The sequence below is a fragment of the Rhinopithecus roxellana genome, chromosome 7 (assembly GCF_007565055.1).
Source record: "Rhinopithecus roxellana isolate Shanxi Qingling chromosome 7, ASM756505v1, whole genome shotgun sequence".
In the NCBI taxonomy this organism is placed as follows: domain Eukaryota; kingdom Metazoa; phylum Chordata; class Mammalia; order Primates; family Cercopithecidae; genus Rhinopithecus; species Rhinopithecus roxellana.
This window is the reverse complement of record NC_044555.1, coordinates 80339809-80411897: the sequence shown is the minus strand read 5'-3', so window position 1 is coordinate 80411897 and position 72089 is coordinate 80339809. Positions and strand designations below refer to the sequence as shown.

The 72089-nt window shown below is 40.8% G+C and overlaps 2 protein-coding genes and 2 long non-coding RNA genes across 5 annotated transcripts; 2 read left to right on the top strand and 2 right to left on the bottom strand.

Moving 5' to 3' along the window:
• Positions 1-6970: 6970 nt before the first annotated feature.
• Positions 6971-8035, bottom strand: LOC104669352 (ataxin-3-like protein). Its single transcript, XM_010372300.2, has 2 exons — positions 7802-8035; positions 6971-7648 (listed from the first exon to the last, which is right to left on the bottom strand). The coding sequence occupies exons 1-2, from the start codon at positions 8033-8035 to the stop codon at positions 6971-6973; spliced, it is 912 nt and encodes a 303-aa protein (XP_010370602.1).
• Positions 8036-25508: 17473 nt separating this feature from the next.
• Positions 25509-26573, bottom strand: ATXN3L (ataxin 3 like). Its single transcript, XM_010359509.2, has 2 exons — positions 26340-26573; positions 25509-26186 (listed from the first exon to the last, which is right to left on the bottom strand). The coding sequence occupies exons 1-2, from the start codon at positions 26571-26573 to the stop codon at positions 25509-25511; spliced, it is 912 nt and encodes a 303-aa protein (XP_010357811.1).
• Positions 26574-34491: 7918 nt separating this feature from the next.
• On the top strand, positions 34492-37098 carry LOC115898727. Of its 2 annotated transcripts, none has more exons than XR_004058416.1 (4): positions 34492-35030; positions 35164-35233; positions 35337-35397; positions 35574-37098. It is a non-coding gene; the product is annotated as an uncharacterized LOC115898727 (long non-coding RNA). The 2 variants fall into 2 exon arrangements; XR_004058415.1 differs by having other exon boundaries at positions 35569-37098.
• A 1318-nt stretch (positions 37099-38416) lies between these two features.
• LOC104669353 lies at positions 38417-42698 on the top strand. Its single transcript, XR_004058402.1, has 5 exons — positions 38417-38699; positions 39530-39611; positions 40620-40685; positions 41103-41221; positions 42635-42698. It is a non-coding gene; the product is annotated as an uncharacterized LOC104669353 (long non-coding RNA).
• Positions 42699-72089: the final 29391 nt, after the last annotated feature.

Sequence of the window (72089 nt, the reverse complement as noted above, 5' to 3'; positions counted from 1 at the left end):
TTTTGCAGGTGTCCTCTAGAGAGAAATGCTCTCTTCTGTGACCACGGACCTGAGCTTGGGGGGCCCCGCCAGCATCCAGGTAAGAGTCATTTAATGATGGATGTGAGCATCGTGATTTGCAAGTTTCCTGGTACAACACCTTGTGTGTGTGTCTGTCTGTCTGTCTGTCTGTCTTTCTTTTCTTGTCTTTCTTTTCTTTCTTTTCTTTCTCTCTTTCTCTCTTTCTTTCTTTCTTTCTTTCCTTTCTTTTTTGAGATAGAGTTTTGCTCTTGTCGCTCAGGCTGGGTGCAATGGTGGAATCTCAGCTGACTGCACCCTCCGCTTCCTGTGTTCGAGTGATTTCTCCTGCGTCAGCCTCCCAAGTTGCTGGGGTTACAGATGTGTGCCCCCACCGCCCGCTAATTTTTGTATTACTAATAGAGACGAAGTTTCACTGTGTTGGGCAGGCTGGTCTCGAACTCTGGACTTCTAGTGATCCACCTGCCTTGGCCTCCCAAAGTGCTGGGATTACAAGTGTGAGCCACCATACCTGGTGCCTTGTGTGTTTCTGAGGCATGTATCTCAGTGTATGTTTTCCAGGTTCCCCTGAGGAAATCCTGACAAACAGGAACCACGATCGGGACATTCTGCTATCTGGGTAAGTAATGGTGTGCTTGGTAAACTCATCACAGACCAAGTGATCTCCACAAATCTAGGTAAGCGAAGTTCCTTTGCCTGAACAGTTTACCATGTGATGGGTTAATGGCTATTATGGAAAGAAAGGGAAATGGCTCCTTGTTCTCCTTGCCATGTGATCCTTTTCATTTCTGTCCTGGAGAGAAAGTGTGCTCTATGTGCTTTGTGAGTGCTGATTGATTGGCATGTACCCAGGGAACTCACATGGCATTGTGCATCACAGGAGTGACTGCGGTAGATTTCCAGGGAAGCTGGCCAGGGAAAATGGCATGTCCTACCATGGCCTAGACCTTGGAGGGCCCTCAAGCATCCAGGTACATTTTTGGCTCCCATAATGATGATACCGAGCAGGCAGTTTGTAGGGTCCTAGTGGAAAAGCTGTGTCCATAGACATGCTGGTCATGCATTTGGTTTCACATTCAGGCGGCAGTAGTCAGAGCATGAGGACAACCTTGAGGTCTCTCCAGGAGATTCAGGGTCCATAGGATTTGGTACGGATTCAGGTATGAGATGATCATGGCTCTCATCATTGCAGTGACTATGGTATTTTGAAGGAATCCAAGAAACAGATGATGGACATGTCCCTAACCATGGTAGTGCCCATGGAATTTTGTAGCTATGGAGTGAAAAGATGACAGTGGCCATATCCCAGGTAATATCCATGGGATTTTGTAAATATCCAGGTAAGAAATGAGTGTTTCTACTTAAGAAGTGAACACGGGATACTGAAGTTATAAAGGTAAGAAATGATGATAAACCCAGTAGTGCAGGTGACCATGGTATTTTCTAGATATCCAAATAAGAGTGGATGGTGGCCCTAACTGGAGTATCAAAATTGGATTGCCTCAGGTAGGTAAGTAGTTGCTGATGATGTTTCTTCCCATATTAGTGAACACGGCATTTTGTGGTATTCCACTCCACACGTGTTGGCAAAACCAAACCACAAAATGACCATGAGATTTGTCAGGGGTCTAGTAAACAGATGATGGTCCCCTTAACCGTGAAGGTTATGATGAAATTTTGTAGGACAGTAATTAAGAGATGATGGTGATCCTAACCACGTAGTGAATAAGGGATTTTGCAAGTCACCAGGTAAGAGATGATGGTGTCTCTAAAAATGTGGTGACCATGGGATTTTGCAGATACCTACCTAAGCAATAATGTGTTACTAGAAATGATAGTACCAAGGTATTTTACAGTTACCCAGGAAAGAAATGATGTGTCTCCAGCAATGACATTTAACCTGGTTAATTTTAGGTCTCCATGGATGGTAGATTTATCTAAATCTGATAGATCTCATGGGCTTCTATAGGTATCCACATGAGAGAGGATGTGTCACGAATTGTAAACAATGGCCGCTATTGTTACCAAGGTGTTTTATAAGTATCCAGCTAAGAGCTCTGGCTTTATGTATTTGTTAGATTTATGACTTTTTTGTGTGTGTTTTTATAGTATTTTTTTCTTTTTTTGAGAGAGACTGGCTGAGGTAAGTGCTGATGCACGCATCAACGACAGCACACACCATGGGACTGTCCCAGAGACCTGGTTCAGTGATGCGGTGTCCCCACAGGTCTTCCTGCCATGATTTCTTTCACAGGTACTCAGCTGAGAAACGATTGAGTCCTTACCAATCCCAGATCGGCCAGGTTTTCCCGTTTTCCGTTTCAACGAAAGTGTATGCTGAACCCTGTGAGTGTTGAGGGGCTGGAGGGTGCCAGGTATTTATCTCTGCATTCCCCGCCCCCATGCTGCCCCTAGGATGTCTACAGGTGTCGAGAAATGGTGTTTTTGTGCTATCAGGGTCGACCTGGGATTACTGCAGGTATCCAAGTTTTGAGTGAGTGTGTCCTGTAAAGATGGAAATAATCAAGATTCTTTGCAGGAGTGCTGGCAGGAAACCCCATGTCACTCTACACCTACTTCTTCGTGCCTCTTTCAGGTTCCTACCATGACGTCACAATAAATCTGACACAAGACCTTAATGGGAAGTTCGGCTGGTCTGCACGTCAGTGCTGATGAGGACCAAAAGGATCACACGGGCCACGTGAGGTTCAGTTGTCTAGATAAGTGATGATGGTGTAAGGCCTCCCTGTTGTTCCCGTGATTTCGCTTCAGGTGTCCCAGTTGGTATTGATAAGGGTACCTGGCACACTAGAAACCGTGAGTTTTCCCTCTGGATATTTCAGAGGTAATGCCTAACCGTGTGAGCGTGGTGGGACTGCAAATACCAGGTAATGATTCAGCGTTCCCAGCCACAGCAGTGACTGTGGACATTTTACAGGTGTTCTGTAGAGAGACATGCTATTTTCTGGAGCCACGGCCCTGAGCTGGACGGGCTCCGCCAGCATCCTGGTAAGAGTCATTGAATGATGGATGTGAGCATCATGATTTGCAGGTGTCCTGGTATGGCATCTTGTGTGTTTCTGAGGCATATGTCTCTGTATAAGTTTTTCAGGTTCCCTGGAGGAAATCCCGACAAAAAGGAATCACCATCAGGGGACATGTCTACTATCTGATTAGTGATGGTATTCGCAGTAAACTCACCACAGACCAGGCGATCTCCACCTATCTAGGTAAGTGAGGTTCCTTTGCCTGAACAGTTTACCATATGATGGGTTAATGGCTGTTCTGGAAAGGAAGAGTAGTGACTCCCCGTTCTCCTCGCCATGTGACCCTATTGATAACTGTCCTAGAGAGAATGTAAAATGTATGTGCTCTGTGAGTGCGGATTGATTGGCACGTACCCAGGGAACCCACGTGGCACTGCATCACAGGAGTTTCTTCGGTGGAGTTACAGGGAAGCCAACCAGGGAAAGTAGCGTGTCCTACAATGGCCTAGACCTTGGAGGGCCCACAAGCATCCTGGTAGATTTTTGGCTCCTACAATGATAATAGTGAGCAGGTGGCTTGCAGGGTTCTGGTGTTAAAGGAGTGTCCATAGACACATTGGTCACATATGTGATTTCCGATTCAGGCAGGCAGAAGTCAGAGTGTGAGGACAGCCTTGTGGTCTCTCCATGAGATTCACGGATCATTGTATTTGGTAGGAATTCAGGTATGAGATGATCATTGCAGTGACTAGAGTATTTTCAAGGAATCCAAGAAACGGATGATGGACATGTCGGTAACCGTGATAATGCCCATGGGATTTTGTAGCTATAGAGTGAAAAGATGACAGTGGCCACATCCATGGTAATGTCTGTGGGATTTTATAAATATCCAGGTAAGAAATAAGTGTTTCTACTTAAGAAGTGAACATGGGATACTGAAGTTATAAAGGTAAGAAATGGTAAACCTGATTGTGTGGGTGACCATGGTATTTCCTACACATCCAGATAAGGCTGGATGGTGACCCTAATTCGAGTATCAACATTGGGTTTTGTGAGGTAGGCACCTAGGAGCTGATGATGTCCCTTCCCATGTGAGTGAACATGGCATTTTGTGGTATTCTGGATGTGGTGGCGAACCTAACCCCAAAATGACCATGAGGTTTGTCAGGGTCCTAGTAAAGAGAAGATGGTCCCCTTAACCATGAAAGTTACGATGTCATTTTGTCAGTCAGTAATTAAGAGTTGACGGTGACCCTGCCACTCCAGTGAATAAGGAATTTTGCAAGTCACCAGGTAAGAGATGATGGTGTCTCTAAAAATGTGGTGACTGTCGGATTTTGAGGATATCCAATCAAGGAATAATGTTTTACTAGAAATGATAGTACCAAGGTACTCAGCAGTTAGCCACGAAAGAAATGATGTGTCCCTAGCGATGGCATTTAATCTGAGTAATTTGTAGGTCCCCATGTATGGTAGGTTTTTCCAAATCTGGTAGAACTCATGGCCTTCTGTAGGTATCCACATGAGAGATGACGTGTCACAAAGTGTAAGTACTGCCACTACTGTAGCCAAGGTATTTTATAAGTATCCAGCTAAGAGGTCTGGCTTCATCTATGTGTTGCATGTTAGACTATCACGTTGTCTACTTTTTTCTTTTTTTTGAGATAGTGTCTGGCTGAGGTAAGTGCTGATGCAGGCCTAAACCACAGCCCTCACCATGGGACTGTCACAGAGACCCAGTTCAGTTGTGGTGTGTCCCTACACGTCTTCCCACTATGCATTTCTGTCACAGGTACTCAGGTGACAAGTGACTGAGTCCTTACCATTCCCAGATATGCCAGGTTTTCTCATTTTCTGTTTCAACAAAAGTGTATGCTGAAACCCGTGAGTGTTGAGGGATTGCAGGGAGCCAGGTGTTTATCACTGTATTCCCTGCCCCTGTGCTGCCCCTAGGATGTCTACAGGTGTACAGTCGGGAAATGGTGATTTTCTGCTATCACGGTCGACCTGAGGTTACTACAAGTATCCAGGTCAAGTGGGTATGTCCTGAAAAGATGGAAATCATCAAGGTTCTTTGTAGGAGTGCTGTGGGAAACCCTGTGTCCTTCTACACATGTGTCTTCTACACATCTGATTTTGCAAGCTGCCAGAGAAGATACGATGGTGTCTCTGAAAATGTGGTGACCACGAGTTTTTGCAGATAACCAATTAAGTTATCTGCAAAACTAGAAATGGTAGTCCCAAAGTATTTTACAGTTACCCAGGAAATAAATGATGTGTCCTTAGCAAAGGCATTTAATTTGTGTAATTTGTAGGTCTCCATGTCTGGTAGGTATTTCTATATCTGGTCAATCTCATGGTTTTCTGTAGGTATCCACAGGAGAGATGATGTGTCACAAGTTGTAACCAAGTGCCAAGGTATTTTATAAGTATCTCACTTAAAGCTCTGGTGAATATAAGTTTTTGAAGATAAACAGTGGGGAGTGATATTGGCCTAAGCTGTGGTAATGCCCACTAGTAGTGCCCATATCTTGGTAATAGATTGTGTGTGTCTAATTATGGTTGTCCCTATGGCTTTTTTTTTTTTTTTTTTTTTTTTTTTTTTTTTTTTTTGCAAATTCCAGCAATATAATGAAGACAATCTTAACCACTCTTATGAACAGAGGATTTAGCAGGAATTGAGGAAAGAAATAATGTGGGCTTTAACCAAATGGACGTGATTAGATTTTAGGGATTTCTAAATAAGTGATCATGGTGTCCCTAACCATGAGATTTTGCAGGTTGTAGTCAACAGGTGATGATGAATTTAACAGTAGGTGCAAACATGGGAATTATTGATACCCAGATAAGACATGATGTGGTCCTTAAACATATTACAGACCATATGATTTTTTAGATATCTACATAAACAATATGTCCTGAAATCTTGATGCAACCATTTTTTTTTTTCACATTTAAAAAGTTGCTCATTCTCAAATATTTGTGCAGGGCTGGTTTCAGGGTATAGGAATACACCAGCAGCCGGCCCGATGGCTCACGCCTTAATCCCTGTACTTTGGGAGGCCGAGGCGGACAGATGACTTGAGGTCAGGAGTTCGAGACCAGCCTGGCCAACATAGCGAAACGCCATCTCTATTAAAAATACACAGTTTAGCCAGGCGTCCTGGCACATGCCCATACTCCTAGCTACATGAGAGGCTGAGGCACGAGAATTGCTAGAACCCAGAAGGCAGATGTTGCAGTGAGCCGAGGCTGGGCCACTGCAGTCCAGACTGGGCGACAGAGCAAGTCTTTGCCCCCCGCCCCCCATCTCCCCCACAAAAAGTAAGGCACCAGAGTCATGAAATAATGATCTTAACACAGAGGGTGTAAAAAACGAAACCTCAGAAAATATTACCATATTTCAAAAGACTTGTGGAAAATAATTAAGGACCAGGTAGCAGAAATTGTGATCAGAAGAAATAACATAGGAATATACTTAAGTGCACAGTACATAGTTGGAAGGCAAACTGTTTATCCTTCTAAAACCATTACTATGATCAACACATACAAGAGACACTTTCCTGAAAGGTTAAATTGGTTCATGAGAAATAAAAGCAACCAAAATGAGCCACATTATCTACAATAGAAGGACCATATGGAAAAAGTTCTATGTCAAGAGCTAATTGGTATACAAAAAGACCCATGAAAAATCTCCAATTTTAGTCACATTAGTTATTGCACGCTAAAAAAAAAACCAAAAAGGAACATTTTGAAAGCTATTTTAAATTTAATTAATAGCTGAATGTCTCCTTGGCTACTAGTTGAATGATCATTATTTAGTCCCACATCTCTCTCACCATTTTGTTTGCAAACGATCTAGAAGCCTTATTTCCTCGTCTATTTGACTGATGACCAAAATGGATCCTACAGTATGATCACGTAGGATAATGTTGCAAAGTATGACTAAATTATTTTTGAAGGCATTATTTTTCTCCTTTGATTTTCAGATTCTTTCTCATAATTTCTGAAACAGTGTCGACAGTGGCCTGTACCATGTCTTCATTGATGTCATTACTGAGATCACTCTCAATTGCTCTCGAACTTGTTGTTAGCCTTTCGTGTAGATATGAACTGTGACCTGGCGGATCTGACTGTTGTTGCTGCTGCTTCTGTTCCTGCTGATGCTTTTCAAAATAGTCTTTTATTTTCTTTGGCTCTTCCAAAGCAGGAGTTCCACATGATGTCCCTGGAAGATCTTGCGATGTGTTTCTGGAACTACCTTGCATGCTTAGCTCAATAGCCCTGCGGAGATCTTCATCTTCGCTATTGGTTTCTTGGCGACTTAGTTCCAGGGCCCTCTGAAAATCCAACTCGTCTTGGTCTGATGTTCCAGACTCATCACTTTCTTCTAACACTTTTTCAAGAACTGTTTTATAGACTCTATGGTCTTTTTCTTTGGCTAATTTTTTTCCATTAAGTTTTGGTCTATCCATCTCTTCAACACTGATGATTTGCAGCAGTTGGTCAGCTTCACAGTCTGGCAGATCCCCCTTAACAACAAATACAGAATATGCTTCCTGTTGCAACTGAGTCAAGAGATTTGCAAGGCATATATCTGATATTAATTCTGGACCCGCCAAGAGAGAATTCAAGTTAAACCAGTGTTTTCCGAATTTTCTGATAGTAAACCAGTGTTGTTTATAATTACATATAAAAGATCTTTCATTTATAGGATCAATCCCGAGCTTCTGATATTCAGGATTATTGAAATGGATGACCTCTAAACCCCAGAACTTCAAGGCGTTGCATATTACCTGAATGGAGAAGAAGCCGCTATCATCCATGTTTTCTGAAGGCTGCTGTAAAAATGCGCGATAGTCTTCACTGGTGACTCCTCCTTCTGCCATTCTCATCCTCTCTTCTTCATCTAGCTGATGTGCAATTGAAGCTAATTCCACAGGGCTAAAATATTCTCCTTGCAGCAGATTATTCAGGCAGTGCTGAGCACAAAGGAAGCCTTCTTGTTTTTCATGAAAGATGAAATCCATGTTGATTCTAACCGTGAGTTTTTGTATATATGCGGGGACATGTTATATGCCCAGCTATGGCAGTTATCTGGGCAGTTTGTAGATAGCCATGAAATAGGTGTTAGGTTTTCAAAGCTTATGAAGACCATGGGTTTCTGTAGGTATTTAAGTAAGGGATGATATGTCACAAAGCACTATTGTGACCAAGGTGGTTTTGCCAGTATCTAGTCAAGACCTGATGGTAAACCTAAAGTGAATATGGGATTTTGGAGTCATCCCATAGGGGATGATGGTGACTTGAACCATGGTAGTGCCCGTTGATTTTCAGATGTCCTATAAAATATAATGTCTCTCTAATTATGGTTGTCGGCATGGTTTTAGTAAGTGAATAAAGGTGAAATTTACCACAGTACTAAACAAAAGATTTGGCAGGTAACTGGGAAAGAAATAACATGGGCTTTAACCAAACGGACATCATGGGATTTTGGAAGTCTCTGGGTAATTTATGATGTCACTGACCACAGTAATATCCATGGAATTTTGAAGGTTCCACTCAATAGATGACAATAAAACTCATGGTGGCGATGAAGATGGGACTTTGCTGGTATCCTAGTTAGAGATGATGTGGGCCTTAAAAACATTAGTGACCAAATGATCTTCAGACATCTGGAAAACTGATGAAGATGTCCTGAACTCTTTTCATATCCATGTGTTTTTACAGGTGTTCAGATAAGAAATGTGTGTGCCCAACAAAAGTAGTAACCATTAGATTTTACTGTTTTCTAGTTCAGAGACAATCTCTCTCAAACTTAGTAGTGACAAAGATATAGCAGGTATCCAGGTAGGATATCACAGCGTTCCTTACCGCAGTAGTAACTATAGGATTTTTGCAGGTGTCCAGTGAACATACAGTGTGTGAAACTACTGTGTTGACCACAGTACACTTAGTGATGCCCTAATGATTGTAGTGAGTGTATGCACGGAATGAGCAGGGGGCCAGATGGAAGGACATGCATCCTGACCAGGGTTACCACCATATGTTTTCTCAGCAGGTAGTCAAGAGATGATGGTGTCTCTAACTACAACATTGGCCTCAGAACCTTAGGATTCAGGTAGAGTTCATGGTTCCCCTAACAATACTAGTCACTGTGGGATTTTTGAAGTCCATGTAGAAGATGTATCCCTAACCACCACTGCTGCCATATGGTTTTGCAGGCTCCTGTCAAGAGATAATGGTGAAACTCATATTGGTCATTTTTGTAGGAATTTCATGGAATCTAGCTAAGTGATTATGTGGACCTTAAACATAGTACAGACCGTCTGCTCTTCAGACATCTCGGTAAGTGATGATGATGTCCTCAACATGTGTTGGTATCGTGTTTTGCAGGTATTCGGGTAGAAAAAGATGATACTGGCTCTACCAGTAAGTATTGGAATCCTTGAGATTTAGCTTAACCAGTTTTCTGGTTTTGAGATACTGTGTGTTTAACCTTAGGAGTGAATGAGAAATTTTCAGGTATCTGGCAAGTGATCATAACTTTCGTCAAAACAGTAATGTCCATGAGATTTTTATAGATGCCCAGACAATAAATGATGGTGCCTGTACCAATGTGTTGACCTTCAGGTTCTGCCAATATCCAGGTAGCATTAAAGAGTTTGTAAAGATGGAAGTGACAAAAGTTATTTGCAGATATTCTGCTAGAAAAAGTTGCATTCTTAAACACATCTGGCACAGTCTGATTTTTTCAGGTTTCAGTCTAAAGATCAAGGTAACCCTAACAATGGGGATTATCATGGAGCTTTGCTAGCATCCAGACAAGTGATGATGTCGGTCTTATCACACAGAAGACATTCTGACCTTCAGAAATTTACATAAGTGATGATGATACCTCTAACATTTGTGTTACCATGTTTTTTGTTTTTTTTGCAGATATTCAGGCAAGAAATTGTAATGTTCCCATAATTCCTATTGAAGAATACACCCTTACAGCTTACTAGTTCAGAGATAATGTTTTGAAATCTGGCTAAGACTGAGGGATTTGTAAGTTTCCAAGTCAATTTTCATAGTGTTTCTCATCTCAGTATTGACCATGGTATTTTTACAGGTACCGAGTCAAGTGATTATGACGTATCCATGGTTTTGACCTTGATATTCTGCAAGTATCAAGGTAAAGTTGATGGTTCTCCTACTGCTAGTGATTCTCATGAGATGTTGCATGGTCTAGGTGGGAAAAGACGTATTTCTAACCATGACTGCCTTCATGGATGATGCTGAAACTAACAATGATAGTGAACATGGCCTTAGCTAAAGGAGAGGGAAAGGATGGTGTGAACCTTTACACATTAGAGAGCTTCAGATTTCAGTTATCTAGGTAAGTGTTCATGGTGCCTGTAATACTGTGGTTATAAGAATGTTGTTTTTATAAACAGTCATTCAGGTAAGGACAGTGCTAATATAAAGTTGAGAAGTGATGTGGCATTTATACACTAGAGACCCGAATTTCAGGTATCTAGGAAACTGATGGTGATCATACCTGTAATAGTTACCTGGTTTGGTACAGGTTTGCAGGGAAGAAATGAGCTGGCTCCACTAGTAAGAGTAAGCATGCGATTTCTTGTATTCTCGTTTAGTGCTAATTTGTACTTAACCCTAGTAGCAATTGAGAATCCTGCAGGTATCCAGGTAAGATATCACACTATCACCCCACTAGTGACCACGGGATTTTGGCATGTATTTCTTCAAAGGAGAGAGGTGTCTTTATTAGGGTTTAACTTCACACCTTTGGGACTATCCAGGTCACATTGATGAGTCACAAAAAGAAGTGATCAAGGGTATTTGCAGGTGTCCAGGTAGTATAAGAGGTGTATTAAACACATTTTTCACAATACGCTTTTCAGGCTCCTTTCATGAGATTATAGTGAGCTTAACAATGGCCACTAATGGTGAACAGGTATAATCAGATGTATATCAAATATAACATTTTTCATAATGTGTTTTTAAGGATTCTGTCAGAAGATTATGGTGAGCCCAATAATGGTAGTTGATGTGGGACACTGCTGGAATATAGGTAACTGATGTGGTAAGTTTAAATCCCAGCACGTCTACTTGATTTTCTTGTATCTAGGTAAGTGATTAATGATGTCCCAAATACTCATTACTGTGTTTGTTTCTTTTTTCTTTATGTATTCAGTGATGAAAAGTTCTTACTAGTAATAGAATCCACGAGTTCTTTCTTCTCACGGTTTAGGGAAAATTTGTATAACTTTGTGAGTATTGAGGGATTGTCACAGTAATTCTCATTGTGTTTCCCACCACATTTGTAATCATGGAATCTTTGCAGTTATCCAATCAAGAAATTATGATCTTTTCTAAAATGGTGTTTACCTTGGTGTACTACAAATATTCAAGTAGAGTTGATGCATCCAGTAATATTGGAAGTAACCAAGGTTAGTTGACAGCATCGTCATAGAAAATTGTGTCCTTTAACATGTATTTTCTAAAGTGTTTTTCAGGTTCCTGTCAAGAGAGCACGGGAAACCTAAAGATGGTTGTTAACATGGGACGTTGCTGGTGTCCAGGTAAGTGATGATGTGAACCATAGTGGTGGTGTTGGCCTCTACTTACTGCTGTCAGTTTTTGGATTTTTAAAAGTATTCAGGTACGAAATGATAATCTCCTTACTGTTACTATTAACTATGTTAAGTTTGTTTTACATATTAATGTAAACTTATGTTCAGCCTAGTGAGTGTTGGATTTGCAGGTGTCTATGTAATTCTTATGATGTCCTGCTTCTCAGATGTAACCCCGGGACTTCTGGACGTGTGCAGTGAACAGAATGTGTTTTCACTAACAGCAGTGCAGACCATAGAATGCTACAAGTAATCAGGTAGAGTTGATGGGTCCTGCCATGGAGGAAGCCACCAACTTTACCATAGACATTTAGGTGCAAAAAATTGTGTGCATAGGAACATTTGTAACAATTTGTTCTTCAGGTTTCAGTCCTAAGAACATGATGAATCTCAAAATGGTCATTCACAGGGATTCACCTGGTGCCCAGATAAGTGCTGATGTGAGCCTAAACCACAGCACAGGCCATCTGATCTTAGGCCATCTGATCTTCATGTATATAGGTGATGATGGTGTCACATTTTTTTGACTATGTGTTATTGCAACTATTCAGCTAAGCACGAGATAGCCCTTAACAATTTGAGGAATCATGAATTTTCACTTTTTTCTTCTGTAGAGAATGTATGCTCAGCCCTTTTAGTGATGAAGAACTGCACATATCTAGATAACTATCGTGGTGTTCCTCCTCCAGTAGTATCCATGGGAATTTTGAGAGTGTGGTCGGGAAACGATGTTCTTATCTGACAACATTACTTCCTTGGAGTACTTCAGATATTCAGGTAGAGTTGATGGTTTCTGCATGATGGCAGTGATCAAGGTTATTTTCAGGCATCCTGATAGAAAAGGTTGTGTTCTTTGACACATATCTCAAATTATGCTCTTAGATGCCTATCCAGAGATCACAATGGACCTAAAAATGTTTATTAACAGCAGAGATTGCTGGTGTCCAGGTAAGTGATGATATGTCATTGACTCGTGAGAGAACTTTTGATTTTCAGATACCTGAGTACTTAATGATATCCTTAAGATACATATACTAACAGTTTTTTGGCATGTGTGCAGTTAGAGAATTAGTCTCTATCAATACTAGTAAACATGAGATTCTCCTGTATTCTTATTTAGAGATAATGCATATTTATCACTCAGAGCAATAGATGAATATGCAAGTATCCAGGTAATTTATGGTCTTATCTGTCACCAGGTTATTGGTCATTTTGCAGGTATGCCTTCAAGAAAGGAAGGATTTTCTTACCATGGTTTGAACTTGGAATTGAGCAGGCATCCAGGTAGCATGGATGGGTCCTGAAATGATACAAGTGACCAAAGGACTTTGCAGGTGTTCAGGTATCTGAAGATATTTACCAAATGCATTTTCCACAATACCAAATGCATTTTCCACAATGTGTTTTTCTGATCCAAGTCAAGGCATCATAGTGAGTCTGTGAAAGGTAATCAGGGAGTCTATAAAAGGTGGGACATTGCTGGCATCAAGGCAAGAGCTGGTGTGGGACAAAAGCACAGCACAGCACATCTGATCATCATGTGCATAGGTAAGTGATGACAGCGCCCCAAGCACCTCTTTATCACCCTTTCCATAATTTTTTTGCAGGGGTTCAGGAAAGAAATCATAGAACCTGTATCAATTCTAGAAACCATGAGTCTTTGCTTTTCATATATTAGGGAAAATGTATGGCAAACCCTCTGAGTTTGAGGGATTGCTTGTATCCAGGCAATGATCATGGTGATTTTCACTACAGTAGAAACCACATGATTTCATAGGTTTCCTCTCAAGAAATGATGGTTTGATATGACAACAGTGTTGTCCTTGCAATACTGCAAATGTCCAGGTACAGTTGATTTGTCTCATACGGATGGAACTCTCCAAGGTTATTTGCAAATGTCCTTCTGGAAAACATTGTATCCTTCAACACATATTCACATTGTGTTTCAGGTTCCTGTGAAGTAATTGTTACGAAACTAAAAGTGGATGTCAGTAAAGACATTTCTGGTCTAAGTAAGTGATGATGCACACCCTAACCCATCATGAATCTTCTGATTTTTTTATATCTAGGTAAGTTTTACCATTTGATTTTTGGTACATATTCAGGCAAAACATGATAGTGTTTTATTAATTCTAGCAGGCATGTTATCACAGAGTTTGTATTTCACAGAAAATTTACATTTAACCAGGTGAGTGGTCAATGATTTCCATGTGTCCTTGAAAATATCTTGTAGCTCCCCATCAGGGTAGCAACCTTGGGATATTATCAGCTGTGCAATTATCACCACCCATGATGGTGTCTCTAACAAAGATGTGTTGACCTTGAATTAAAGCAAGTATCTAGGTAGAGTTGATGTGTATTCCAAAATAATGGAAGCATTACAAGGTTGTAGGCAAGTGCCCGGGGAGAACAAGTTGTTTCCTGAAACACATTTGTCTTATATGATTTTTCAGGTTCTTGTCAAAACTATGAGGTGAATCACATAATGCTCAGTAATGAAACATTGCTTGTAAACAGGTAGTGATAACTGTTTGCTTCCTGTAATGGGGGTAATTACACAATGCAGAGCATTGGATTTTCTAGGTACGTAAAAAGGGATCCCTGATGCTTAAGCTACTGTGTATTTTGTAGGTAATCCATTCAGGTTTTTGGGCTAGTATATAGAGACCAGGTAAGGTTGTATTAACATGTAAAACTGCTTGATATTTTCAGATATCAACTTCATTAATGTTTTACACAATATTAACTTAAACTTGTGTTTCACATTTATGCAGTTAAAAATAAATACGCCTCTAGTAATAACGAATAATCAGGATAATTTATTGCATGTCTTGACAGATAATGAGTAATGAACACTTACAGGGCTACACAAATCCACAGGCATCTAGGTAATTGATCGTGTTGTGCAACACCATGAAGTTAACAACTGGAATTATGCAGGGATCTAATCAAGAAACTACAAGGATTCTTAAAAGGAGTTTTCCTCAAATTTCTACAAGTATCGAGGTACATTTGATGAATACAAAAATAATAAAAGTGACCAGAAAAGACTAGAGGTATATAGGTAGAATGGTATGTGTACCAGTCACACTATTCACAATATATATTTCAGATTTACATTAACATATCACAATAAGCCTATCAAAACTAGGTAACATGGGACATTATTGGCGGAGGTAAGTGCTGATGTGGGCCTAAACTATAGCCCACAGCGTGGGACTGTCACAGAGACTAGTTCACTGATGACGTCTCCCTACACGTCTTCCTGCCGTGACTTTTTCCCAGGTATTCAGGTGAGAAATGATTGAGTCCTAACCAATCTCAGATACACTGGGTTTTCCCATTTTCTCTTTCATCCAAAGTGTTTTCTAACCCTGTGAGTGTTGAGGGATTGCAGGTAACCAGACGTTTATCACTGTATTTCCCACCCGCATGCTGCCCCTGGGATTTGTAGAGGTGTCTAGTCGAGAAATGGTGGTTTTCTGCTATCAGGGTTGACCTAGGATTACTGCAAGTATCCAGGTTGAGGGAGTGTGTTCCATAAAGCTGGAAGTAATCAAGGTTCTTTGCAGGAGTCTGGCGGAAACCCTGTGTCCTTCTACACATATGTCTTGGAGCCTACTTCAGACTCCTACTGTGACATCACAAAATCTGTCACCGGTCTGCAGGACAGTGCAGATGAAGAACGAAAGCGTCATACTAGCCCCATGACATTCAGCTGTCTAGGAAAGTGATGATGGTGTCCATCCTTCCTGTTATTCCCGTGATTTCACTTCATTTATCCTAGAAAGAAATGGTATGACTCCCTGGCATACTAGAAACTGTGAGTTTTCCTTCTGCGTATTTCAGAGACAGTGCCTAACTCCGTGTTCACAGTGGAACTGTAAATACCTGGTAATTATCTGGTGTTCCTTCCCACAGCAGTGACCATGGACATTTTGTAGGTGTCCTGTAGAGGGAACTGCTGTCTTCTGGAATCACGACCCTGAGGTTGGGGGTCCCCACTAGCATTCGGATAAGAGTCCTTCAGTGATGGATATGAGCATCATGATTTGCAGGTGTCCTGGTAGAATACCTTGTGTGTTTCTGAGGCATATGTCTCAGTATATGTTTTGCAGGTTCCCGGAAGAAAATCCTGAAGAACGGGACTCATGAGCAGGGGACGTGTCTGCTGTCTGGGTAAGTGATTGTGTGCACCGTAAACTCATCACAGACAACCTGATCTTCACATTGGTAGGTCAGTCAGGTTCCTTTCCCTGAACAGTTTACCACATGATGGGTTTAGGGGTATTCCGGTAAGAAAGAGCAGTGGCTCCTTGTTCTCCTTGCCATGTGATCCCATTGTTTTCTGTCCTGGAGAGAACGTATGAGGTATGTACCCTGTGAGTGCTGATTGATTGGCACGTACCCAGGGAACTCCAGTGGCACTGTGCATCACAGGAGTAACTAAGGTGGATTTGCAGAGAAGACAGAGAAAATGAAGTGTCCTACGATGGCCTACCCCTTGGAGGGACCACAAGCATCCAGGTAGATTTTTGGCCCCCACAATGATGTTAGTGAGTGGGTGGTTTTCTGGGTCCTGCTGGAAAAGCTGTGTCTGTAGGCAGATTTCACATTCCCTTCCAGAGGTCAAGGGAACCCTCATTATGCTCGAGCAGGGGAACTCTGCCTGTATCCAGAGAGGAGATAGTATGGGCAAAAGCAGGCCACGGACGATCTGATCTTCTGATACACAGGTAATCACCGATGGCATTCCTGCTATTTTTCCTGTCCTGCCGTGGGTTTTGTTGGCTCATTTTCTGTTCTTTATTTTCTGCAGTACTTCAGTTAAGAAACAATGCTTTGCCAACCAAGGCTAATAAGCATTAGTCCTTGCTATGTTCGACTTGAGGATAATGTGCCTTGAACCTGAATCCATGTTGACTGTGGTAGATGCGGGTGTCCAGGTGAATTATCCTACTCTATCAGACCACAGGATGGAATGATAGTTCTGACACATCATCAGTCCAGAGCTGATAGTGGCACCAACAGTGGGGTGGAAGTTGGAGTTCTGCCAGGATCTAGGTAAGATTCCTAGATGACAGCAGTGACCAGCCTGTGTGGTGCGTGTCTTTTTCGTCTTTCAGGTATGCCAAGTGGCATCCTGGAAAACACCTGTCAGATGCGTTTCTTCCGCTACTGCTAGTCATGAGATCAAGGTAGGTCTGAGAATGGGCATTCAGAGGCCCTGGATAGTAACCAGGTAATGGATGATATGAGTCCTATGCCAATACAGACCACCTGAACTTCAGATTTCCTGGACAAAGAGGGCACTGTCCTTGACACACTGTTTTCCCATGGTTTCCTGCAGGTGTCCCATAAAGTCCTCTTCCTGTAGAGAGGTAGGAGATGTTGTGGCATTACCTCATGAAAGATATTCTGAATTTCCTGCATGTAGATAATTAATGATGGTTTGAGTCTGGTAGAGTAACCTTGTGTTTGGCATATGTGTCATTGGGAAAAGATAATTAGTGATTCCCAATGCCAGTAAGCATGAGATTTTACTGTTTGCTTATTCAAAGGTAAGGGTTTTCGTATGTGTGTGCATGTGCAAATTTGACCCTCCATGTGATAAACAGATATGTCAGTGTTCAGGTAGTTGATCATATTGTCTGTCACCCCGATGTGGACCGTGCTGTTTCTCCAGGTATCCCTTGTATGCTCTGGCTTAGATATCTTCAGTTATGTGGGTAACCTAGATGAGTTGTGAAATGATACCAATGAACAAGCATATTTGTGGGTGTCCTCGTAGCATAGGTTGTGGACCAAGCAGAGTTTCCCCCTTATGTCTTTCAGATGAATGTCAGGGCATCACAGCAGGTCTTTCAAAGCTAGGTAATGTGGGGCATTGCTGTTTGAGGTAAGTGCTGACACAGGCCTAAACCGCAGCCCACAGCGTCGTACTGTCACAGAGGCTTAGTTCAGTGATGATGTGTCCCTACACATCTTCCCGCCGTGATTTCTTACGGTAAGTGATGGTGTGTGCGGTAAACTCACCACAGACCAGGTGATCTCCATGTATCTAGGTTAGTGAGGTTCCTTTGCCTGAATGGTTTACCATGTGATGGGTAAACAGTTATTATTATAAGAAAGGGAAGCGGCTTCCTGTTCTCCTCGCCATGTGATCCTTTTCATTTCTGTCCCGGTGAGAAAGTATAATGTATGTGCTTTGTAAGTGCTGATTGATTGGCAGGAGCCCAGGGAACTCACGTGGCATTGTGCATCACAAAAGTGACTGCAGTGGATTTGCAGGGAAGCCGGCCAGGGAAAATGGCGTGTCCTATGATGGCCTAGACCTTGGAGGGCCCACAAGCATGCAGGTACATTTCTGGTTCCCATAATAATGTTAGCGAGCAGGCAGTTTGTAGGATATTGGTGGAGGAGCTGTGTCCATAGACCCATTGGTCACCCGTTGGTTTCAGGTTCAGGCAGGCAGAAGTCAGAGTGTGAGGACAGCCTTGAGGTCTCTCCAGGAGATTCAGGGTCCATAGGATTTGGTACGGATTCAGGTATGAGATGATGATAGCCCTCATCACCATAGTATTTTGAAGGAATCCAAGAAACAGATGATGGGCCTGTCTCACACTAACCATGGTAGTGCCCATGGGATTTTGTAACTACAGAGTGAAAAGATGACCGTGGCCATATACCTGAGAATGTCCATGTGATTTTTGTTAATATCCAGATAAGATATGAGTGTTCCTACTTAGGAAGTGAAGATGGGATACTGAAGTTATAAAGGTAAGAAATGAAAAACCTAATCATGTGGGTGAGCATGGTATTTTCTAGATATCCAGATAACAGAGGATGATGGCCCTAACTCGAGTATCAAAGTTGGGTTTCCTCAGGTAGGCACATAGGAGCTGATGATGTTTTATACCATGTTAGTGAACATGGCATTTTGTGGTATTCCAGATATGATGGCAAATCTAACCACAAACATGACCATGAGATTTGTCAGGGACCCAGTAAAGAGAAGATGGTCTCCTTAACCATGAAGTTTATGATGAAATTTTGTAGGTCAGTAATTAAGAGATGACAGAGATCCTAACCGTGATACTGAACAAGGGATTTGCAAGTCACCAGGTAAGAGATGATTGTGTCTCTAAAAATGTGGTGACCGTGGGATTTTGCAGATCCAAGGTATTCAACAGTTAGCCACGAAAGAAATGATGTGTTCCTAACAGTGGTATTTAATCTGGGTTATTTGTCGATCTCCATGTGTGGTAGGTTTTTCCAAATCTGGTAGATATTCTGGCCTTCTGTAGGTATCCGCATGAGAGATGATGTGTCACAAATTGTAAGTAACTGCCGCTACTGTAACCGAAGTATTTTATAAGTATCCAGCTAAGAGCTCTGGCTTTATGTATTTGTTGGATGTAAGACTATCAGGTTATCTATTTTTTTCTTTTTTTGAGACAGCGTCTGGGTGAGGTAAGTGCTGCTGTGGGTCTAAACCACAGCCCACACCATGGGACAGTCAGAGAGACCCAGTTCAGTGAAGATATGTGTCCCTACATGCCTTCCCGCCATGATTTCTTTCACATGTACTCAGGTGAGAAATAATGGACTCCTTACCAATCCCAGATTGGCCAGGTTTTCCATTTTCTGCTTCACAGAAAGTGTATGCTAAACCCTGTGTGTGTTGAGGGACTGCAAGGAGCCAGGTATTTATCACTGTATTTCCCACCCGCATGCTGCTCCTAGGATGACTACAGATGTCCAGTCTAGAAACAGTGGCTTTCTGCTATCAGCGTCGACCTGGGATTACTGCAAGTATCCAGGTCGAATGGGTGTGTCTCATAACGATGGAAATAATCAAGGTTCTTTGCAGGAATGCTGGCGGCAAACCCCATGTCCTTCTACACATACATCTTCCTGCTTCTTTCAGATTCCTACCATGACATTACGATGAATCCAACACGGGACCTTAATGGGAAGCTTGGCTGCTCTGCAGGTCAGCACTGATGAGGACCAAAACCATCGCACGGGCCATGTGAGGCCCAGCTGTCTAGGTAAGTGATGATGGTGTCAGGTCTTCCTGTTGTTCGCTTCAGGTATCTCGTAGGAAATGATAAGAGTACCTGGCTTTCTAGAAACCGTGAGTTTTCCCTCTGCATATTTCAGAGACAACACCTAACCCCGTGAGCATGGTGGGACTGCAAATACCAGGTAATGATCCGGCTTTCTCAGCCACAACAGTGATCATGGACATTTTGCAGGTGTCCTGTAGAAAGAAACGCTGTCTTCTGTGATCATGGACCTGAGCTTGGGGTGTCCCGCCAGCATCTATATAAGAGTCATTGAATTATGGATGTGAGCATCGTGATTTGCAGGTGTGCTGCTAGAACACCTGAACTTGTGTGTTTCTCTTTTTTTTTTTTTTTTTTTTTTTTTGATAGAGTTTTGCTGTTGTCGCCCAGGCTGGAGGGCAATGGCGTGACCTCGGCTCACTGCAACCCCTGCCTCCTGTGTTCTAGAGATTCGCCTGCCTCAGTCTCCCGAGTTGCTGGGATTACAGATGTGCACCACCATCCCCCGCTAAGTTTTGTATTACTAGTAGAGACAGAGTTTCACCATGTTGGGCAGGCTAGTCTCGAACTTCAGACCTCTGGTGATCCACCTTCCTCGGCCTCCTACATGGATTGCAAGTGTGAGCCACCATACCTGGTCCCTGGTGTATTTCTGAGGCATTTATTTCAGTGTATGTTTTCCAGATTCCCATGATGAAATCTCGACAAACAGGAGTCACGATCAGGGGACATGTCTGCTATCTGGGTAAGTGATGGTGTGCATGGTAAACTCACCACAGACCAGGTGATCTCAACGTATCTAGTTAAGTGAGTTCCTTTGCCTGAACACTTTACCATGTGATGGGTCAACAGCTATTGTGGAAAGAAAGGGAGGTGGCTCCCAGTTCTCCTTGCCATGTGATCCTTTTCATTTCCGTCCTGGAGAGAAAGTATGATATATGTGCTTTGTGAGTGCTGATTGATTGGCATGTACCCAGGGAACTCATGTGGCATTGTGTATCACAGGAGTGACTGTGGTGGATTTGCAGGGAAGCTGGCCAGGGAAAATGGCGTGTCCTACAGTGGCCTAGACCTTGGAGGGCCCGCAAGTATCCAGGTACATTATTGGCTCTCATAATGATGATAGCAAGCAGGCAGTTTGTAGGGTCCTAGTGGAAAAGCTGTGTCCATAGACACATTGGTCACACATTTGGTTTCAGGTTCAGGCAGGCAGTAGTGAGAGTGTGTGTAGGCAGCCTTGAGGTCTCTCCAGGAGATTCAGGGTCCATAGCGTTTTCTAGGGATTCGGGTATGAGATGATCATGGCTCTCATCATTGTGGTGACCATGGTATTTTAAAGGAATCCAAGAAACAGATAATGGGCCTGTCCCTAACCATGATAGGGCCCATGGGATTTTGTAGCTAAAGAGTGAAAAGATGACAGTGGCCATTGCTCTGGTAATGTCCATGGGATTTTGTAAATATCCAGGTAAGAAATGAGTGTTTCTACTTAGGAAGGGAACGTGGGATACTGAAATTATAATGGTAAGAAATGATAATAAACCTAATGGTGTGGGTGACCATGCTATTTTTTAGATATCCAGATAAGTGTGAATGGTGGTCCTAACTCGAGTATCAAAATTGGATTTCCTCAGGTAGGCACTAAGGAGCTGATGGTGTTTCTTCCCAGATTAGTGTACATTGCATTTTGTGGTATTCCAGATATGATGTCGAACCAAACCACAAAAGTGACCATGAGATTGTCAGGAGTCTTGTAAAGGGATGATGGTCCCCTTAACTGTGAAGGTTATGATGTAATTTTGCCATCAGTAGTTCAGAAATGATGGTATCCTAAGCACAGTATTTCTTTTTTTTTTTGAGAGAGTCTGGCTGAGGTAAGTGGTGATGCATGCATAAACCACAGCACGCACCATGGGACTGTCCCAGAGACCTGGTTCAGTGATGCGGTGTCCCCACACGTCTTCCCGCTGTGATTTCTTTCACAGGTACTCAACTGAGAAACGATTGAGTCCTTACCAATCCCAGATCGGCCAGGTTTTCCCGTTTTCCGTTTCAACGAAAGTGTATGCTGAACCCTGTGAGTGTTGAGGGGCTGGAGGGTGCCAGGTATTTATCTCTGCATTCCCCGCCCCCATGCTGCCCCTAGGATGTCTACAGGTGTCGAGAAATGGTGTTTTTGTGCTATCAGGGTCGACCTGGGATTACTGCAAGTACCAAGTTTTGAGTGAGTGTGTCCTGTAAAGATGGAAATAATCAAGATTCTTTGCAGGAGTGCTGGCAGGAAACCCCATGTCACTCTACACCTACTTCTTCGTGCCTCTTTCAGGTTCCTACCATGACGTCACAATAAATCTGACACAAGACCTTAATGGGAAGTTCGGCTGGTCTGCACGTCAGTGCTGATGAGGACCAAAAGGATCACACGGGCCACGTGAGGTTCAGTTGTCTAGATAAGTGATGATGGTGTAAGGCCTCCCTGTTGTTCCCGTGATTTCGCTTCAGGTGTCCCAGTTGGTATTGATAAGGGTACCTGGCACACTAGAAACCGTGAGTTTTCCCTCTGCATATTTCAGAGATAATGCCTAACCGTGTGAGTGTGGTGGGACTGCAAATACCAGGTAATGATTCAGCGTTCCCAGCCACAGCAGTGACTGTGGACATTTTACAGGTGTTCTGTAGAGAGAAATGCTATTTTCTGGAGCCACGGCCCTGAGCTGGACGGGCTCCGCCAGCATCCTGGTAAGAGTCATTGAATGATGGATGTGAGCATCATGATTTGCAGGTGTCCTGGTATGGCATCTTGTGTGTTTCTGAGGCATATGTCTCTGTATAAGTTTTTCAGGTTCCCTGGAGGAAATCCCGACAAAAAGGAATCACCATCAGGGGACATGTCTGCTGTCTGGTTAGTGATGGTATTCGCAGTAAACTCACCACAGACCAGGCGATCTCCACCTATCTAGGTAAGTGAGGTTCCTTTGCCTGAACAGTTTACCATGTGATGGGCTAACGGCTATTATGGAAAGGAAGAGTAGTGACTCCCTGTTCTCCTCGCCATATGATCTTGTCGATTTCTGTCCTAGAGAGAATATAAGATGTATGTACTCTGTGAGTGTGGATTGATTGGCACGTACCCAGGGAACCCACGTGGCACTGTGCATCACAGAATTAACTTCAGTGGTGTTACAGGGAAGCCGGCCAGGGAAAGTGGCGTGTCCTACAATGGCCTAGAACTTGGAGGGCCCACAAGCATCCTGGTAGATTTTTGGCTCTTACAATGCTGATAGTGAGCAGGCGGCTTGCAGGGTTCTGGTGTTAAAAGCAGTGTCCATAGACACGTTGGTCACATATGTAGTGTCAGGCTCAGGCAGGCAGAGGACAGCCTTGAGGTCTGTCCACAAGATTCACTGATTATCATATTTGGTAGGGATTCAGGTATGAGATGATCATGGCTCTCAACATTGTAGTGACCATAGTATTTTGAAGGAATACGAGAAACAGATGATGGACATGTCCCTAACCGTGGTAATGCCCATGGGATTTTGTAGCTATAGGGTGAGAAGATGACAGTGGCCATATCTATGGTAATGTCTGTGGAATTTTTAAATATCCAGGTAAGACATGAGGGTTTCTACTTAGGAAGTGAACATAGGATACTGAAGGTATAAAAGTAAGAAATAATGATAAACCTAATCCTGTGGGAGACCATGGTATTTTCTACATATCCATATAAGAGTGGATGGTGACCCTAACTCGAGTATCAAAATTGGGTTTCCTCAGGTAGGCACGTAGGAGCTGATGATGTCCCTTCCCATATGAGTGAACATGACATTTTGTGGTATTCCGGATATAATGGCAAACCGAACCCCAAAATGACCATGAGGTTTGTCAGGGGCCTAGTAAAGAAAAGATGGTCCCCTTAACTGTGAAGGTTATGATGTAAATTATTCAATCACTAATTAAGAGATGACGGTGACCCTACCCCTCCAGTGAACAATGAATTTTGCAAATCACCAGGTAAGAGATAATGGTGTCTCTAAAAATGTGGTGAGCACGGGATTTTGAGGATATCCAATCAAGGAATAATGTGTTACTAGAAATGGTAGTCCCAAGGTATTTTACAGTTACCCAGGAAAGAAATGATGTATCCTTAGCAATGGCATTTTATTTGGGTAATTTGTAGGTATCCATGTCTATATCTGGTCGGTCTCATGATCTTCTGTAGGTATCCACATGAGAGATGATGTGTCACAAATTGTAACCAAGTGCCAAGGTATTTTACAAGTGTCTCACTTAAAGCTCCGGTGAATATAAGTTTTTGAAGATACCCAGTGGGGAATGATGTTGGCCTAAGCCGTGGTAATGCCCACAAGTAGTGCCCATATCTTGGTAACAGGTGGTGTGTGTCTAATTATGGTTATCACTATGGCTTTTTTTTTTTTTTTTTTTTGCAAATTCCAGCAATATAATGAAGACAATCTTAACCACTCTCATGAATATAGGATTTAGCAGGAATTGAGGAAAGAAATAATGTGGTCTTTAACCAAGTGGACATGATTAGATTTTGGGGATTTCTAAATAAGTGATCATGGTGTCCCTAACCATGGGATTTTGCAGGTTGTAGTCAACAGGTGGTGATGAATTTAACAATAGGCGCAAACATGGAATTTCTTGATACCCAGGTAAGACATGATGTGGTCCTTAAACATATTACAGACCATATGATTTTTTAGATATCTAGATAGCAATAATATGTCCTGAAATCTTGATGTTACCTTTTGTTCACATTTAAAAAGTTGCTTATTCTCAAATATTTGTGCAAGGCTGATTTCAGAGTATAGGAATGCACCAGCAGCCAGCCCAGTGGCTCACGCCTTAATCCCTATGCTTTGGGAGGCCGAGACGGGCAGATCACTTGAGGGCAGGAGTTCGAGACCAGCCTTGCCATCATAGTGAAACCCTGTCTCTACTAAAAGTACAAAATTTAGCTGGGCGTCCTCGCATTTGTCTGTAGTCCCAGCTACTCAGGTGGCTGAGGCACGAGAATCACTTGAATCCAGAAGGCAGATGTTGCAGTGAGCCGAGGTTGGGTCACTGCAGTCCAGACTGGGCGACAGAGCAAGTGTTTGCCCCCCTCACCACGCCCCCCAAACAAAGAAAGAGAAATGCACCAGAGTCATGAAATAATGATCTTACGACATAGGGCGTAGAAAGCAAAACCTCAGAAAATGTTACCATATTTCAAAAGACTTGTGGAAAATAATTAAGGACCAGGTAGCAGAAATTGTGATCAGAGAAAATAACGTAAGAATATACTTAAGTGCACAGTACATAGTTGGAGGGCAAACAGTTTATCCTTCTAAAACCATTACTATGATCAACAACAGACAAGAGACACTTTCCTGAAAGGTTAAATTGGTTCAAAATGAGCCACATTATCTACAATAGAAGAGACCATATGGAAAAAGTTCTATGGCAAGAGCTAATTAGTTAGTATACAAAAAGATTCACGAAAAATGCCCCAACTTTAGACACGTTAGATACTGCACACTAAAAAAAAAAACCAAAAAAACCGAACATTTTGAAAGCTATTTTAAATTTAATTAATAGCTGAATGTCTCCTTGGCTACTAGTTGAATGATCATTATTTAGTCCCACATCTCTCTCACCATTTTGTTTGCAAACGATCTAGAAGCCTTATTTCCTCGTCTATTTGACTGATGACCAAAATGGATCCTACAGTATGATCACGTAGGATAATGTTGCAAAGTATGACTAAATTATTTTTGAAGGCATTATTTTTCTCCTTTGATTTTCAGATTCTTTCTCATAATTTCTGAAACAGTGTCGACAGTGGCCTGTACCATGTCTTCATTGATGTCATTACTGAGATCACTCTCAATTGCTCTCGAACTTGTTGTTAGCCTTTCGTGTAGATATGAACTGTGACCTGGCGGATCTGACTGTTGTTGCTGCTGCTTCTGTTCCTGCTGATGCTTTTCAAAATAGTCTTTTATTTTCTTTGGCTCTTCCAAAGCAGGAGTTCCACATGATGTCCCTGGAAGATCTTGCGATGTGTTTCTGGAACTACCTTGCATGCTTAGCTCAATAGCCCTGCGGAGATCTTCATCTTCGCTATTGGTTTCTTGGCGACTTAGTTCCAGGGCCCTCTGAAAATCCAACTCGTCTTGGTCTGATGTTCCAGACTCATCACTTTCTTCTAACACTTTTTCAAGAACTGTTTTATAGACTCTATGGTCTTTTTCTTTGGCTAATTTTTTTCCATTAAGTTTTGGTCTATCCATCTCTTCAACACTGATGATTTGCAGCAGTTGGTCAGCTTCACAGTCTGGCAGATCCCCCTTAACAACAAATACAGAATATGCTTCCTGTTGCAACTGAGTCAAGAGATTTGCAAGGCATATATCTGATATTAATTCTGGACCCGCCAAGAGAGAATTCAAGTTAAACCAGTGTTTTCCGAATTTTCTGATAGTAAACCAGTGTTGTTTATAATTACATATAAAAGATCTTTCATTTATAGGATCAATCCCGAGCTTCTGATATTCAGGATTATTGAAATGGATGACCTCTAAACCCCAGAACTTCAAGGCGTTGCATATTACCTGAATGGAGAAGAAGCCGCTATCATCCATGTTTTCTGAAGGCTGCTGTAAAAATGCGCGATAGTCTTCACTGGTGACTCCTCCTTCTGCCATTCTCATCCTCTCTTCTTCATCTAGCTGATGTGCAATTGAAGCTAATTCCACAGGGCTAAAATATTCTCCTTGCAGCAGATTATTCAGGCAGTGCTGAGCACAAAGGAAGCCTTCTTGTTTTTCATGAAAGATGAAATCCATGTTGATTCTAACCGTGAGTTTTTGTATATATGCGGGGACATGTTATATGCCCAGCTATGGCAGTTATCTGGGCAGTTTGTAGATAGCCATGAAATAGGTGTTAGGTTTTCAAAGCTTATGAAGACCATGGGTTTCTGTAGGTATTTAAGTAAGGGATGATATGTCACAAAGCACTATTGTGACCAAGGTGGTTTTGCCAGTATCTAGTCAAGACCTGATGGTAAACCTAAAGTGAATATGGGATTTTGGAGTCATCCCATAGGGGATGATGGTGACTTGAACCATGGTAGTGCCCGTTGATTTTCAGATGTCCTATAAAATATAATGTCTCTCTAATTATGGTTGTCGGCATGGTTTTAGTAAGTGAATAAAGGTGAAATTTACCACAGTACTAAACAAAAGATTTGGCAGGTAACTGGGAAAGAAATAACATGGGCTTTAACCAAACGGACATCATGGGATTTTGGAAGTCTCTGGGTAATTTATGATGTCACTGACCACAGTAATATCCATGGAATTTTGAAGGTTCCACTCAATAGATGACAATAAAACTCATGGTGGCGATGAAGATGGGACTTTGCTGGTATCCTAGTTAGAGATGATGTGGGCCTTAAAAACATTAGTGACCAAATGATCTTCAGACATCTGGAAAACTGATGAAGATGTCCTGAACTCTTTTCATATCCATGTGTTTTTACAGGTGTTCAGATAAGAAATGTGTGTGCCCAACAAAAGTAGTAACCATTAGATTTTACTGTTTTCTAGTTCAGAGACAATCTCTCTCAAACTTAGTAGTGACAAAGATATAGCAGGTATCCAGGTAGGATATCACAGCGTTCCTTACCGCAGTAGTAACTATAGGATTTTTGCAGGTGTCCAGTGAACATACAGTGTGTGAAACTACTGTGTTGACCACAGTACACTTAGTGATGCCCTAATGATTGTAGTGAGTGTATGCACGGAATGAGCAGGGGGTCAGATGGAAGGACATGCATCCTGACCAGGGTTACCACCATATGTTTTCTCAGCAGGTAGTCAAGAGATGATGGTGTCTCTAACTACAACATTGGCCTCAGAACCTTAGGATTCAGGTAGAGTTCATGGTTCCCCTAACAGTACTAGTCACCGTGGTACTTTTTGAAGTCCATGTAGAAGATGTATCCCTAACCACTACTGCTGCCATATGGTTTTGCAGGCTCCTATCAAGAGATAATGGTGAAACTCATGTTGGTCATTTTTGTAGGAATTTCATGGAATCTAGCTAACTAATTATGTGAACCTTAAACATAGTACAGACCATCTGCTCTTCAGACATCTCGGTAAGTGATGATGATGTCCTCAACATGTGTTGGTATCGTGTTTTGCAGGTATTCGGGTAAAAAAAAAAAAAGATACTGGCTCTACCAATAAGTATTGGAATCCATGAGACTTAGCTTAACCAGTTTTCTGGTTTAGAGATATTGCGTGTTTAACCTTAGGAGTGAATGAAGAATTTTCCGGTATCTAAGTAAGTGATCATAACTTTCGTCAAAACAGTAACGACCATGAGATTTTTATAGATGCCCAGACAATAAATGATGGTGCCTGTACCAATGTGTTGACCTTCAGGTTCTGCCAATATCCAGGTAGCATTAATGAATTTGTAAAGATGGAAGTGACAAAAGTTATTTGCAGATGTTCTGCTAGAAAAAGTTGCATTCTTAAACACATCTGGCACAATGTGTTTTTTCAGGTTTCAGTCTAAAGATCAAGGTAACCCTAACAATGGGGATTAACATGAAGCTTTGCTGGTATCCAGGCAACTGATGATGTCAGTCTTATCACACAGAAGGCATTCTGACCTTCAGAAATTTACATAAGTGATGATGATACCTCTAACATTTGTGTTACCGTGTTTTTTGGGGTTTTGCAGATATTCAGGTAAGAATTTATAATGTTCCCATAATTCCTATTTAAGAATACACCCTTACTGCTTACTAGTTCAGAGATAATGTTTTGAAATCTGGCTAAGACTGAGGGATTTGTAAGTTTCCAAGTCAATTTTCATAGTGTTTCTCATCTCGGTATTGACCATGGTATTTTTACAGGTACCGAGTCAAGTGATTATGACGTATCCATGGTTTTGACCTTGATATTCTGCAAGTATCAAGGTAAAGTTGACGGTTCTCCTACTGCTAGTGACTCTCATGAGATGTTACATGGTCTAGGTAGAAAAAGATGTATCTCTAACCATGGCTGCCTTCATGGGGTTTTTTTTAGGTGCTGTCAGTGGATGATGCTGAAACTAACAGTGATAGTGAACATGGACTTAGCTAAAAGAGAGGGAAAAGATGGTGTGAGCCTTTGCACTTTAGAGAGCTTCAAGATTTCAGTTATCTAGGTAAGCGTTGATGGTGCCTGTACCACTGTGGTTACAAGAATGTTGTTTTTATAAACAGGCATTCAGGTAAGGACAGTACTAATATAAAGGTGAGAAATGATGTGGCATTTATACACTAGAGACCCCAGTTTCAGATATCTAGGAAATTGATGATGGTGATCATAACTGTAATAGTTACCTGGTTTGGTACAGTTTTGCAGGGCAGAAATGAACTTGCTCCACTAATAAGAATAAGCATGCGATTTTCTGTATTCTTGTTTAGTGCTAATTTGTACTTAACCCTAGTAGCAGTTGAGAAACCTGCAGGTATCCAGGTAAGATATCACACTGTCTATCACCCCACTAGTGACCGCTGGATTTTGGCAGGTATTTCTTCAAAGGAGAGAGGTGTCTTTATTAGGGTTTAACTTCACACCTTTGGAACTATCCAGGTAGCATTGATGAGTCACAAAAAGAAGTGATCAAGGGTATTTGCAGGTGTCCAGGTAGCATAAGAGATGTATTAAACACATTTTTCACAATATGCTTTTCAGGCTCCTTTCATGAGATTATAGTGAGCTTAACAGTGGCCATTAATGGTGGACATTATGAGTATCTGGTAAGTGATGAGGTGTGCTTAATGCACAGCTGAAAACATTTGACCTTCATATAAGAAGGTAAGTGATGAAAGTGCCCCTAACACTTTTGCTTGCTTGTTTGTTTTGAAAAGACTGAGATAAGAAACCATAGTCCTTACCAATGTTAGGAACCATGAGTTCTTAGTTTTACATATTTTGGAAAATTTATCTTTAATCCTGTGGATATTGAGTCATTGCCATATCCAGATAATTTTCATGGTGTTCCTCACCACAGTACTAACCATCGGATTTTTGCAGATATCCAGTCAAGAAAGAATGGTTTCATCTGGCAACATTGTTGACCTGGAGTACTACAAATGTCCAGCTAAAGTGTATATGTCCCATGATGATGGAAGTGACAAAAGTTATTGGCAAGTATCATGCTTTAAAAAGTGTCTTTTCACACATATTTCGAAATGTGTTTTTCAAATTCCTGTCAAGAGATGGTGGTGAACCTAACAATGGCTGTTAACATGGTAGGTGTTGATGTGGGTCTTTCACACTACAGAACATCTAATCTTCACATACCTAGGTCAGTGATGATGCTGTCCCTATTACTAGTATTACCATGTTTTTATTTTCAGCTATCAGGCAATGGCTTTACTAGTATAGAAGTAAGAACTAATGCGACTTTTATATAGTAGAGACCTTCCTGTTTTCAGATATACAGGTAATTAATGATGGTGTTGACAACTCTGATACTAATCTTATTTTTTGGCTGGTTTGCATAGAAGAAATTAATTTTGTCTAACAGTACAAATAAGCATGAGTGATTTTACTGTATTCTTATGTAGAGCTAATGTGTATTTAATAATCATAGTGTTAGATGGACTTGTAGGTATCCAGCTAATTTATCACATTTTTCATCACCACAGAATGACCATGGGATTTCTGCAGGTATCTATTTAAGAGAGGAAAGTGTCTCTTACTGGATTTTGACATTGGAGTTCTGCAAGTGTTCAAGTAATGTTGATTGATCCCAAAATGACAGAAATGACCAGGGGAATGTGCAGGTGACCAGGTATAATCAGATGTATATCAAATATAACATTTTTCATAATGTGTGTTTCAGGATTCTGTCAGGAGATTATGGTGAGCACAATAATGGTAGTTGTTTTGGGACTGCTGGATTATAGGTAACTGATGTGGTAAGTTTAAATCCCAGCACGTCTACTTGATTTTCCTGTATCTAGGTAAGTGATTAATGATGTCCCAAATACTTGTTACTGTGTTTCTTTTTTCTTTATGTATTCAGTGATGAAAAGTTCTTACTAGTAATAGAATCCATGAGTTCTTTCTTTTCACATTTTAGGAAAAATTTGTATAACTTTGTGAGTATTGAGGGATTGTCACAGTAATTCTCATTGTGCTTCCCACCACATTTGTAATCATGGAATCTTTGCAGTTATCTAATCAAGAAATTATGATCTTTTCTAAAATGGTGTTTACCTTGGTGTACTACAAATATTCAAATAGAGTTGATGCGTCCAGTAATACTGAAAGTAACTTAAGGTTAGTTGACAGCATCGTCATAGAAAATAAGTTGTGTCCTTTAACATGTATTTTCTAAAGTGTTTTTCAGGTTCCTGTCAAGAGAGCACAGGGAACCTAAAGATGGTGGTTAACATGGGACGTTGCTGGTGTCCAGGTAAGTGATGATGTGAGCCATAGTGGTGGTGTTGGCCTCTACTTACTGCTGTCAGTTTTTGGATTTTTAAAAGTATTCAGGTACGAAATGATAATCTCCTTACTGTTACTATTAACTATGTTAAGTTTGTTTTACATATTAATGTAAACTTATGTTCAGCCTAGTGAGTGTTGGATTTGCAGGTATCTACGTAATTCTTATGATGTCCTGCTTCTCAGATGTAACCCCGGGACTTCTGGACGTGTGCAGTGAACAGAATGTGTTTTCACTAACAGCAGTGCAGACCATAGAATGTTACAAGTAATCAGGTAGAGTTGATGGGTCCTGCCATGGAGGAAGCCACCAACGTTGTCCTTAGCTATTCAGGAGGAAAAAATTGTGTGCATAGGAACATTGGTAGCAATTTGTTCTTCAGGTTTCAGTCCAGGGAGCATGATGAACTTCAAAATGGTCATTCACAGGAATTCACCTGGTGCCCAGATAAGTGCTGATGTGAGCCTAAACCACAGCACAGGCCATCTGATCTTCATGTATATAGGTGATGATGGTGTCACATTTTTTTGACTATGTGTTTATCGCAACTATTCTGCTAAGCACGAGATAGCCCTTAACAATTTGAGGAACCATGAATTTTCACTTTTTTCTTCTGTAGAGAATGTATGCTCAGCCCTTTTAGTGATGAAGAACTGCACATATCTAGATAACTATCGTGGTGTTCCTCCTCCAGTAGAATTCATGGGAATTTTGAGAGTGTAGTGAGGAAACGATGTTCTTATCTGACAACGGCACTTCCTTGGAGTACTTCAGATATTCAGGTAGAGTTGATGGTTTCTGCATGATGGCAGTGATCAAGGTTATTTTCAGGCATCCTGATAGAAAAGGTTGTGTTCTTCGACACGTATCTCAAATTATGCTTTTCAGATACCTGTCCAGAGATCGCAAAGGACCTAAATATGTTTGTTAACAGGAGACATTGCTGGTGTCCAGGTAAGTGATGTTAGGACATTGACTCATGAGAGACGTTCTGCTATTCAGATATCTGAGCAGTTAATGATATCTTTAAGACACATATATTAACATTGTTTTTGGCATGTGTGCAGTTAGAGAATTAGTTCTTAACAATACTAGTAAACATAAGATTCTCCTATATTCTTATTTAGAGATAATGCATGTTCATCACTCAGAGCAACAGATGAATATGCAGGTATCCAGGTAATTTATAGTCTTATCTATCACCAGGTTATTGGTCATTTTGCAGGTATGCCTCCAAGAGATGAAGGAGTTTCTTACCTTGGATTCAAGTTGGAAATGAACAGGCATCCAGGTAGCATGGATGGGTCCTGAAATGATACAAGTGACCAAAGAACTTTGCAGGTGTTCAAGTATCTGAAGATATTTACCAAATGCATTTTCCACAATGTGTTTTTCTGATTCAAGTCAAGGCATCATAGTGAGTCTGAAAAGTAATCAGGGAGTCTGTAAAAGGTGGGACATTGCTGGCATCAAGGCAAGAGCTGGTGTGGGACAAAAGCACAGCACAGCACATCTGATCATCATGTGCATAGGTAAGTGATGACAGCGCCCCAAGCACATCTTTATCGCCCTTTCTATAATTTTTTTGCAGGGTTCAGGAAAGAAATCATAGAACCTGTATCAATTCTAGAAACCATGAGTCTTTGCTTTTCATATATTAGGGAAAATGTATGGCAAACCCTCTGAGTTTGAGGGATTGCATGTGTCCAGGCAATGATCATGGTGATTTTCACTACAGTAGAAACCACGTGATTTTATAGGTTTCCTCTCAAGAAATGATGGTTTGATATGACAACAGTGTTGTCCTTGCAATACTGCAAATGTCCAGGTACAGTTGATTTGTCTCATACGGATGGAACTCTCCAAGGTTATTTGCAAATGTCCTTCTGGAAAACATTGTATCCTTCAACACATATTCACATTGTGTTTCAGGTTCCTGTGAAGTAATTGTTACGAAACTAAAAGTGGATGTCAGTAAAGACATTTCTGGTCTAAGTAAGTGATGATGCACACCCTAACCCATCATGAATCTTCTGATTTTTATATATCTAGGTAAGTTTTACCATTTGATTTTTGGTACGTATTCAGGCAAAACATGATAGTATTTTATTAATTCTAGCAGGCATGTTATCACAGAGTTTGTATTTCACAGAAAATTTACATTTAATCAGGTGAGTGGTCAATGATTTCCATGTGTCCTTGAAAATATCTTGTAGCTCCCCATCAGGGTAGCAACCTTGGGATATTATCAGCTGTGCAATTATCACCACCCATGATGGTGTCTCTAACAAAGATGTGTTGACCTTGAATTAAAGCAAGTGTCTAGGTAGAGTTGATGTGTATTCCAAAATAATGGAAGCATTACAAGGTTGTAGGCAAGTGCCCGGGGAGAACAAGTTGTTTCCTGAAACACATTTGTCTTATATGATTTTTCAGGTTCTTGTCAAAACTATGAGGTGAATCACATAATGCTCAGTAATGAAACATTGCTTGTAAACAGGTAGTGATAACTGTTTGCTTCCTGTAATGGGGGTAATTACACAATGCAGAGCATTGGATTTTCTAGGTACGTAAAAAGGGATCCCTGATGCTTAAGCTACTGTGTATTTTGTAGATAATCCATTCAGGTTTTGGGGCCAGTATATAGAGACCAGGTAAGGTTGTATTAACATGTAAAACACCTTGGTATTTCCGGATATCAACTTTATTAATGTTTTACACAATATTAACTTAAACTTGTTTTTCACATTTATGCAGTTAAAAATAAATATGCCTCTAGTAATACAAGTAATCAAGAGAATTTATTGCATGTCTTGACAGATAATGAGTAATGAACACTTACAGGGCTACACAAATCCACAGACATCTAGATTAACCATATTGTGCAATACCATGAAATTAACAACTGGAATTATGCAGGGATCTGATCAAGAAAGTACAAGGATTCTTAAAAGGAGTTTTCCTCAAATTTCTACAAGTATCGAGGTACATTTAATGAATACAAAAATAATAAAAGTGACCAAAAAAGACTGGAGGTATATAGGTAGAATGATATGTGTACCAGTCACACTATTCACAATATATATTTCAGATTTACATTAACATATCATAATAAGCCTATCAAAACTAGGTAACATGGGACATTATTGGCGGAGGTAAGTGCTGATGTGGGCCTAAACTATAGCCCACAGCGTGGGACTGTCACAGAGACTAGTTCACTGATGACGTGTCCCTAAATGGCATCCCGCCATGACTTTTTCCCAGGTATTCAGTTGAGAAGTGATTGAGTCCTAACCAATCTCAGATAGGCTGGGTTTTCTAATTTTCTCTTTCACTGAAAGTGTATGCTGACCCTGTGAGTGTTGAGGGATTGCAGGTAACCAGGTATTTATCACTGTATTTCCCACCGCCATTGCTGCCCCTAGGTTTTGTGGAGATGTCCAGTTGTGAAATGGTAGTTTTCTACTGTCAGGGTCAACCTAGGATTACTGCAAGTATCCAGGTCTAGTGGTGTGTCCCATAAAGCTGGAAGAACTCAAGGTTCTTTGGTGGAGTCCTGGTCGAAAACCCCGTGTCCTTCTACATATATATTTTCGTGCCTATTTCAGCCCCCTACCATGACATCACAATGAGTATGATACAGGTCTGGAGGTCAGCACTGATGAGGGCTGAAAGCAACACATGGGCCACGTGAGGTTCAGCTGTCTAGGAAAGTGATGATGGTGTCCATCCTTCCTGTTGTTCCCAAGATTTCGCTTCAGTTGTCCTAGGAAAAAATGGTAAGACTCCCTGGCATACTAAACCGTGAGTTTTCCCTCTGCATGTGACTAACCTGTGAGTGCAGTGGGACAACAAATACCAGGTAATGATCCGGCTTTCCCAGCCACAGCAGTGACCATGGACATTTTGCAGGTGTCCTGTAGAGAGAAATGCTGTCTTCTGGGATCATGGCCCTGAGCTTGGGGACACCGTCAGCATACAGGTAAGAGTCTTTCAGTGATGGATGTAAGCATCGTGATTTGTAGGTGTCCTGGTAGAACAGTTTATGTGTTTCTGAGGCATATATCTCAGTGTATGCTTTCCAGGTTCCCGGGAGGAAATCCTAACTAACCAGAGACACGATCAGGGGACATGTCTGCTATCTGGGTAAGTGATGGTATGTGCTGTAAACTCACCACAGACCATTTGATTTTAACATATTAGGTCAGTGAGGTTCCTTTCCCTGAATGGTTTACCATGTGATGGGTTTATGGGTATTCTGGTAAGAAAGGGTAGTAGTTCCCCATTCTCCTTGCCATGTGATCCTGTTGTTTTCAGTACAGGAGAGAACGTATGAGGTATGTACCCTGTGAGTGCTGATTGATTGACATGTGCCAGGGAACTCACGTGGCACTGTGCATCACAGGAGTAACTGCGGTGGATTTGCAGAGAAGCGGGCCAGAGAAAATGGCATGTCCTACAATGGCCTAGACCTTGGAGGGCTTGCAAACATCCAGGTACAATTTTGGCTCCCACAATGATGATCGTGAGCAGGCGGTTTTCAGGGTCCTAGTGGAAATGCTGTGTCCATAGACACATTGGTCACATATGTGGTTTTAGGTTCCCTTGGAAAGGTCACAGGAAACCTCTTTGAGCAGAGGACTGTGCCTGTATTTAGGTGGGTGACGGCTTGGGCCTAAGCAGGCCACGGACTATCCAATCTTCCCATACACCGATCAGTGCAGATGACTTTCCGGCTCTTGTCCCTGTCCTGCCATGGGTTCCTCGGCTCATTTTCTATTCTTTATTTTCTGCAATTATTCAGTTAAGAAATGATGCTTTGCCAACCAAGACTGGTAAGCATTAGTCCTTGCTGTGTTCAACTTTAGGAAATGTGCCTTGAACCTGAGTCCATGTTGACTGAGGAAGATGTGGGCGTCCAGGTAAATTATCCTACTCTACCAGATCACGGGATGAAATGATAGTTCTGACACATCCTCAGTCTGGAGTCAGTAATGGTGTGGGGTGGAAGTTGGAGTTCTGCCAGGATGTAGGTAAGGTCGATGGTTCCTAGATGACGGCAGTAACCAGGCTGTGTAGTGCGTGTCTTTTTCGTCTTTCAGGTACACCAAGTGGCATCCCGTCAGATGCATTTCTTCTGCTGCTGCTAGTCATGAAATCAAGGCTGGCCTGAGAATGACCATTCAGGGGCCCTGGATTGTAACCAGGTAATTGATCACATGAGTCCTATGCCAATACAGACCACCTGAAACTTCAGATTTCCTAGACAAAGAGGTCGCTCTCCTTGACACAGTGTTTTTCCCATGGTTTCCTGCAGGGGTCCCGTAAAGTTCTCTTTCTGTAGAGAAGTAGATGTTGTGACATTATCTCATGAAAGACATTCTGTGTTTCCTGCATGTAGATAAAATTAATGGTGGTTTTGAGTCTGGTAGAATAACCTTGTGTTTGGCATATGTGTCACTGGGAAAAAATAATTAGTGATTCCCAATGCCAGTAAGCATGAGATTTTACTGTTTGCTTATTCAGAGGTAAGGCTTTTTGTTTGTTTGTTTTTTGCAAATTTCACACTCCACACAATTGATAGATATGCCAGTGCCCAGATAGTTGATCATATTATCTGTCACCCCGATGTGGACTGTGGTGTTTCTGCAGGTATCCCTTGTAGGCTGTAGCCTCAGAGTTCTTCTGTTATCCAGGTAACCTTGATGAGTCGTGAAATGATGCCAGTGAACAAGAGTATTTGTGATTGTCCTTGTAGCACAGGTTGTAGATCAACCACAATATGTCTTTCAGATGTGTGTCAGGGCATCACAGCAGGCCTTTCAGTCCTAGGTAATGTAGGGCATTGCTGGGTGAGGTAAGTGCCACAGCCTGCAGTGTGGAACTGTCATAGAGACCTAGTTCAGTAATGATGTATCCCTACGTGTCTTCCCATCGTGATTTCTTTCTCAGGTATTTGGGAGAGAAATGATTGAGTCCTTACCAATCCCAGATAGGCCGAGTTTTCCCATTTTCTGTTTCACCAAAAGTATATGCAGAACCTTGAGAGTGTTGAGGGATTGCAGGTAACTAGCCAGGTATTTATCACTGTGTTCCCCACCCCTGTTCTGCCAATAGGATTTCTTCCAGTGTCCAGTCAAGAAATAATGGATTTCTGCATAGATTTTGACCCTGTATCAATGAAATTGTACAGATAGATTTGATATGTCCCATAATTGTGGAAGTGGCTAAGTTTATCTGCTGTTTTTCTGCATACCTGCATATCCCTCCCTCACTATAAGACTAAACACATTATAACTAAACTCTAAAAACTCTAAAAATAATGACTAATGCTTACCAGCATTGGTTGGGAAAATATAATTCCTTAACTAAATACCTGAACAAAATATGGCAACACAAAAATTAGGAAAACCTACATATCTGTAGATCACAGTGGTATTGATCTTGCATTATTACAAGTATCCAGGTAGAGTTTATGATGGAGTGACCAAGGTTATTTTCAGATGTCGTCTTGGTGGAAATGTTTGTGTCCTTTAGCACATATTTCACAATGTGTATTTCAGGTTTCTGTAGTGAGACCCTGATAAACCTAACAATGGTTGGTACGGCAGACATTTCTGTTATGCAGGCAAGTGATGATGTGTTCTTTAACCACATCATAGACCATCAGATCTTCATATATCTTTTTTTTTTTTTTGACATAGTCTTGCTTTGTCGCCCAGGCTGGAATGCAGTGGGGTGATCTCGGCTCACTGCAACCTCCACCTCCCATGTTCGAGCGATTCTCGTGCCTCTGCGTCCTGAATAGCTAGGTTTACAGGTGTGCACCACCACGTCCTGCTAATTTTTGTATTTTTAGAGTTGGGGTTTTTGCACGTTTGCCAAGCTGGTCTCGAACTCCTGGCCTCAAGCAATCCACCCACCTTGATCTCCCGAAGTACTGGAATTACAGGTGTGCACCACCGTGCCCGGCCAGATCTTCATATATCTAAGTAAGTGGTATACATTTACCTAAACTTTTTTAGCGTGTGATTTTTTCCGTAGGTACTCAGGTAAGAAATGATAGTCTTTACCAACTATAGCAACCATGTTATTCTGCTGTTTTATATTTTACAGAAAATGTATGTTTAGCTTTGTGATTGTTGAGCTATTTGCTATCCAAGGAATTAACGTTGGAGTTGCATGTCATAGTAGCAATTGTGGGTTTGTTTGCAGGTAAGTAGTAAAGAGAAAATGGTATCTCTAGCAGTGCTATAGACCTTGGAGTACTGCAAGATTTCAGGTATACTTGATGGTTCTTGCAATGGTGGTAGTGAGTAAGCTTAATTGCAGGGTTCTAGAAAAAAAGCTGTGTCTACATACATTTGTCATAATGTGTTTTTAGGATCCTGTCAAGAAGTCATGGTAAACCTCATCATGATCAAGAACGAGACTTTGCTTGCATCCAGGTAAGTAATGATGTAGGCCTTAAGCAAGCACTCAGAAAACAATCTAATCATCAGATGTGTAATTAAGTGTGGATGGTGCCTCTAACTTTTGTGTTACCATGGTTTTTTTGCAGGCATTCAGTTAAGAAATGTTTTCCCCACCAAGGCTAGTAAGCATTAGCCCTTATTATTTTAGAATTTAGATATAATGTGTAGTATCTAACCAAGCTGGGCATAGTTGCATGTGCCTATAGTACGAGCTACTCTGGAGGCTGAGGCAGGAGGATCAGTTGAGCCCAGGAGGTCGAGGCTGCAGTGAGCTGTGATCACACCACTGCACTCCAACTTGGGTGACAGGACAAAACCCTGTCTCTTAAAAAAATAAAAAAGATATAATATGTGTTTAACATTAGTCTCTAAGGAGGGCTATGCCGGTATCCAGGTGAGTTATCCTACTTTTCCACATTATAGTATGACCAATGAGATTTCTAAGTCAAGCGATAATGGTTTCTCCAACATTGGTGCTGATCTCAAAGTTCTATGAAGATTAAGGTAGTGTTGGTGGTTCCTCTAACGAGGAAAATGACTGATACAAGTTGCAGGTGCCCCCTCCTTTTTTGCAGGTAAAACAGCGTGTTTCATTAAGCATATTCATTGTTAAATATGTTTCTTCAGGTACCAGTAGTCATGAAATCATAGTGAACCTAACAATGGTCATTTATGGGTTCTTGGTAGTAACTAGGTCAGTGATAAATTGGGTCTTACCACACTACAGACCACCTGTTGTTCAGATTTTTAGGTAAGTGAGTATGGTCCCTCTAACACAGTGTTACTGTGTTTGTCTTTTTCAGGCTTTCCAAAAGTTGTTTGGTAGTATACAGGCATGAGGTGGTGTGACTCCAACTCATTAGATGCCTTCGTCTTTTCAGTTATGTAAGTAATGAATGGTGTTTTCAAGACCGTTATATAAACCTTGTTTATGGCGTGTATGCAGTTTAAAAATTAAAGTATCCCTAATAGTAACAGGAACCATGAGTTTTTCATGTATTTTTCTTTTGAGATAATGTGTATATAACACTTGTACTGATAGACATATATGCAGGTATCTTGGTATTTTCTCATACTGCTCATCACCACATTATTGGCCATGGGATTATTGGAGGTATCTGTCAAAGAGTGGACGGTGCCTCTTTCTATAGTTTGACTTTGTAGTTCTGCCCTTACCTAATATTTATGGGCCCCAAAAGATTCAAGAGACCAAGGGAATTTGTAGTTCTACAAGTAGAATTAGACTAGTACCAAACCCATTTCCCACAACGTGTTTTCCAGGGTATGTCCAGAGATCATGGTGAGCCTATCTATGGTAATTAATATGTGATATTGCTGGTTTTGAGGTAAATGATGATGGAGAGACCTAAACCAGAGCACAGGTTATCTGATCTTCGTATAGGTATAATTGATGGTTGTGTCCCTAACACCTGATGTTACCATGATTTCTTTTTAAATATTCAGATAGGAAATGACAGAGTCTTTACCAATTCTCAAAACCATGAATTTTCCCTTTTTATATTTTAAGAAAACATTTGTTTAACCCTTTGAGTGGTAAGGAATTGGACATACCAGGTAATTATAATTACTAGTCACAATAGTAACCATGGGATTTTTACAGGTGCCCTAAAACAAATGTTGTCTTATCCAACAATGGTCTTGACCTTGTATTACTACAAGTATCCAGGTAGAGTTGATGTTTTCATAGTGATGGAAGTGACCAAAGTTATTTGTAAGCATCCCTATAAATAGAATACATTGTATCCCTTTATATGTGTGTGTGTGTGTGTGTGTGTGTGTATACATATAAAGTTATTTGCAAGCATCGCTATAGATAGAACACATTATATCCCTTTATACGTGTGTCTATATGTATCATAATGTGTTTTTCAGGTTCCTGTCAAGAGATTATAACAAACCTAACAATGGTCATTATCAGGAGCTGTTTTTGGTATCCAGGTTAGTGATGATGTGCACTTTAACATCACAGATCATCTGGTCTTTACATATCTAGATAAGTGATGTTTGTTTGCCTAAACTTGTTTACCATGTGATTTTTTAAAAAACAATTCTAGTAACCATGTTACCCTATTGTTCTGTGTTTTAGAGAAAATTTATTTTTTACACTGTGAGTGTTTTATGAGTTGCAGGCATCCAGGTAATTTTCATATGTTCTGCATCACAGTATTTCCATGGTATTTTTAAAGGTGTGCAGTCAGAAAACAATGGTGTCTTTAACCATGGTATAGACCTCGTGTTACAGCAAGTTTCCAGGTAGAGATGTATCCTGCAATGATGGAAGTGAATAAGATTATTTGCAATTGTCCAAGTTGAAAAGGTGTGTCTGTATCACATTTGTCACAATGCGTTTTTCAGGTTCCAGCCAGAAGATCATGTTGAACTTCATAATGACCATTAATGGGGGCTTTGCTTGTAGACAAGTGATTATGTGGGCCTTAAGCATCCTACAGATCATGTGATCTTCAGATATCTTGGTGAGTATACATGGTATCCCTAACATTTGTGTTATCAGAGGTTTTTTGCAGGTATTCAAGTAAGAAATGATAGCGTCCCAATAAACACTCTGAAGCAATAAGCCTTTCTGTTTGAGTTTAGGTATGTGTTTAACCTTAGTAGTGAGTAAAATGTATTCAGGTATGCAAGTAAGTTATAATTTTGTCCATCACCTATATATTGACTATGACTTTTTTTTTTTTTTTGTCTGCCCATCAATTTTATTTATTTATTTATTTATTTATTTTTATTTTATTTTATTTTTTTTTATTTTTTTTTTTTATTATACTTTAAGTTCTAGGGTACATGTGCATAACGTGCAGGTTTGTTACATATGTATACTTATGCCATGTTGGTGTGCTGCACCCACCAACTCGTCAGCACCCATCAATTCATCATTTATATCATGTATAACTCCCCAATGCAATCCCTCCCTCCTCCCCCCTCCCCATGATAGGCCCCAGTGTGTGATGATCCCCTTCCCGAGTCCAAGTGATCTCATTGTTCAGTTCCCACCTATGAGTGAGAACATGCGGTGTTTGGTTTTCTCTTCTTGTGATAGTTTGCTAAGAATGATGGTTTCCAGCTGCATCCATGTCCCTACAAAGGACGCAAACTCATCCTTTTTTATGGCTGCAGACTATGACTTTTTTTTGCAGTTATCTTGTCAAGACGAGAATATGCCTCTAACTAGGTTGTCGACTTGGAACACCTGAATGTTTCCAGGTGGATTTGAAGGGCCCCATAATTATCAAGTAACCATAGAATTTTGCAGGTGTTCGCATAGTACATGCATTCTTAACACAATTTTTATCATGATTTTTTTTAAAGATTCGATTAAGAGATGATGGTGCTTTCTCTACTGTGGTTAAGGCCCATATCATCTCTTAACTGATTCCAGCAAAATCACAAATGAAATATTATTGTTAGTTAATCCGTCATCTCTTGATTGCTGTTTTTGCAGATGTCCACTCAAGAGTTACTGGTGTCTCTAACTACATTGTTGATCCTAGATACTTGCTAGTATCTAGGTAGATTTTATGGGTTTTTTTTAAGTTTATAGTGCCCATATGTCCAGGTTATAGGTTTGTCCTTAAGCACTGTTGTCTCTTTGGGTTTTTGTAAATTCCAATTAAAAGATTATTGAAAGCTTCTCTATGGTACTGAAGGCAAGATTTTGCTTGCATCCAAATACAAGATGATGTTAGTACCAAAGCTGATAATCCAGGTAAGCAGTACACGTGTTCTTAAGCCAACATAGTGACCAAATTTGTTTGCAAGTATTCTTGTAAGTTATGTTGACTAACCACCATAGCGACCAGGGAAATTTTGCAGATATCCTATTAAGCTATGAAGATGCCTGTAACTAAGGTGTTTTCCTTGGAAATGCGCAGGCATCCAGATAAGAGTTGATGGTGTCCCTAATCAAGATCATGACCATGGGATTTTGCAGTTAGGTAAGGAATGATGTGCCCCTACTGTGATGTTTATTTTGGCCTTTTTAGGTGATCAAGTTAGAGATGGTGTTTGTCTAATATATTAGTGACCATGAGGTTTTTGCAAGTATCTAATTAGAAGATGATGGTGTCTGTATATACAGTGCTAACCTCTGAATTTTGCATGTATCCAGATAAAAGTTGTTCTGTCCCTTACCATGTTAGTGGTCTTAGGATATTTTAGTTGTCCAGGTAAAGAGCGACGTGTCCTTAACAACATTAGTTACCATGCGATATTGCATGTGTCAGTTAAGAGATGATAGTGGCCCTAACCATGGTATTGACCATGAATTTTTGCAATTTTCCGGAATACAGATAGTGTTTCACTAGATTCAGTATTGACCATGTGGTTTTGTAGCCATCCTAACAAGAAATTATATATCCACAATTCTGTTTTTTATCCTCAGATTTATTTAGGTATTCTGGAAAGGGATAATGGTGTTCCTAACATTTACTGACCGTAGGCTTTGCAGATACCCAGCCAAGAGATGATGGTGTCGCTATCAATGTTGGTGTCCATGGGAATGAAAGAAAAATGGAATTTTTTGTCAACTCTATATTTTATTAAATTAATTCTAACATTAATATTACATACTATTCAGTCCTTTTTTCTTTTTTTTTTTTTGAGACAGGGTCTCGCTCTGTCACCCAGGCTGGAGTGCAGTGACTCAATCATGGCTCACTGCAGCCTCGACCCCCTAGACTCAAGCAATCATCTCACCTCAGCTTCCTGAGTAGCTGGGACTACAAGTGTACACCACTATACCCAGCTAATTGTTGTATTTTTTGTAGAGACAGAGTTTCATCACGTTGCTCAGGCTGGCCTTGAACTCCTAGGCTCAAGCAATTCATCCCCAGAGTTCTGGGATTACAGGCATGAGCCACTGTGCCTGGCCCACAGTCATGTTTGATTATATCCATTTCTTTCTGTTTGATTTCTATGCAATGACATTTGTACCCGGAGTCTTAAGCTCATGTTTATTAAATATTTTAACATCTAAGAGTTACCAATATAGACATACATTATGTAAAATGTGGTTTTTCCTAAAGAAAACTAGGCTATAAATACAGTCATCAGAGGGTTAAAGGAGCCAAGGAAGAGGAATACTGGTGTGCATACTATGGATAAAAACATTTGTACTGTCACCATCCTGATATAAATAGATACTAGGTGATATGTTAGAAAAAATATGTGAAACTCAATGTAGATTAATGAGGGACTCGAATAGCACTTATTCAATTATTAATTTGGTTATTAACTTATTTAAATTACACCATTGAAACATAGCAAATAAGAGCTGGATAAGAACTTGATGATCAGCTAGTGCAACACCAGCGTGAGTGAGAGCCTGCATGCGGAGAGGTTAATCACGGTCACAAGTTGCAGTGACGAGTGCTCTTTCCACTATCCTACTTTCTTTTTTTTTTTTTTTTTTTTTTTTTTTTGAGACAGAGTCTTGTTCTGTTGCCATGCTGGAGTGCAGTGTCGCCATCTCGGCTCACTGCAACCTCCACCTCTGGGTTCAAGCAATTCCCCTGCCTCAGCCTCCTAAGTAGCTGGGACTACAGGCACGTGCCACCATGCCCAGCTAAGTTTTTGTATTTTAGTAGAGAAGGGGTTTCACCATGTTGACCAGGATGGTCTCAATCTCCTGACCTCGTGATCCACCCACCTCAGCCTCCCAAAGTGCTGGGATTACAGGCGTGAGCCACCACGCCCGGCCTCTATTTGCTTTATTGAAAACCTGAGACCAATTGAAAAGCAATAAAACAATTGTTCAAGAGCTTCTTTAAATCAATACATTTCAGGAAATATATATCCAATTGGTCAGACTCCCCATCATGCACTTTGCTTTTTTGTTGAAATTCAAAGTAAAACTTTCTTTAAGGAAGCCTGGGTCTCAGTCTTAAACCCCTAGCTATAAATGTCTCCAACAAAGGGGAAGGGAAGCAGCCTAGTCTGAATTTTAATTCAGTGGGAAACCCATGACCTTCCATTCTCCTCTGATTTTACCATTCTTCTAGGATCCATTTCACAACTATTGTTCGTCTGGGTGTAGAATCACTGCTTTGTATTTCAACACCATTGAAAATATGTCAGACCAAGACCCGTATATTATAATTCTGCTGGAAAAGAGAAGTTAAAGGGGTTAACCTGTAATAGTAGATTAAGATAATTATGGAAAAAGAAGGTTAAAGAAATGAGGGTTTAAAAAACTTTCAACAAGTTGCTCTCACCTCTGGGCCATCCACATAGTAGGTACTCAATATGTGTCAAAGTAAATGAATGCTTCTTTATGGATTGGCTCATTCAACAACCATTCTTTCTTTCAGCGTGCGATGGAAAGAAAGCTATCAACTTCATTCCTTAGACTTCCTGCAACACAGGTCACGTGTGAGCATGATTTAGATTCCACCATCAGATGTTCACATGTAACCTCTGTTGGAACTAAGCCATGGGTAGAAAGCCAGGGGAGTGGACATATATTTTACTGGCATGGATTATGGCAGGGGTACCATGGTTCTGGCTAGATATGTTTGAGGAGCTTGGAATTCATAAAACAGAGGCAAGTCAGAGCTAGAGATGTAGCTTAGGGTCAGATATGTTAAAGAAAACATTCTTTCATTTTTCCATTTTTGCCTTTTAGTTTTTGAAAATTTTACATATAATGTCACAGGAATAAAACAAATTGAAAAAGAAAGAAAAAACCAACCATTATACCGTCTCTAAAATATATAAACACTTTATTTTTCCCTGTTATCAGTCATTACCCACATTTATACATATCATCTAGGGAACGTAAGGTTCATATAATTTTCTGATTTCTTTCCCTTAAAATGACATTGTAAATATATACACTCATATTTAATATATGGAAAAATGCAAAAATGACAAGGAAAATTTAAATGTGTAAATCTATGCATATAGAAGTCATTTTTTCATTTAACAGTAAGTACCTATAGGTAGTAGGTACAGTTTCCTGCTTTGATGATCAACAGTGAAGAAGCCACAGAAAGTTCATGCCCTGAGGAAGATTACATTCTCTAATGGGTTCAGCTCCAATGATCCATACATTCTTGTGTCCCTGGGAGAGTCTCACCTTATTTCGTTGTCTCATTATAATTATTAATAGCTCTCACTCTCAAGGGTGTCTCAGTTTGGATAATACATTACATAGTCACCCTGGACATAATAGAGAATATAGAGGTGAGGACATGTATTAACTGCAGAGTAATAAGTGCTATAAAAATATCCTTTCCAGCTGGACACTGAAGATGAAAAAAATAGAAATTTAAATTTTTTTTTAATTAAAAATAAATACCCTAAAGTAAGGTGACAGTAATTTGGGAAAAGGACTTCTTTCATTTGGGTGGTCAGGGCAGTTCTTTCTGAGGGGAGGAAGGAATGAATGACAAGAAGGAGCCAGTCAGATGAAGAGTGAAGGTGTAAGCATTGTAAGAACAGCAAGGGGAAGCAACATGTCCAGAGGACAGAGAGAGGCAGTGTGGATGAAGGGCAGTGTGCAGGGATGAAAGTGGCCCAAGGGGAGGCAAAGGCTAGTTTTTTAAGGCCCTGCCTGTCGTGAGGAGGAGCTTGGGTTTCCTTTGAAATGCAATGGACAGTCTTTAAAAGACAGCAAAGTGACCTCACTCACTTGTCTGTGCCAAATGTATTCAAACCCATAGGCCAGCAAATCACTCTCTGATGAAGCTCTCATATTTAAAAATAGTGTGGCTCCTCTAATAAAGCCACAGACACCAGGACTCTATGGAAAAGTATGTTTTTTACCAACACTGGAATGAATGATAAATTATTACATGACTTCAAGCTTAACATGAAGCTTAAAGTTCTCAGAAGCAGACGTATTTGTAACTTTCTCCCCTAAAGTATTGAAAGATAAAGTGCTGAATTTTAGAACTTTATAACAAACTCACAAATAAATGCAAGGCTTTATGAGTTTTATCAAGCTCTCCTCTTGTCATCAGTGACGTTAGTGAAGGACTATACAGTTTGAAGGTAGTTGGGACAAGTCTCCAGACAAGGGAGTAGCGATTTGGGACTAACTAACTGAAGAGGGAGGGAAGGGCAAGACGCCAGAAATCTGGTGGAGGACCTTGGTAGTAAGTATTCCAGCAGCTTCCAGATTGTTTCTGAGGCAATTTAAAGAGATGCAACTCAGAGGTGCAACTCTATCCTGCTAGGCTTGGTCTTCTAAGGCCCAGCACTTGGCTGCACAGGTTATGCACCACACCAGGATGCCAGGCTGTAGAAGCTAGATCGAGGGCCGAATTCCAGGTCACACCCTGCTCACCAAACCATGCCAGCTCAAAGGAAGGGACACCTCCTCAATTCAGCTCTGCTTATGAATTCTAAGCTCCTGATACACATCTGGTCAGAACCATGGTACCCCTCCACAATCCACGCCAGGAAAATGGATGTCTACTCCCTGCCTTTCTTCCCATTGTTTGGGGACTTTTCCTTAGTTCAGCTGAAGATGGGGTCCTTGTCATACTGCCACGAAAATTTAGGCTTGCAGATGATTTGAAGGGTGAGTAGGGCAGGGTTTTATTGGGTGAAAAGGAGAGACACCTAGTGAAGCAGGAGAGTGTGCTTCCTGCCCGTGGGCTTCCCAGGTACCACCAAGGAAGAGGAGAAGCAAGGCTCCTCTCCCCTGCAAAAACTGGAACTTCTGTGGCTCCACCCCACACTCCTTCCAGTGTGCAGGTAGGTCAGAGGCTCTGCCAGGGAGCCCTTCCCACCTGGCTGTCTCACCATGGCTCTGGGAAAGGGCTGTGCCCAGAGGGTGTTCTTTTCTATACGACAGGAAGTCTTTGTTTGTGCTCAGCAGTCCTGTGTTTAGGACATTTCCTGGGCTTTATGGCCTCTGACCAGTCATCCTTTACTGTCTAAATCTCTTAGCAGATGTACCCTCACCAGCTAGCCAGTTCTGTCTCCTGGTTCTCACCCTGGATATGAGCCTGTGTTGATTTCTTGTTTCAGCAACATCCGGCGCATAAAACAACATTTTTCATTATTTACCCACGTAAATAATCAGTTGCTGGAGGCTGCTCTGGAAAGCAGGACCCATACAGCACACATAGGAATGAATCCATCCAGCACTGCTCCTCCTTGGAGCCAGGAGTCCCATTAAGGCCTCCATCATCTCCTCTGTCACCATTTGGTACTTTTGGTTCTTTCTGTCTCCCTCAAGACTAGTTAAGACAGCTAATGTGTGGATGCAGTTTCGAAAACAATACTTTTCATAGCACTGGTTTGAGCTAATGGTGTTTTTCATCTCAAAAATGTTTTACAAACATTAATTAAGCTTATGTAGCTCCCTGCTGGGCTTAGGCAGAGAGAATGCCCAGAGAGAGAGAGTTTCCGCTTTTCCTCCAAGCCACAGAAAGTCCTCACGGAACCAGAAGGCCTGGGCTTTCAGCCCAACAGTCCTTTGCTTGAAGAGAACTTAACATACCTTTAAAACTTTCCTGATGCTCAGAAAATGAAAAGTCTTTTGTGATGCTTCATAAAATGAAATCCCTTGGAATGCTTTGGGGTTTTTTTTGGGAGGGGGGGTGGAGGGGTTTGTTTTGGTTTTTTTTTTTTTGATGGAGTCTCGCTCTGCCGTATCCAGGCTGGAGGGCAGTAGTGCGATCTCGGCTCACTGCAACCTCTGCCTCCTGGGTTCAAGCGGTTCTCCTGCCTCAGCTTCCCGAGTAGCTGGGATTACAGTCACCCACCACCACGCCCAGCTAATTTTTTGTGTTTTTGGGGTTTCATCATGTTGGACAGGCTGGTCTCGAGCTCCTGACCTCAGGTGATCTGCCCACCTCAGCCTCCCAAAGTGCTGGGATTACAGGCATGAGCCACCGCACCCAGCCCCCTTGGAATGCTTTGTAAAATGAAGTCCAGCCTAGTATAAATCACCTGTCAGAAAGTATTTTTTGTTTATTGTTGTGGCAAAGTATGTATCTATTGATACATACTTAGTGAAGCAGGAAAATAGAAACTGCAAACCTAAACCAATTAAACGTTACTTATTTCTCAGTAGGAAGAGGGGAAAAAAAACTAGTAAGCATGAGTAAGAAGGAAGGAAGGATATGAGAGAATAGGAGATTCTTAAAGGCATTCTTTTCATTTCCTTTTTCTGACGCAGAAATCCAAACAAAATCTTTAGAAGAAACACCTGGAAAAATAGTATCTCCACTTTCAAAATGCAGACATACAGGCATAATACAATGGTGAAATTTATTCATGGTCATTCTCATCTAAATCAATGGTTCTCAACCAGGTGCTGTTTTGCCACCCCCCCCCCCCCCCCCCCCCCCCCCCCGCCCTGCCCCTGGGACATCATTTTACAATGTCTAGACATTTTCAGTTGTCACCACTTGGGGAGGCGGTGTAAGGGTGGGCAGGTGGAGTGATACCGGCATCTAGTGGGTAGAGGATAAGGATGCTGCTATAAACATTGTACAATGCACAGGATAGCTCCCATCACAAAGAATGCTGTGGCAATGGTGCCAAGGTTGAGGAACCCTATTCTAAATCATTACCTTGTCAGAAACGTGTCTCCAAATCAAGTCGGAGTTGGTGGTATGTCATCCACACAGTTGACTCCAACCCACCCAACTCCAAGCAGGCTCAACATGGTGATGTTTCCCACTACTTGCTCTAGGATACCTTCATTAGGCCTGGAGACCCAACCTGTGCACAGACTCTAAACTCAAACATGAACCTAGCTGCATTATTGATTTTCTCACACAATCATGGCCATGCTTATATTTTGAAGTGATCCAGGATCCTTTTACTTTTTCTTCTAGTTCATTGAGGTGTAATTGACAAACAAAAATCTTATATATTCAAGCTGTACGATGTGATGATTTGATATAGGCATACACTGTCAAGTGTTTATCACAAATTAACACATCCGTCGCCATATCTTATCATTTGTGTGTGTGTGTGTGTGTGTGTGTGTGTGTGTGTGTGTGTGGTGAGAACACTTAAGATCTACTCTTAGCAGATTTCAAGTAAACAAGAATGTATTATTAACTATGATCACTATGCTGTATGCTAGATCACCAGAACTTACTCATTTTATAACCGAAAGTTTGTACCCTTTGACCAACATCTCCCCATTTTCCTCACCTCCCAGCCCCTGGCATACTACTCTGCTTCTATGAGCTTGACCTTTTTTAGATTCCACATGTGAGATTGTAGGAAAGTTTAAATTTTTCCCCTGAAGTTTCAATCATTTGAGTTTATAAAACAAACTGATAATAGATTATCAGGAAAAACAGGCATACAGATTTTATTGTGTGCACATGTGTATGGAAGTCATACAAATTATAAAAACTCAAAGAAATGGCCAGAGGGTTAACACTTTTATACCATCTTGAGGTTACAGCAAGAACGAGGGCTTGGATTATAGCAAAACGGGTTATGGTGGCAAGACAGGTTATGGAACTGAGAGAAGAGGAGGCCTGGCTAGTAAAGGTGGTCTTGTTATGCAGATGAAATCTTACAGGAATAGGCCCTCAGAGAGAAGAGATGGGAGCCTGTGATAAATGTTTCTACAGGGCCTTTAAAGTGTCAGACTCCCAGGTGATCCTTCCTAGATCCAGGGGCAGAAAGTGGGGTGGTGTTTCAAAGAATACCTGATAGCCATCTGTCGTTTACTTCACTTTACTCCCTCTACAGTTGCAAATCTCCTTCACACAAGATAGCTTTGCAGGCCACCTCTGTCGGCAGGCCCTCTGAACAGCCACCTCAAAATATGTCAAAGTACATACATTAATTTTTTTTTAATTTCAATACCTTTAGGGGTACAAGTGGTTTTCGGCTAAATGGATGAATTGCATGGTGGTAGTCTGGGATTTTAGTGCATTCATCACTTGAGTAGTGTACATTGTATCCAATTTGTAGTTTTTCATTCCTCATCCTCCTCCTACCTCCCTTCTGAGTCTCCAATGTCCTTTATACCTGTATGCCTTTGCATACCCGTAGCTTAGCTTCTACATATAATTGAGAATTTGGTTTTCCATTCCTTAGTTAACCTCTCTTAGAATAATGGTCTCCACTTCCACTCAAGTATATATACATATATATATCACATATTGTTTTTCCACTCATTGGTTGATGGGCACTTAGGCTGATTCCATTCCTTTGCAATTGTGAATTGTGCTGCAATAAACATATGTGTGCAGGTGTCTTTTTTATAAAGTGACTTTTTTTCCTTTGGAAAGATACTCAGTAGTGGGATTGCTGGATTGAATGGTAGATCTTTTAGTTCTTTGAGAACTCTCCATACCGTTTTCCATTAGAGGTTGTGCTAGTTTACATTCCCACCAGCAGTGCATAAGCATTCCCTTTCCACCACATCCGTGCCAACATCTATAGTTTTTTTGAGTTTTTAATAATGTCCATTCTGGCTGGGGTAAGGTAGTATCTCACTGTGGTTTCGATTTGTGTTTCCTTGATGATTACTGATGTTGAGCAGTTTTTCTTTTCTTTTTTTGAGACAGAGTCTCGCTCAGCCGCCCAGGCTGGAGTGCAGAGGCACTATCTCGGCTCACTGCAACCACCGTCTCCCGGGTTCAAGAGATTCTCCTGTCTCAGCCTCCCAAGTAGCTGGGATTACAGGCACCCACCATCATGCCCAGCTAATTTTTGTATTTTAGTAGAGTCAGGGTTTCACCATGTTGACCAGGCTGGTCTTGAACTCCTGACCTCAGGTGATCCACCCACCACGGCCTCCCGAAGTGCTAGGATTACAGGTGTGAGCCACTGTGCCTGGCCGAGCATTTTTTCATGTTTGTTGGTCATTTGTATATCGTCTTTTGATAAATATCTATTTGTGTCATTTGCCCACTTTTTAATGGATTATTTGCTTTTTCTTGCTGATTTCTTTGAGTTCCTTGTAGATTCTGGATATCGTTCCTTTGCAGGATGCATAATTGGCAAATATTTTCTCCCATTCTGTAGCTTGTCTGTTTAATCTGATAATTTTTTCTTTTGCTGTGCAGAAGCTTTTTTGTTTAATTAGGTCCTATTTGTTTTTGTTGCATTTGCTTTTGGGGTCTTAGTCATAAATTCTTGGCCTAGGCCAGTGTCCAGAATAATTTTGCCTAGGTTTTCTTCTAGAATTTGTATGGTTTCAGGCCTTAGATTTAAGCTTTTAATCCATCTTTGTTTGTTGGTCTCACTCTGTTGCCCAGGCTGGAGTGCAATGGCACAATCACATTCACTGCAGCCTCGACCTTCCCAGGCTCAGGTGATCCTCCCACCTCAGTTTTTGTATTTTTAGTAGAGACAGGATTTTGCCATGTTTCCCAGGCTGACCTTGAACTCGTGGACTCAAGCGATCCAGCTACCTTGGCCTCCCAAAGTGCTAGGATTACAGGCATGAGCCACTGCACCGAGTCAAGCTATTAATCCATCTTGAGTTAATTTTCATATATGGTGAGCAATAGGGATGCATAATATTTTGTTGTGAGATATTTTGGTTTCTTTCAGATCATACAGTAACTGTTTGTGTCTAGTTTATTTCACTTATAATGTTTCCCATATGAATGGCAGGATTTTCTTCTTTTTTATGATCAAATAGTATTTCATTGTTTTTATTTTATTTATTTATGTATTGACACAAAGTCTCACTCTGTCACCCAGGCTGGACTGCAGTGGTGCAATCTCGGCAGACTGCAACCTCTGCCTCTCAGGTTCAAGCAATTCTTGTGCCTTAGCCTCCCGAGTAGCTGGGATTACAGGTGCCCACCACCACGCCCGACTAATTTTTGCATTTTTAGTAGAGACAGGGTTTCACCATGTTGGCCAGGCTGGTCTCGAACTCATGGCCTCATATGATCTGCCTGCCTCGACCTCCCAAAGTGCTGGGATTACATGAATGAGCCACCACACCTGGCCTCATTGTATTTACATACCACGTTTTCTTTATTCATTCATCCATTGACAGATACTTAGGTTGTGTCCGTATCTTGGCTATTATGAATAATGTTGCAATGAACATGGAGGCTCAAGTATTTCTTGGAGATACTGATTTTATTGTAATAGCAAACACATCGATCAGTGGAACAAAATAAAAAGCCCAGAAACCCACACATGTACAGTCAACTAGTCTTTGATAAGTGTGCCAAGAATACATGATGGGAACAGAACAATCTCTTTAATAAATGGTTTTGGGAAAACTAGATACCCTCATGCAAAGAATGAAACTGGGCTTTTATCTCACATTATATGCAAAAAATAACTCAAAATGGATTAAAGACCTAAAACCGTAATACTCCTAGAAGAAAACACAGCGAAAGCCTTCCTTGACATTGGCAGTGATATTTTTAGATAAGACCCCCAAAACACAAGCAACATAAGCAATGAACAAGTGAGACCACATCAAACTAAAAAAAAAGCTTCTGCACAGCAAAGGAAACAGTCAACAAGGTGAAACGGCAACCTCCAGGCTCCTTTTATTCAGAAAGGCATACACATTTCTGCTCAGATATTTTGCCAGTTCATTTTATTTGAGTAGAAACAAAGTCAAATGCCACATAAAGGAAAGCCCCCTCTAATGAACCCTCTGAAGCACATCATGTTAACTTTCCCATGCTAACTAATGTTGAGAAAGGGGAAGCTTTGCATTTTTTCCTTTGCCCCTTGTTACAAAATCATCTGTTGACCTACAACCTGCGTTCTGCTTAAATGAACATGTGTGGTGATCTTTAGAAAATGCAGTAGAGGAGAGAAAGGTGTCACAAGGGGAAAAAGATAGATATAACTTAAACTGCATGCATAGAAACCCTCTTTTTTCTTTACAAGTTTTACTATGAAGCAAAAATATTGAGAGATAGTAACTTCAATAAAAATTACAATCAAGTTAAACGATCTGGTGCATTCATCACTTGAGTAGTGTACATCCCTGTTTGTATTTTTCATTTCATTTCCATTAAGATTTAGTATACAACCTAAAATACAAAGACAACTAGGACAAAAGTGCTGCCTTTGAGTTCAGTTAACCATGGGAAATAAGTAATAAAACAACTCAGACAGGAAGTATAATGAAGGTTACCAGGGACTGGAAGAGAGGGGAAGAGTTATTGCTTAGTAATAGAGTATTTGGGGTGATGAAAAAGCTTTGGAAACAGATCATGGTGATGGTTTTACAACTTTGTGAATGTAACTAATGCCACTGAGTTGTACACTTAAAAATGGTTAAAATCACAAATTTTATGTTGCACATATTTTATCACAATTTCTAAAATCAGAAAACCTTCAACTATCTGTGAAGTGTGACAACAGCTATAGATGAGATACACGTTAAAGATCTTGAGTAAATAAGATAAATAATCTTTTAAAAACAAAATGTATTGAGTTTCTACTTTTTCTTAGGTACTCTACTAGGCACTTAATATTCAGTGTCTCAGTCTGGCTCCAGGAAGCAGACACCAAAATGAAACTAGAAATTGAACGTGCAGCTGGGCTCAGTGGCTCACACCTGTAATCCCAGCACAATGGGAGGCCGAGGTGGGAGGAACACATGAGCCTAGGATTTGAAGACTAACCTGGGCACCATAGCAAAACCCTGTCTCTATAAAAATAAAACACACACACAATTAGCTGGATGTGGTGGTGCCTGCCTGTCATTCCAGCTACTCAAGAGGCTAAGATGGGAGAATCGCTTCAGCCCAGGAGATCAAGGCTGCAGTGAGCCATGATTGTACCACTGCACGCCAGCCTGGGCAACAGACTGAGACCCTGTCTCAAAAAAATTTAAAAAAAGAAAGAGAAATTGGGTGTGCTAGAGATGTATTGGGAGAAACACCTGTGCAGGATAAAGGGGACTACAGGCATGGGACACCACGCCTGGATAGTATTTGTATTTTTTTGCAGAGACGGGGTTTCACCATGTTGCCTTGGCTGGTCTTGAACTCCTGGGCTCAAACATTCCTCCCGCCTTGACCTCCCAAATTGCTGGCATTACAGGCATTATAGGCATCAGCCACTGGACAAAGCCAGATTGTTCTTAAAAATATAATTGCATTTTTGAAAAATAAAAAAGTTTAATCTTCCATTGTCAAAAATTTGGAGACTATGGGAAGTAGTAAAAATAAAGTCAAAGAGATTACTTATGTTGATTGTATATATATAATAGACTGCTGCATGCATTCTAGGCCTTTATATGCTCTGGGGTTTTGTCTTTTTCACCTGACCTATTATCTGCAACAATTTGTGTTCTTACATACGACACAGTATTCTTTGAAGGCATGGTTTGTAATGGCTGCATATTGTTCATAGCAACAATAATTGTTTTAAGGACAAGGTGAAGCACACCAGAAGGAATTCTTTAATTTACTTATTTTAAAGTACTATTTATTGAGTACTTACTACATGTCAGGCACTGTTTGAGGCACTAGGAAAACAACTGTAACAAAATAGATAAAGTTCCAATATCTGTCAACAGGCAATTGAATAAGCAAATTGTAGTATATCCATACAATAGAATATTATTCAGCAATAAAAAAGAACTAATTACTGATACATACAACATAGATGAAACTCAGAAACTTTATGCTGAATGAAAGGAGTGACACCAAAGACTACATATTGTATGATTGCATTTATATAAAAATCCAGATAATTCAAAGAAGTCTACAGTGACAGAAAGCAGATCAGTGATTGCCAAGTGGGAGGACACGGAGAGGGGGAAAAGAAGTATAAGGAACATGAGAAACCTTTTGTGAGTGATGCGTTCATGAATGTGTACATATGTCAAAACTTTAAATATGTGCAGTTTACTGCGTGTCAATGATACCTCCGTAGAGCTGTTTAAAAAGTGATGGGAGTACAGTGAGGGCTGAAGAAGTGGTAGATAAGCATTCTGAGCAGAAGGAAAAGCACATACAAAGAAATAGAGGCATTTTGTTTAATAAGCCCATAGGACTTACCATCTATGAGGCAATGTTCCAAGAGTTGTATAAATATTACTTCATTTTATCCTAACAATATCCCTGTGAGATAAATACTATTAATGCCATCCTTATTTTGCAGATAAATTGAGGCACAGAAATAGTAACTTGCCCAAAGGAACAGTAATTGTCAAAGCTGGACTTTGAATCCAAGAGCCTAGGTCTAGAGTTCGTAGTCTTAATTACTACAACATGCTGCCTCTACATGTCTGGGGACATATTTGGTAATATCTTTGTGTATATTTGAAAAGTCACATGACTGTAGCCAAAAGTGAAGAGGGAAGAGAGGGAGGGGAAGACCTTAGAAATGCAGGTTGAGGTAAATTAATTTAAGTATGTGAAGTTCAGGCCATATGTTGGAACCCTTCTGAGTGATATCTGTATTTTGAATGGATTTTTCCATTCATTATCAAAGGCTAATTATATCCTCAATGGAATACATCTGAAAGCAAATTTACCACCACCCTTATAAAGGACTTAGTCCTGAATGCACAAATTGATCAGATAGTGTATTATGCTCCCCAAGTAGCTTAAGAATTAGGTGACATTATTCATGAAAAGATACATGTTCCTTTTCAAAGCACGCATTCACACCTTTTTTTTTTTTTTTTTTTTTTTTGAGACAGAGTCTTGCTCTATCGCCCAGGCTGAAATGCAGTGGTGCGATCTTGGCTCACTGCAATCTCCGCCTCCCGGGTTCAAGCAATTCTGCTTCAACCTCCCGAGTAGCTGGGACTGCAGGCGCGTGCCACCAGGCTAGGCTAATTTTTTGTGTTTTCAGTAGAGACGGTTTCACCGTGTTAACTGGGATAGTCTCGATCTCCTGACCTTGTGATCCGCCCGCCTTGGCCTCCCAAAGTGCTGGGATTACAGGCATGAGCCACCTCGCAAGGCCAGGCTTCCTTTTTTATCCACTTGGGGAGATGCAGACAGAACGAGAAAGACCAAAGCACAAATCCTCCCTATCAACAGTTACAGAACTGCTGTTGCTTTTCTCTCTGGCTTTAACAGAGATCACCTACAAAATCTTATTTGGGAAAGCTGAATCTGGCTGCCAAAAAATCCAGGGCTTGAAGCTAAATCTCTAAAGTCATGGATTGTCTTGTTGTGCACTCCATGCCAGTCAGAACTCACTGATGTGTAGAGACAGCTCACATCTTACCATTTCACAAACTCATCAACAGCACGTCTATCTCCCCAGGGCTCTGCACATTGCCAGAGAATCCCATCACCCTGATTTATTTCCCTTCTCTCTCCTTCCTCCTTCCTTCATTCTAGACCCTCTAACTGCTCCGTAGACTCCCCTAGACTCTTAACCAAGCCCCCCACTCCCAAAGAACTGGTTTCCAAAGAAGCCTTGGAGACAGTATTCCCAGTTCCACAGTAGATTACAGTTTTTTGTTTCATTTTGTGTTTATCGGCAAAATGACATATAGGTCACTTCAACTTGTGGAAAATTCCTGATCCACTACAAGTAGATTCAAATAAATCTTTCAGAAGTAGGAAATCTTGTTACAAGCTATCCTCATGCACAGTGAACAGGGAAAGGAAGTGGCTAGAACAAGAAGTCTGCTGGAAGGGAGAAATCCAGACTACTAGTTCTACCACATCACCAACTTTCTGTGGACTCACAGCCAGGGAATTCTTCTTCCAAGAGCTCAATTTCCGCATGTGTAGAATAAGCTGAGGGTGGGCGAGGGTCTTGGGACCTCCCCTAATCTTCATTGCATGGCCCTGGTGCATTTACTGTGGGAAATGAGAATTCAGGCTCTGTCTCTGCCCCACCTATGGTAGATGTATGGTCCCTCAAGTCTCCCTTCACCTCAGTAGTCCCATTCATCCAGGCACATCTAGAAGACCAAAATACTATTACTGCTGCAGCAACAGCCTGCAGTGATTAGTTTTACTTTTTCAAGCCAGAGCCCAGCTGGCTGTGAAACATCAAAGACAGGAGGGCTCCATATTTACAGCTCAACCATGAAGATGAGTTCAGGTCAAGCACATTTGCCAGTTCGTCCTATTCTGACACAGGCCCAAAGACCCGGGCTTGTGGGAAGTGCAAGGAGAAGAGTCAGGACTCTGATAAAAAGATGGGTCTTTTTGAAACATTTGTCCAAGGCTGATTCTTTGCATATATAAAACACTATATTATTTAAGTCGTTTTCACATTAATGATCTCAGGAGCTCAGAGGATAACACTAATTCTGTTTAAGAAATGTAGAAATTAAAACAGAATTATGAATGATATACCAAGTTCACATTATTTGGTGAAAGAGGTGAAGCTAAAACCCTAGGGACCTGACCACAAGCCCAGTCTGACTGCAGCAAATTGGCCCAAACTGTGATCAGGGAACAGTGGTACTGTGGGATGCCAATAAGTGTTATGCAAAGCAAATAATAAATAAAATTATGGAAGACATTAAAGGCTTCAGGATCAAAAAATTTGGAAAGTTTCCAATTAAAGTCCAGCATTTTACAGGACTTCTCAGAGACTTGAACATATTATTATCACAGCAAAGTTTCAAGAGTTTGGGATATAGCACTTTCGCAAATCAAAAGACCACATGACCCATTTTTAGGGATGTTTGACGCAACTAGTATTCTTGAGGACATGGTTTGACAAACTTTCCTAGGTCAACTGTGGGTTACATCCAATCGTGAGTGATACCACAGCCCCTTAACCTGGTCATTCTCAAGGCTGAGTGGTATTGCATCTAGGGACACAGAATTAGAATAGAAGCTCATTTGAAATATGGAAAGTATCTCGTGCTCATAAATAGTCACCAGTGTTATCTTTTTTTGGTTTTGTTGTTGTCGTTGTTGTTGGTTTTTGTTGCTTTTTGAGACAGTGTCTTGCTCTGTCTCCCAGGCTGGAGTGCAGTGCCACGATCATAGCTCACTGCAGCCTTGAACTCCTGGGCTCAAACAGTCTTCCCTAGTAGCTGGGACTACAGATGTGTGCCACCATGCCTAGCTAATATTTTTTATTTTTTTGTAGAGATGGAGATCTGACTATGTTGCCCAGGCTGGTCTCGAGTTCCTAGGCTCAAGCAATCCTTCCTCTTTGGCCTTCTAAGGTGCTGGGATTACAGGTATAAGCCCCTGTACCCAGCTTGTCACTAGTACTCTCTAGGGGAGGATCATTCTTCCCCACTCTATTGATGTTTGATTTGGCTACATGACTTGCTTTGGCTAAAATATGAGAGTGGACATGACGTGTGGGACTTCTAGGCAGAAGATTTTGAGCCAGCACATGGTTCGCCATGTGCATTTCCCTCTGCCATCATGACCAACCATGGTTCAAATAGAAATAGCTTCATCAGCCTGGGGCCTGGAGTGAGGAAAATATGAAGGAGAGCTGTTGCCAACCCATGATTGGAAATAGCCCTTTGCTGTTTGTTGTAAAAGCACTAAGATTTGGGGGCATTTTTTACTAGAGGATAACCTGTGCCAGCCTGACCATTACAATTTCCAAAACATTTTTCATCTCATAATTAAGTATTGATACGGTATTTCTACAGAAAACATCTATTCATAATACAGAGTATTTGAAAAGTAATCAGAACTCAGCAGAAAATTCAGTGGTCCTAAATTTAGGAGACCTGTTTCTAACCTGCTTGCCTTTGATAATGTCTCTGAACTTCCAGTTTTTTAAAAAACGCCAAAACAGCTCACTTCACGTGGTTGATGAGACAATTAAATGGGAAATATATAAATATATATATACACACACATACATACACTTACATATATGTGTATATTTTTTTAAACTGTAAAGTGTTAAACAAATGTAAGATATGTAATCAGTGTGCTGTCCTGGCTGGACTGGATTTCAGAGCTCCTGCCTTGTCAAACATGAATAGCGTTACCTCCAAGTGGGGAAACAGGAAGTCAAATGCTCTTGATTGCTGTCTGTGGTTCCTTTTCATCATATTCCATAAACTTTATAGAAGGAGACTTTCAAATTAACAAATATTGAAGTTTCTCCTTCTATCAAGATACTTTGGTCTCTAAGTAAAAGAAACCCTGGCTCAGCTGGGCACAGTGGCTCATGCCTGTAATCCCAACACTGGGAGGCCAAGGAGGGTGGATCACCTGAGGTTGGGAGTTCGAGACCAGCCTGGCCAACATGATGAAACTCCATCTATGCTAAAAATGCAAAAATTAGACTGGTGTGGTCGCAGGCGCCTGTAATCCCAGCTACTTAGGAGGCTGACAGGAGAATCGCTTGAAACCGGGAGACAGGTTTCAGTGAGCCGAGATCACGCCACTGCACTCCAGCCTGGGCAACGGAGCAAGACTCCATCTCAAAAAAAAAGAAAAGAAGAAAAAAGAAACCCTTGCTCACACAGACTTGAGCAATAAGGATGTATTTCATCTACTAAAACACCATGTCCAGTGGTCAAGTAGTCTATAGACCATCAACAGCTCATTAATGGCAAAAACTCAGACTTTCTCAGACCCTCCTTTCTACCTTCCTCAGCATCAGCTTCCCCCTAAAGCAGTTTTCCTCACGGTCACTAAATGGCTGCTGGAAGAAATCACATCTAGAAGCTACACACAAGAGAGAGGAGATACAAACATTTCACCCACACGGGAGTTCCTTCCTCAGTTTGCAAAAAACATGGGCCAAGGACTTGATGGACTAACGGTGGGGAAGTCACCTCAGGAGCTCTGATGAGGATATCAGAACAAAATCAAGGTTTGTTAGTAATGAGGAAAAGAGAAACAGGCAAGAAAGTAATACTCTGAAAAGCAGCTCAACAGAAGAAAATCTAGCAATGCAATGCATTTCCACAGACCCATGAACTGTTTCAGGTTCAGATTTGCAAACCTGATAACTGGGCATAAGTAATATCTCCTAACACTTAGCTTTACCATCTGTTGCTGACATAACAATTTTACATAATACCGAAAATGCCAGATGGAAGCTACACATTAGCCTTGTCCAAGATGTTTCATGCTCACAACATATATGGAATAGCTTTGTTCCATGCGCTCTTGAGTTCGTAGTTCTCCACTTAAAATTCTGGCCATTGATGGAGAAGGACAACTCCAAAACTTCCCAGTCGCATGCCTCCTTGATGTTTGGAAAGCTGTGCACACCGCTGGCCTCAGAATTTCTATCCAGGATAGACTTAGAAGCTACAATCTATTTGGCGCTAGGGAGTGGGGAAGGGATGGCACACATATTTGAAACTGTGTTTGCACAGCAAATACACAGCTTTTAGTTTAGAATTTATGTAATGGTAAAAAAGAAGAGCAAAGTTTTCTAAAGATTTTTAAAAACTTTTACTGTATGTAAGATTGAAAAAATGCCAGTCATCCTTATCATAGACAAGAAGTCAGGGAATAGCTATTGCTATGGAGCAAAGGTAATGGAAGAGGTACTAAGGGAAATAAGATTCCTACATAAACCTCCCACCAGGTTATAGAGACTGGGCATGGTGGCTCATGCCTGTAATCCTAGCACTTTGGGAAGCCAAGGTGGGTGGATCGCTTGAGCTCAGGAGTTTGAGACCAGCCTGGGTAACATGATGAAACTTCATCTCTATAAAAAATAGAAAATACTACCCAGGTGTGGTGACACGCTTCTGTGGTCCCAGCTACTCAGGAGGCAGTGGTGGGAGGATCACCTGGGCCCAGGGAGATCTGAGCTGCAGTGAGCCGTGTTCATGCCATTACACTCCAACCCGGGTGACAGAACAAAACCCCTGTCTCTAAAAAAAATAAAATGTATAAAGTACAATCAACAATTTCCCCATTTTTATTGTAAGATGTTTTAAACATGTATTAACATACAGAGTGATATAACAGATACCCATGTGCTCAACACTCAGATGTATCAGATGTTAACATTTTGACATTCCCCAGGCCCTCTTCCTGGTTTATACCCTTCCTCTTGCTGTAGAGATGACCCCCATCTGGATCAATCTTCTCCATATTTTGCACTATTACCATAAAAGCATGTATCCACAGTAAGACTCTAGTTTTGAAAATGGCATCCTATCAGGCATTATGAGGAGCTTGCCTTTTCACTGGTGGTTTTGATGAATCTTACCTATGTTGCTCTAGTTCCCTCGTTTGATTTGCTCTGTAATATTCCATCACTGAATATAGTACAATCTACATATCTATTGTTCGGTTGATGAACATTTAAGTTACTTCCATTTTTCACCATTACATGCTGCAAAAACCAATCTGGTGTGTGATTCCCTGTGCACATGTCAGATAACCTCTCTAGGTTACAGATTCACAAAGGTGGAGTGAGAAATTTCATTCCAGCATGATTTATCAACTTATACCACCAATGTATGAAAGTTTCTTTTCCTTCATTTTGCAAATCTGTTGGCTGTGAAATGGCATATTCTTGTTTAGTTTGCATTTCCTAAAAACTAGAGAAATAGAGCAACATTCCATTTATTTGGCATTCAAGTTTCCTCTTCTGTGAATTTGCTTTTTCATATATTTTGCCCATTTGGGGTATTTGTCTTTTTCTTGCTGAATTGTAAACATTTTTTTACATATTTTAGATACTAACATTTGTTGATTATATGCATTGCAAATATCTTCTTCCTGTCTATAATTCCTTTTAATTTTAAGGTCCTTTTTTCTTGTATTTAAGTTTATAATTTAGTGTAGTTATATTTGTCTATCTTTTCCTTAATTAAGAGTTTTGTTTTCTTGTGCTTGTCTGTGAAAGAGTTAAGATTGTAAAGATATTCTCCTTTATTTTATTCCAGAAGTTTACATGGTTTCTTTTGACATTTAAATCTTTGTCTGGAATTTATCTTTGTGTGGTATAAGCTAGTGACTTAATTTTCTTTTCAGAAGAATAACTAATTTCCCAGACTTGTTTGTTGAATAGTTTATACTTTCCCCACTGATTTGTAAGATCTTCTCTGTCGCGCATCAAATCTCTATATATGCCTGGATCTGTTTTGTCCAACTCTGCACAAATAGCATGCTATCTAAATTACTATATTTTAAAAAAGAAGTCTTGATATTTGGTCGGGCAAGTTTCATGTGTCTTAGCTATTATGGTCTCTTTTTCATCTATATGAATGTTAAGGTCAGCTCATCAGTTTCCACAGAAAATCCTGTCTAGATTTTGATTTGAATTACATTGCGTTTGTAGATTAGTTTGAAAAGCATCATCTTCCCGATCTTGTCTTTCCTTTCATGAACTTGCTATATTTCTGCGTATATTTAGGCCATCTTACACATCTTTCAGTACTCTTTTGTATTTTTCTCCATAAAAATTTTGCATACCTTGTGTAAATGTATTCTTAGGCATATTACAGGTCATATAACGATGGTAAATGAGAACTTTATTCTAAAATATTTCCTATGCCTATCAACATTTTCTCCACTATTTTTTGCTTTTATGTTTTATACCTAATTTTTTTTTTTTTTTTTTTTTTTTTTTTGAGACGCAGCTTCGCTCTTGTTGCCCAGGCTGGAGTGCAATGGCGCGATCTTCGCTCACCGCAACCTCCACCTCCTGGGTTCAAGCGATTCTCCTGCCTCAGCCTCCAGAATAGCTGGGATTACAGGCATGTGCCACCACACCCAGCTAATTTTGTATTTTTAGTAGAGATGGGGTTTCTCCATGTTGGTCAGGCTGGTCTCGAACTCCCGACCTCAGGTGATCCGCCTGCCTCAGCCTCACAAAGTGCTGGGATTACAGGTGTGAGCCACCATGCCCAGCCTGCTTTTAAGTTTTATACCTAATTCTTAAAAGTATTTGCATTTTATTCTTTGCATGATGTGAGATCTGAATGTAACACTTTCCCCCAGAGTCAATTATTTTCAACTCTTTGACAACAATCTCTTGACTCATTGGTTTGTGAGTCTTCCTTTATTATCTGTTATCTTCTCATATATCAGGACTCTTTTTCTACAATCACTTTCTTTTCATTGATGATATATATTCATTTCCATGCCAGTATACGATCTCATTTCTGTAGTTTTTAATGTGTCTGTGTGTGTTTGTGTGTGTATACATAAACACAAAATGTAGAAACATGAAATAATGTGTCTCTTTCTAAAAGAAGTATTAAGAGGCAGGAAGCTTGAGCCTAGGAGTTTGAGACTGCAGTGTGCTACTATGATTGCACCTGTGAATAGCCACTATACTCCAAACTGAGAAACACATTCAGGTCCCATCTCATGTTTTCTTTTTTTTTTCTTTTTCTTTTTCTTTTTTTTTTTGAGCCTGAGTCTCATTCTGTTGCCCAGGCTGGAGTGCAGTGGTGTGATCTCTGCTCACTGCAACTTCCGCCTCCCAGGTTCAAGCGATTCTCCTGTCTCAGCCTTCTGAGTAGCTGGGATTACAGGTGCGCCACCATGCCTGGCTAATTTTTATATTTTTAGTAGAAACGGGGTTTCACCATGTTGGCCAGGCTGGTCTCGGACTCCTGACCTCAAACGATCCGCCTGCCTCGGCCTCCCAAAATGCTGGGATTACAGGCGTGAGCCACCGCACCTGGCCTGAGGTCGCATCTCTAAAAAAATAAAAAGTATTGAACCAGGGTCCTCTCATGTAATTTTTCAAAATTTATATTATGCTTTAATCAGAGCAGCTCAATTAATTACTCTTGGAGTGTGTTAAACCAATATGCTAATTTGGGAAAAATTTACCTCGATAATATTCAGTCTTCTTATTCTGTATTCATTCAGTCATCTTATTCTATATTCATTTATTCATGTTTTCTTTTAACTCTCTCAGTAGCAGTTTGTAATTTTCCTCACACAGATTCAGTTTTAAAATTAACATTATGTCTAGACATTTTAGGGTGGAGTGTTTCCCCCCAACACCTCATGTATCTTGGTTAGTTACTTCAGGGAGAGCAGGAGAGCTGATTACTTTTGTTCACTTATCTTTAACCAGCCATTTTACTAAACTCCCATACAGATAGCCACTTTTTAATTCTCTTGGGGCTTCTCAGTAGGCAATTATATCATCTCTAATAATACTTTTTGTTTTCTCATTTCCAATAGCCATGTCCCTATATCTGTTTTAGAATTGTATTAACTAATACAATGGCAGTAAGGATCTTTGTTTTCTTTCTGATTTTATGGGATCCTGTTTCTATTTTGGTTCTTTGTCCTGTAGTGTGGGTGCTCATTAAAGGACTTCCTTTGTGTTTTGTCTGGATTATTCTCCAGGCAGCTGGTAAGCTCCTTGTGAAGACAGCCCATCCTTTTCTAACATGTTTGATACTCTGTGTCTGGTCTCTGCAGCTCCTGGCACACAGCAGGGAACTTGACTAGGGCCTGAAAGAATGTGTCTTATGCTGGATTCTTGGGAGGCCCTAAAAGATCTGCACTGCTTCCTTCTGGATGTGGCCATGTGTTTAGAAACATCTGCTCTCCTAGAAGTCTGGGGTTCCTATTCCAGCTTTGAGCAGACACTTGGGTTTCCCTCACAGGCTACTGTCTGTTGTTGACCACATACTCAGGAATAAATGGAAATTGCAGCAATTATGTCAGTAGGGTTCCAGTATTGACAAACTGAGAGATTCTAAACAGCAAATAGAGATTCTAAACAGAAATACTTACTCGTTATAAAATAGCACATGCAAATCTCCCACCAATCCCATCGCCAGAGGTAAACACCACTAACAAGTTAGGGTTTGTGTTTATGCGCACTTGTACACATAAATACATGCATTTCTAGATGTGTGTTCTATGGTTTTCAAACATATGCATGTTTGAATAATGTGAGCCCATTTGTGTAACTTCTTTCCAATTTTATGTAAATATTGTTTATTCGTTTTAACAGTTATATATGCCACCATATGGCTAGACTATAATCATCCTTTCTCCTATTAATATATATTTCTAGTTTGTTTCCTTGTGTCTTAAACCAACATATATGTAGGATAGATTTCTAGAAGTAGGTTGTCAAAGTATAAGGTAAACTTTTTTTTTTTTTATTTAGCTTAATTTTAGCATACTTTCAATTCATTCTTTGACCATAAAAATTTAGAGTCTGGTCCATGAACCATGACTTATTGGTCTATGGTAAGTACAGACATTAAGATTAAATGTTTAGAAGTATTTATCATAATTTGATATTTCTGTGATATCCAAATGTGATTTTTATATTTTACAAAAGCATCGGACTAAAAAAAAAAACCTGATTATTTTAAAATAACAACAATAGTAATGCTAAAACAAATTGTGGAAAAGGCCCATTTGGACAATATGGGTTAAGTGATGCCAAAAGCTTTTCACTGCGAAAATCAATATATTTTAGGAGTAGTGTCTTAGAAGACATATGAGGGATAAATGAAAAAAAAAGTTATTTTTAAAATATGATGTTGAAAACAATATGCTGCATTTGGAGCTGGATATGGGGTATGACCAGTTATATAATAATTTCTTATCAGAAGAAAAAATAAAAGGACCTGATTCTGCACCATGAATAATTGGGAAGCACTGCTTCCATGAGCAGTCAAAGGGAGTTTCCATTTTCTTTTCTAAATCCTCACCTCTAACTCATATTGTCAAAAACTAAAATGTTTGTTTTATAATCTGTTGGTGATAAACACTCTCACTGTTTTGATGTGAATTTCTGTGATTACTAATGATGTCTGTATCTTGACTGGTTATTTGGGTTTCTTCTTCTTACTTATATCCTTTGTACTATTTTTTATTGACTTGGAGATTTTTCTTTTTTTTTTCTGGTATCTGTGGATGTCACATTCTTATATTTGAACTCCTCTGTTATTTCAGAAGTAATTTTGTTATACTTTACCCAATAAATTCTATGTGTTGAGAGCATGAAGAATTGGCCTCTCCTCTAGGCTTCATAATATTTTCTTATTGGGCACTGCTGGTTTAATGATACAGCTATAGTTTTTTGTATAGTTGTCTTTCTTTTGCACTCTCTTATTGCTAATAGTAGTTTTTTAGGGAATACAATTTTCTCTTTCTCTATACCTCTTTCTTTTCTATTATTTCCTCACAGCAGTATCATATTTACTGGACATGCCTTTATAAACAATTTCAATTCTGTCAGTAATGCACATCATGGTCCATAGTCGGTTGACCTGTCATCATAGTCTGTATCGTGGTCAAAAAACAAAATGAAACAAAGCAAAAACAAAATAAAACAAAGCAAAACACAGTTTAAAACTGAAAAATTCCTGTTCATTAAGTCGAGGTTATTTAGAAAAGGAAATTGTTCGGGATTCCCATAGGGTCAGTCTCTGATATCAGGACTGTTGATTCTCTCAAACAATAATGCTGTCCGGTCTCTTCAGAGGCTTTCTGATTTGGCACTGTTCCTATCCTTTGTCCGGGACTTTTCTCCACACCCTTTCTCTTAAGCCAAATGGCAGGTCAAATGAAGCCCTGAAATACAGCCATCTGTGGGTGTTGAAGTGGGGGATGATTGTGGTCAGCCCTAGGAAGTTGGGCATGCATGTCACAGATTTTAAAAGTACTGCTGGCTGGCAAGCTGACAGAGAGCAAAATGTGCACATGGAAGCAAATGAACAGCTTCAAGTGATCAAATGTCAGTGCAGACAGCAGGTGATGAGGGTGGCTCACACCACCTGCTGGAGCACAGCTGTCAGAAAGGAGCCACGTGTGGGGCCACAGGCAGTGCCAACCCAACAGGTGAAAGCCCAGGACAGAGAAGAGCCCAGAAGCTCTGAGGCAGACATTTGGGTCACAGCCTGGGATGCACAGTCATGCCTTGTGCCCAAAATGAAATGCCAGCAAGTGTTTCTCTCTCTCTATTCACAAAAGATCTCTTCCTCATGTATCTTTATTAGTTATGATTTGGGGTCTTGGGGCAGCCTCTTGAGTCCCATCAGACATAATAAGGTCTACAGCCAGGGTCGTTGGCCTGACTTCCAGTATTATGAAAGGTCAAAAAGTCCCACATGTCCTAACTACAAGGCAGGCTCCAGTGAAGACAAGCTGTTAGGTGAGACACAGTATTTTTGCAGAGACATAAAGGACAGAGGTCAGTTGCGAGGGCAAGCATGGACCCAGCATCAAACCAGCAAGGCACAGGTTAAGTGAGACACTGAGCAGGGCCCAGTTCTGTTCAGCAGCAAAGCAGAAATCACCTGACAAATCCAGAAGTCCCATCAGAAGGGGTTAACTGGGAAAGACAGCTCAGGAACTAGGGTGTTACACAGTCTGTCCATAGGCTACTTTTTACAGGCCCAAAGTCCCATCACCATGGACAGATTTTGATGGTTGCTTTAAATATGCTCATTTGTGAATCCAGTGTCTGATGAATAAGGTGTGGTCTGTTGATATGTGGGAGTCTGTAATTAAGTGGAATATAAAATAGTAAATCATTTTGACCATTAGCAAAGTTTCTCTTTGTTCATTTAATGAAAATGCTCAGTATTGGCAAAAGAGCAGAGAAACAGGTGTCCTCGTATACAACATATGAGAGGTAAACTGAGGCCTTTCCAAGGAGTAATGTGACTAGAATTAAAACCCTTTCAACGCACATATCTTTTAATGTAGCAACTCCATTTCTATGAACATAACATAACATATATATAATAGTTTAAGTGCAGGCTGGATGGCTCACGGCTGTAATCCCAACACTTTCGGGAGGCTGAGGAGGAGGATTGCTTAAGCTCAGGAGATCAAGACCAGCCTGGCCAACAAAGTGAGACTGCCTCTCTACAAAACAAATGGAAAAAAAAAAAATTTAGCCAGGCGTGGTAGAGTACACCTATAGTCCCAGTTACTCAGCGAGGCAGAAGAAGTGCTTGAGCCCGGAAGGTCAAGGCTGCAGTGAGTTGTGATTGCACCACTGCGTTTCAGCCTAGGAGACACAGAGTGAGATCTTGTCTCAAAAAAAAAAAAAAAAAAAAAAAGTCTAAGTGCAAAGATGTTTGGTGCTCTGTTGTATATAACAGCAAAATACGACACCACTGAAGCAAGATAGATTCTTCACACCACTGCCCTCAGTCCCTTGCTCTTAGTACACCTATGGTGGACAGTTTCATGCATGGTCCCAGCCTTTCACTGTGGGCTTACCTTGCTGTCTCCAGGCTTTTCTGGTTCAGAGTTTTCCTGGATGCCACAGAAGGCCATTCTGCCTGTGTTAGATGTGGCACAGAAAAGTGGGGTAGTTAATATTCCCAGGGGACCACAGTCCACCAATGAGAGAAAGAAATGGAGGATAAATTCTCCAACCTCTCCATCCAGAGACCATTTTGAGGACTATTCTACATGATTCCTCCGAGGGACCCCATGGGATTGAGCTTCAGTTGCCCACAGTGATCAGTAGCTCACTAACACAGCTTTGTGGCTTTGCTCCTTTCCTTGACTTACTCTCCCCACCCCTCTCTTCTACTGCTCTCATATAAATTACTTGCAAATCCTTGTCTTAGATCTCAGACTTTACTTTCAAGGGAACCCAAATCATGAGTCAATCTAAACATCAGAAATAGGGGTTAGATTAACAAGGGTACATTCATACAATGGAATATAAAGCAGCCATTAAAATTACCTCAGATCCAAGGAAAAAGAAAGCATATGGCCTCACAAACATGTGTACATAAATGTTAAAAGAAGATGTATTTCGAATAGCCCCCAAAACTGGAAACAATACAAATGTCCATATTTGCATGTGAGTGGATAAATAAATTGTGGTATATCCATACAATGGAATATTCTTCAGTGATAAAAGGGATTGAACTATTGATACAGGCAACAATGTGAACCTCAAAATAAGTATGCTGAGTGAGAGAATACGGACACAAAGAACGCCTAGTATAATATTCCATTTATATAAAATTCTTTTTTGTTGTTGTTGTTTTTTAAGATGGAGTCTTGCTGTGTCACCCATACTGAAGTGCAGTGGCATAATCTCGACTCACTGCAACCCCCACTTCCTGGGTTCAAGCGGTTCTCCTGTCTCAGCCTCCCAAGTAGCTGGGATTACAGGCACCTGCCACCACGCCCAGCTAATTTTTGTATTTATAGTAGAGACAGGGTGTCACCATGTTGGCCAGGTTGGTCTCAAACTGCTGATCTCAGGTGATCCACCTGCCTTGGCCTCCCATAGTGCTGGGATTACAGACGTGAGCCTTTGTGCCTGTCCCATTTATATAAAATTCTAATGAAAACTAATCTATACTGACAGAAAGCATTTCAGTGGTTACCTGGGGTAGGGGTTGGGGTGGGTGCAGACAGAAAGAAGAAAGTGGGATTACAAAGAGGCACAAGAAAACTTAGGGGAGATGGACATGTTCATTATCTTGATTGCAGTGTTGGTTTCATGGGTATATGCATAGGTTAAAACTTATCAAAATATACCCTTTAACTATGTGTGGCTTACTTTTTGCCAATTATACCTCAGTAAGTTTGTTAAAGATGAAAAATTACCTTGGATAAAAATAATTAACGACATTAAAATTATTCATGTTAAAGTATTAGGTTGAAATAAAAGGCTAGCTTTAAATCAATATTTATGAGCATAGATACCCATACAAATTCATAGATTAATGATCAAAATGGAAAAGTCCAAAACGTTGCTAGTGTTCATCTCAGAGTCTGGGCTGACAACCATTTTCATTTTTTTCTTTTCATATACCTGTATCTTCCAAATACTGGTAAATATATACTACTTCTGTAAAATAGAAAATCGATAGATAAAACACAACACAAGGTTATCTTATGCTACATGCTAGGAAAATGGTAGGGGTCAAAGATTTTTCAAATTTGTTGTTTTAGAGCCCTGGGAGTTTCATGAAAGTGCTTCAGGGATTATCCCAGGAGGAAAATTAGAATACATAGGCCAGTGTCTTCATGGCACCTCTAAATAGAGCAGCTGTTTTCATTTAAGGAACAAATATGAAGGTCCGAAGAAGGCTAATTACTGGGGCCTGGAGCAGTTATGGAATGCTTTGAGGTTAAGACAGAAGTGAGCAGGAAAGATAGGCCTTGACTAAGAAAAGAACAAAAAGTGAGTCTTCTAGAAAAGTCTGAGCAAAATTACTAATGGCACCTGTTACCCTCTGTAGCATATTTTTTTCTGCTTCCATTACTATTCAAGTCTTCACTCAAATGAGAACTTACCACTGCAAAACATCTGGGCAAATTCTAGGCCTACTCAAAATCACTTGGGTTAGGAATCCAAGGGACTCAATAGCACTGCCACGGGTGCCCGTGGGAACACTAAAAAGGAGTGGACTTTATCTCCCTTCCCAATCTCCATCAGATCCCCTTCCCCAGTTTTGATGTGTACCACTAATATTTTCTCAAAGTAATATGAATTTCTTTGCTAACATAACTAAAAAGCCCTGCCAGCCTTTCAAATAGGTCTCTGTTCTCCTAGAGCTGCTATGGAAAGAACTGAAAATCTGGAAAGGACCACATTGAGTCATTGTCCTCATGTGAAATTCTCCAAGAGCCTTTGAGATGCCAGAAAGACCTTCTACTGGTGTTCTTTTCTCCCTTTAGCAGCCCTTGAGCCTGTTGCAATAAACTCTTACCTTTTTTGGAATCAACCAAATGGGGCATAGGGAGGGTATGTGGCATGAACTACTGCCAAGGCATGCATGAGGCAATGAGCTGCCTTTGCAAAGACTCATCCCAAAGTCCATGAGGCAGCATGTGCTCCTTGGACCAAGAGGAGGGAGAAAGGGATGTGCACTGGGGCTTACTGTCTCCTCCATCCTCATAATCCTAGCTCAAAGTGTCTTTGCTAGCGTTGAAATCTGACTGTCTTGTTAGGTCGATGTTTCGAAGACAATCAAAAGTATGTGACAGGCCAAGGCTTGCCAAGGAATAGAAAAGCAGTGGATTTGTTTCCTGGCTGATGGCCAGCTGCAAGTCCTTCTTAAATGACAGCCAAGAAGCAGTAAATCAGGTACAGTAGAATCCTATCCATGGAGAGATTGTCTCTACAAAGTGTTATACTTCAAGTTAAATGGTCACAGACAATTCGGCTTCAGAATAACTTAAAACAGCATTTCCATCTGCTTGAACCCAGGTTCCAATTAAAACAGAGAAGTATTAGTCTAACCCAGTCCTTCACTGTTACCAGCTAAGACATGCTCTGGAAGATTTAAAAAGCAACACAGCTGGCTGGGCGCGGTGGCTCAAGCCTGTAATCCCAGCACTTTGGGAGGCCGAGACAGGCGGATCACGAGGTCAGGAGATTGAGACCATCCTGGCTAACACGGTGAAACCCCGTCTCTACTAAAAAATACAAAAAAACTAGCTGGGCGAGGTGGCGGGCGCCTGTAGTCCCAGCTACTCGGGAGGCTGAGGCAGGAGAATGGCGTGAACCCGGGAGGCGGAGATTGCAGTGAGCTGAGATCCAGCCACTGCACTCCAGCCTGGGCGACAAAGCGAGACTCCGTCTCAAAAAAAAAAAAAAAAA

Excerpts from the sequence above, each read along its gene's own strand:
- LOC104669352 (XM_010372300.2), bottom strand. The coding sequence starts at position 8,035 with ATGGATTTCATCTTTCATGAAAAACAAGAAGGCTTCCTTTGTGCTCAG. Across the intron at positions 7,649-7,801 it reads GCGGCTTCTTCTCCATTCAG|TGGTTTAACTTGAATTCTCT; the intron begins GTAATATGCAAC and ends TTCGGAAAACAC.
- ATXN3L (XM_010359509.2), bottom strand. The coding sequence starts at position 26,573 with ATGGATTTCATCTTTCATGAAAAACAAGAAGGCTTCCTTTGTGCTCAG. Across the intron at positions 26,187-26,339 it reads GCGGCTTCTTCTCCATTCAG|TGGTTTAACTTGAATTCTCT; the intron begins GTAATATGCAAC and ends TTCGGAAAACAC.